At 37.1% G+C, this 72,089-nt stretch overlaps 1 protein-coding gene across 7 annotated transcripts; it reads left to right on the top strand.

Annotated features, from left to right (window-relative positions):
• Positions 1–17,887: 17,887 nt before the first annotated feature.
• On the top strand, positions 17,888–63,534 carry GCFC2 (GC-rich sequence DNA-binding factor 2). 7 transcript variants are annotated; one of them, XM_044261507.1, is made up of 17 exons: positions 17,888–18,178; positions 21,760–21,885; positions 26,138–26,362; positions 27,276–27,373; positions 32,337–32,452; positions 38,400–38,586; positions 40,351–40,474; positions 41,418–41,499; positions 41,972–42,084; positions 43,253–43,452; positions 45,270–45,420; positions 50,216–50,337; positions 54,438–54,514; positions 57,010–57,076; positions 58,667–58,813; positions 61,135–61,259; positions 62,070–63,534. In XM_044261507.1, the coding sequence occupies exons 1-17, from the start codon at positions 17,920–17,922 to the stop codon at positions 62,185–62,187; spliced, it is 2,337 nt and encodes a 778-aa protein (XP_044117442.1). In that variant the 5' UTR covers positions 17,888–17,919; the 3' UTR covers positions 62,188–63,534. The 7 variants fall into 7 exon arrangements, 6 of the variants coding, with proteins under 6 accessions (XP_044117442.1, XP_044117443.1, XP_044117444.1 ...); XR_006385991.1 differs by lacking the exons at positions 50,216–50,337; positions 58,667–58,813; positions 61,135–61,259; positions 62,070–63,534 and having other exon boundaries at positions 57,010–57,028; XM_044261508.1 differs by lacking the exons at positions 54,438–54,514; positions 57,010–57,076; positions 58,667–58,813; positions 61,135–61,259; positions 62,070–63,534 and adding an exon at positions 51,376–51,510.
• Positions 63,535–72,089: the final 8,555 nt, after the last annotated feature.

The following is a 72,089-nucleotide window of genomic DNA, read 5'->3' as shown; positions in this document are numbered from 1 at the left end:
ACCTGCGTGATTCGGTGGGTTAAAGCCTCTGCCTTCAGCTCAGGTCATGATCCCAGGGTCCTGGGATGGAGCCCCACATTGGGCTCTCTGCTCAGCAGGGAGCCTGCTTCCTTCTCTCTCTCTGTCTGCCTGCCTCTCTGCCTACTTGTGCTCTCTCTCTCTCTGTCAAATAAATAAAATCTTAAAAAAAAAATTTTTTTTAAAGATTCTGGTTGACATATATTGACCAACTGCAAAAAAGCAATTCTCTGAAACAAAATGATTATTCATTCCCTTTTGTAATGAATCTCAGAGCCAGGGGTCTGTAATATAAATCCTCATCACTGAAAACATGTCCCAGCATCTACACAGGTCTGTTTTAGCGAGCCAGGTAGCTTTCTCCTTAGATTAGTCATGGGCTGTCTTACTTGCATCCTAGTATATGAATACAACAAGAAGTAATTGCTGTAGCATATATTTTTCCTTCACTAGTTAAGAATAATTCTAAGGCTATGTGACTACCCATAATAACTCAAGCTAGTGAACTTAAATTTAAACTGGTTTATTATGCGTCCGAGACAAAGGTGTATAATTCATGTTTTACTAAATTTTGACATTCTTTTTCACTTGCGCTTTTTTTTTCTTTTGAACTGTGGGAATTGTAACCTATGTAGTATGCATAAAGAGGGAGGTAGTTTTCCTTATAGGAAATTTTTCCAAATAACCTGTGCTTGCTTCTCTTTACAGATTTTTGGGCATTATTTTCAAGGAAGCATGATTTCCTAGTACTTTTAATTTTCTGAAAATCTCTAACAATTATCCTCAATACACAGGTTACGTTAGCATGTGGCAAGCAGGAATATTTCACATAATTAGTACTCTAACAGAGACAGATTATACTGAGAGCATAAGTATAAATTAATACAACAGGACCAGGCAAAATTTTTGTCTCTCAAGTTGGGCAGATTCCTTGAGTGGAGTTAAACAGTTCCTGCAAAGTAGGTGCATCTCTGAAGAGAACAAAGTGACTATTGTAGGAAGAATGGCCCTAATAGGGGCACCTGGGTGGCTCAGTGGGTTAAAAGCCTAGGTCATGATCCCAGGATCCTGGGATTGAGTCTTGCATTGGGCTCTCTGCTCAGCAGTGAGCCTGCTTCCCCCTCTCTCTCTGCCTGCCTCTTTGTCTACTTGTGATCTCTGTCTGTTAAATAAATAAATAAATAAAATTTTTAAAAAGGTCATAATATTAGTTCTTATTTTTGAAAGGCTGGATTTTGCTGATACCATTATAATGATTTTAGCAAAAGCATTTTGCAATAGTGAGGTCAAGGTATAATTTTTACAAGACTAAATAAAGGTTGGGATTAATGATGTGAGGAAAATTTAAGTTATGGAAGATCCTATGAAAAATAATCTACCTGTTGAAGTGTTTGAAAGAATAGTTAATAAATTTGTTGGCAGACAGTTAAATTCACAGCCTAGCTATGATCTGAGAAAAACATATCAGGAAGTTTGGTTTTCTTTTTCTTAAGTGGCAAAAACCATACAAATCTAAAATGACAGAGTAAAGATAAGGGCGATTGTACTGAGTGAGAAGTCTTTTAGTTAGTTCATAGAGGATATCAAACAAAATACAATAGTAAGTAAGATTAATGGTAGAGTAAAGGAAAAGCAGATGGGTGATAAAAGATTAGAAGATAAATCTTTTGGGAGCACCTGGGTGGCTCAGTCACTAAGCATCTGCCTTCAGCTCAGGTCATGATCCCAGGATCCTGGGATGGAGCTCTACATCAGGCTTCCGGCTTGGCAGGAAAACTGCTTCTCCCTCTCTCACTTCCCCACCTTATATTCCCTTTACGCTGTTTCTCTCTCTCTCTCTCTCTTTCTGTCAAAAGGGTGGAAGCTGCTTTTTCTGTAATTAATAATATGGTCTGTCATCTTGGGTAAAAAATTTCTGTAGTCAGAAGAGGCTTCTGGAAAATTCCTAAAAAATATAAATTTAAGGTCTCTGAATGGAAAGGACATCAAGTTGTCAGAGGAAAGTAATACATATCTTGTAAGTTGAGATCAAAACCTTGGAGGTTTACCAGGATGTCAGTAGTTAACATTACCAGGTAAGGTCTATTCCACTGGGGTTTGAGGGTAGTTTTTTCTCTAATGGCTCCTTTACAAGACCAAATATCCAAGATTCAGATCATGTAGAGTCCACCTAGGTAGATGTTTTAGAAATGTAGCTTGTTTATAATTAACCTGGAAGCATCAAACAAGCCTCCAGTAGTGTTCCATCTTATCAGCTTATACTGGGTTAGAATTTGGGATGGGAAACAATGCCCAACGGCTTGATGCAAACTGGTTTTTAACTCACAGGGAGATAACTTACGGTTCCAAAAAGGAGAATCATTGCTGCTATCACCGCTCATGGCAAGAAATCGGCCTTGAAAATGTAAGGTTTCTTCAAACTTTGATAGTTATAGTTTTAGAATTCCTTATGTTCTCGTCATTTTTCCTGAGGTTTGTCAATGATAAGGATAGTGGAGATTCTGAGTAAAAGATAAGGCTAGAATAGAGTGAAACTCAGGAGGATTTCTACCCACTGTGAAAACTAAGAGGCTAAGAAAGTGAGCTGACCAAGAGAGATAAGGAAGCCACGTGCTGACAAAAGATTTGGGAAGAGTCCAATTTTTACTTTCAGGTCTGTCTAAGACCCATCTATATTACTACTCACAAAACAACCTGTATTTTCATAATAATTCTTCCTCCTCCCTTTCCTTCTCCTCTACTTTCTTCTTCTTTGCCTAAGTAGCATTGGTATTCGTTACTTGCTCCTCTTGACTAAAGTTGGGATAATTTGACTGTCAATTAGAATAATAACTGCAATGATCCAAAACACATAGTGTATGTTTAAATTCTGAGCACATATAAAACTTGAAAAATACTAATTGGTCATTAGAGGAGGATGTTATAAAGCAACTAACTTGTTTGAAAATGTTTAAATAAAGACAAAAGAATAAGCATTTAGACTCCTTCTTCCTATTTGAATGATATTACTCAATGCCCAATATTAGATGAGAAATTTCTCTTTTAAAAAGCATTCCACGGGCACCTGGGTGGCTCAGTGGGTTAAGCCGCTGCCTTCAGCTCAGGTCATGATCCCGGGCTCCTGGTATCGAGTCCCACATCGGGCTCTCTGCTCAGCAGGGAGCCTGCTTCCTCCTCTCTCTCTCTGCTTGCCTCTCTGCCTACATGTAATCTCTCTCTGTCAAATAAATAAATAAAATCTTTAAAAAAAAATAAAATAAAATAAAATAAAAATAAAAAATAAAAAGCATTCCACCTGGGGCACCTGGGAGGCTCAGTGGGTAAAGCCTCTGCCTTCGGCTCAGGTCATGATCTCAGGGTCCTGGAATTGAGCCCCACATGGGGCTCTCTGCTCAGTGGGGAGCCTGTTTCCCGCTCTCTCTCTGCCTGCCTCTCTGCCTACTTGTGATCTCTCTCTGTCAAATAAATAAAATCTTTAAAAAATAATAGTAATGATAAAAGTAAAAAGCATTTCATCTAATAAATTTTTAAATGAATGATACAATATCACCATTTTCAAGCCCTAATGAATTATCAGACCTAGATACTAAGCTTTAATGGCACTTAACATCATACACACACACACACACACACACACACAGAGACAACTAGACATTATATGCATCTTAATGGCAGAAAATCACCCTACCAATGAAGTATCCTTGTTATAAAAGTTGAACCTGAATCTGATAAAACCCCTATATACAGAAACCACAGGGGACAAAGAAGCATGTTAAACATGACAACATGTACACTGCAATCAGCAAACACCAACCCAACTCTGAAAAACAAATCTGCAGTTTTTTCAATAAATGAATTACAAGAATGAAAAAGCAACAGTGAGAGAAAGAGAGAGTGATTATCACAGATTAAAAGAAGCTTAAAGGATATCAACTAATCCCCATTTTGACCCTCATTTAGATCTTGACACAAATTGTAAAAAAAAAAAAAAAAAAAAAAAAAGTTATGATTGGACATTTGAATAGTTACTGATACTTTATGATCTTAAAAATTATTATTGGGGTGCCTGAATGGCTCAGTCAGGCATCTGGCCCTTGGTTTTAGCTCAAGTTATAATTTCGGGGTCCTGAAATCAAGCCCCGCATTGGGCTTCCACACGCAGCAGGGACTCGACTTTCCCCCTCCTCCCACCCTCAGACTCCTTCCCCCATTCACTCTCTCTTTTTTTCTCTCTCTCTCAAATAAGTAAAATCTTTAAAAATGTTTAATTATTTTTAAGGGTGATAATTATATTGTGATTTTTTTTAATAATATAGTCCTTATATTTTAAATATGCTTGAACAACTTATGGATGAAACACCATGCCTGTGATTTATTTCAAAAGTAATGTATGAGGAAAGAAGTAAATGGTAGAGATGAAACAAATTGTCCATGGGTTGAAAATGATCAAAGCTGAGAGATGAGAGTTTATTAAACAGTTCTGTGTACTTATCATATGTGTTTGAAAGTTTTCTGTAATTTTTAATTATACTGGATCAATTGGATATTCATGTAAAAACATTCTTTTAAGATTTTATTTATTTATTTGAGAGAGAGAGAGAGTTGTGGGGGAGAAGCGGAGGGCGAGGGAGAGAGAGAATCTCAAGCACATTCCATACTGAGTGTGGAGCCCAGCACAGGGTTCCATCTCAGGACCCCCAAGATCATAACCTGAGTCAAAATCAAGAGTCAGATGCTTAACTAGCTGAGCCACCAAGGCACTCCTCATATAAAAACATCTTTTAAAACACTTAAACTTTTATTTTTTAAAAGATTTTATTTATTTACTTGACAGAGAGCGATCACAAGTAGGCAGAGAGAGTGGGGAAGCAGACTCCCCACTGAGCAGAGAGCCTGATGCGGAGCTCGATTCCAGGATCCTGAGACATGACCTGAGCCAAAGGCAGAGGTTTAAACCACTGAGCCACCCAGGCGCCCCTAAAACATTTAAACTTTTAAAGAGGAATTAACACCACTTCTTCTTGAACTCTTCTAAAAAATGGAAGAGGAGAGAACACTCCCAAATTCATTTGAAGAGTTTTCTTATAGTGCCCTTATCTGATATTAAGGTCAGATAAAGTACACTACAAGAAAAGAAAACCAGTATCTCTGAAGAATATAGATGCAAAAAATTTCAACAAAATGTTTGCAATCCAAATTCAACAACAAATTACGAAGACTACACACCGTAATCAATGGGGTCTATTCCTGTGATGCAAGGAAAATTGAACCTACAAAAATCAATTATTGTGATACACCACAGATTGAAAGAGTAAAATCATATAATCTTCTTAATAGATGCTGAGAAAACACTTAACAAAATATAATATCTTCTCATAATAAAAAGAATTGTGTATAGAAGCCTCAACATAAAGGCTATATATGACAAACTTGCAGCCAACATTGTACTCAACGGTGAAAGGCTGAAAGCTTTTCCTCTAAGATCAGGAACAAGACAAGGATGCCTAATCTCACCATTCTTACTTGACATCTTACTGAAAATATGAGCTAGAGCAATCAGGCAAGACAAAAAAATAAAAAGAAAATAAAGAAATTGAAAGGAAGAAGTAAGTTGTTGTTGTCTGCCCATGGTACGATCTTCTATGTAGGAAATCCTAAAGACTATAAACACACACACAAATTATAAGAACCAATAAAGGAATAAAACAAAATTGCTGAATACAAAATCAAGACACAAAAATTAATTGCAGTTCTGTGTCCTAACCATGAACAATTCAAAAAAGAAATTAAGAGAATAATCCCATTTATAATAGCATCAAAAAGGAAAAAAAAATAGGAATAAATTTAATCAAGGAGTTTAAGGACTAATACACTGAAAATTGCAAAACACTAATGAAATTAAAGAAGACAAAATAGAAAGATATCTGGTATTCACAGACTGGAAGACTTGGTATTATTACAATAATTATATTACTCAGAATGATCTACAAATTCAATACAATCCCTATTAAAACCCCAATGGCATTTTTTACAGAAATAGAAAAAAAGATCCTAAAATTCATATGGAACCACAAATCATGCCAAATGGCCAGGCAACCTTAAGAAGAAGAACAAAGTTGGAGGTCTCATATTTTCTGATTTTAAGACTTATCACAGAGCCACCATAATTAAAGGCAGTATGGCACTGCCATAAGAACAGACATATAGAACAATGATACAGAATAGAGAGCTCAGAAATAAACACACACATGCAGTCAGTCAACAGGTCTTTGACAAAGGTGCTAAGAATACACAATGGGAATAGGGTAGCCTCTGTAATAGACGGTGTTGGGAAAACTGGGTATCCACATGTAAAAGAATGAAACTGGAACTTTATCCTACACCACACACACACAAATCAGGTCAGCATACCGCTCAGAATGTATTAATGCAATGAGTTCTACAACTCATAAAAGAAAATATTAGGGATCTTCATGACATCGGTCTTGGCAATGATATATTTTTTTAATATGATACCAAAAGTACAGACAACAAAATAGAAAATAGACAAGTGAAACTATACCAAACTAAAAAGTTTCTGCACAGCAAAGGAAACTCTCACAAAAAGAAAAGATCACTTACGGAAAAGGAGAAAAATATTTGCAAACTGCATATCTGATAAACGATCAATACGAAAAACACACCACATACTCCTACAACTCAATTGCAAACAAATAATCCAGTTTTTAAATGGGCAAAGGTCTTGGGGCAGCTGGGTGGCTCAGTCAGGTAAGCATCCAAAACTCTTGATTTTGGCTCAGGTCATGAACTCAGGGTTGTGAGATGGAGCCCTGTGTGGGCCCCATGCTCAGCAGGGAGTCTGCTTGAGATTCTCTCTTTCCCTCCACTCCTCTTCTCTGTCTCTTTCTCTCTCTCTTTTTCTCACTCTCAAATAAATAAATCTTTTCTAAAAATAAGTTAATTAATTTAATTTAATGGGCAAAGGTTTTGAATATACTTCTCCAAAGGTGTCAACAGGTGTGTGAAAGATGTTCAATGTCACTAATCATCAGGGAAATCCAAATCAAAACTACATTGAGATATCACTACACACTGGTTAGTACAACTAGTATTTAAAAACAAAAAACAAGGAAGCCTGCGTGGCTCATTTGGTTAAGTATTTGCCTTCAGCTCAGGTCATGATCCCGGGGTCCTGGGATTGGGCCCTATCATATCAGGCTCCCTGCTCAGCTGGGAGACTGTTTCTCCCTCTCCCCCTGGCTTGTGCGCTCTTTCTCTCTCACACTCTCTCTCAAATAAATAAGTAAAGTCTTACAAAAAAAAAAAAAAAAGCGTTGGCGAAATTGTGGAGAAATTGGAACTCTTACATACTGCTGGTAGGAATGTGGAATGGGAGAGTCAGTGTGGAAAATAGTATAACGGTTCCTCAAAAAATTAAAAATAAAATTACCATGTGATCCAGCAATCCCACTTCTGGTTATTCATCCAAAAGAACTGAAATCAGGATCTCAAAGAAATGAACGCTCTCCATGTTCATAATAGCTAAGATTTGGAAACCACCTAAATATCCACCAGTAAACTTACTGGATAATATGGCATAACCAGTTTTAATTTTTTAAGAAACTCCATACCATTGTCCACAGTGGTTACACCAATTTACATTCCCACCAATAGTGCATAAAGGTTCCTTTTTCTCCACAACCTTGCCAACACCTTCTTTCTTGTCATTTTGATACTAGTCGTTCTGACTGGTGTGAGGTAATATCTCATTGTGACTTTGATTTACACTTGCAAGATAATGAGTGATGTTGAGTATCTTTTCATGTGTTTTTTGACCATCTGTATGTCTTCTTTGGGAAAATGTCTATTCAGGTCCTCTGCCTATTTTTTAATTGGATTCTTTCAAGTTTTTTAGTGTTACGTTGTATAAGTTCTTTACATATTTTGGGTATTAACACCTTATCAAACATACCATTGGCAGAAATCTTCTCCCATTCACTAGGTTGCCTTTTTGTTTTGTTGATGGTTTCCTTTACTGTGTAAAAGCTTTTTATTTCAATGTAATCCCAACAGTTTATTTTTGCTTTTGTTTCCCTTGCCTGAGGAAACACATCCATAAATATGTTGCTAAGGCCGCTGTCTAAGAGATTACTGCCTATGTTTTCTTTTAGGAGTTTTATGGTTTTAGGTCTCACATGTAGGTCTTTAATTCATCCTGGGTTTATTTTTATGTATGGTATAAGAAAGTAGTCTTTTTTTTCCAAGTAGTTGTCCAGTTTTCCCAACATGATTTATTGAAAAGTGTGTCCTTTCCCCATTGCATATTCTTGACTCCTTTGCCCTTTTAAAAAAAAAAAAAAAAAAAGGCATTTCCAGTAAGCCAACCTGTAGAGCTAATTTGACTAATAACACCTGACATTTGGGAGCAGGACCCCATGTATGTTGCAACCCTCGGGTCCCAGAACAAGGGTCCCATCATAATAAGTACTAAAAAAAAAAAAAAAAAATAGACACCAAAAAATGAAAGTACAATTAGGTACAAATTTTATGGACGCATTTCCAGAATAACTTTTTTTTTTTTAAGGAAAAGGGAACTCACTCAACAGAAAGAGTGATACTTTACTTAAAAACATGACTTTACAAAATTTTGTCAGCTGAGAAATTTTGACATAGGTTGGCTTAAAAATGTATATATCCATCACTTGTAACAAGAGTGAATGAAAAAATAGCTCTATAACAAGAAGGAGGCAATTTCCAAAAGATATTTGACACAATTCTTCTGTCAGTAACTCATGTCTCACTAGAGGGAGCTCAGAACCCACTGATCAAGGGTAAGAGAAGCTGAATAAAATGTCATTTCACTTCTGGGCAAAGAGTCTGAGTAAACATGACATTGATTTCCAGAAGCTGGTAATTTTGCCAGTTATTAACTTCACTTTTTAATTATGTAATAGGTAAATAATACAAAGTCTCCTAATAATCATTCAATGAATTTAATAAGCTATTGTTGTAAGTAGGGTGTGGAGCAGAAAGAGATATGACATTATTCTTGCCTTCTTAGGGGAAAAAGTCCTAGTATTCATGAAAAAAGAAAATAATATAAGGCAGTAATGACTATAGGTATCCAGGAAGGGTGTTTGGAGAAATAGAATTCTTGCTGTCTCACTTCTCTGTTCCTATCGACATGGGTAAAACTGTAGACCATCTTTCCCTTTAAAGTTGTGCCTTCTTGGGTACCTTTGGGGAAGGGGTCTTTCTCACAGCCACACCAAAGCCATATGCTCAGCGGTCTACCTCTTCCCCTGTCACCCCCTACAACTCCTCTGACACTCTCACCTGAGAAATTAAAGAGCCACCATCCCTTCCTCATCTCAAAGGGGCTGACCCACTGTGACCTCTACTGTCAAGTCCTTCATTCCCAACAGCAGTGTTAGCTCAAGACTTGGTGGAGAGAAGTTTCACTGAAGGCTTGGGGAGAAACAGCATCTTCCAAGTCCCTTGTTTCACAGTCCTCTCATCCCCACCACTGGGGACCTCACACTGAATGTCATTTCTCCTCAGATTTCAAAACCACTGCCACCCACAGGTTGCAAAACCTTACTCCACTTTTTGAAAATTTTCACACCTTTTTTTACCCTAGACTAGAGTTCCAATACGTCCTATTCGAGTGCATCCCAAATATTGGATGTAACATACTGATACTAAAAAAAAAAAAAAAAAAAGTTCCTTGTGTATCTGAAATTCAAATTTTACTAGGCATCCTGTAATTTTTTTAAATCTAGCAACATTACTCTAAGAGCCTGTACTCTGCTTCCCCTGAGGTCAGAGAAGGAAATTCAGGATTCCTCCCTTTTTGTTAAATGAGTCCTATTTTATCTTCTCCCATTCACACAATAGCCAGAAAAAAATAACCTATCTCACTTCTCTCCCTTGGGACATGAATTTGGTTTATGTTTTAAATAGCTGAGTTTTTCTTTCCATCTGATAACTTGTGTCCAACAAGTTAAAGGGATTTGTTTTCAGGTTTCATTATCATGATTGAAGAGAGGTGTTTCCGAATTTCCTCATCCACACATTTAGTTCATGGGATTCACTGTTAATTCAATGTATACCGTGCATTAGACACTAGACTAGCTAGGTACAGAGATATCAGGAGAAAGAGAAGGGTCCTGTCTGGCAAGGGAGTGGAATTTAAAATGAGGAAGTAAACAACTACTTCGTATCAGCTGATGGCTCAGACACCCAGCTGAAAAAGTGAAGTCTGCCTACTGTTTTAACATTTTGACTAGACATGGTCTTTGAGTTGGTGGGTTTTTTTGTTTTTTGTTTTTACGGTTTTTGTTTTGTTTTGTTTTGTTTTGTTTTTGAGTTGATGGTTTTTGAAGGGAAAGGGCAGCCTTCTGGAACACCAGCATTATACTTAGGTCATTCTTAAATAAACTGCTTCCTTGTAAGCAACCCTGGGAGTGAATTCTGTCCTGCTGACCCCCTTTCAAACTAAGACAAATGCTTAGAGCAATTTTGGAGACAGGTGGAGAATCCTTCTTGAAAAAGTGTAGACACCCATCCTTATGGTGACTGAGTACTACCGTTAGATTAACTCATTCAATGTGAATAGATTCTTAGTAGTTTTCCTCTTTGAGGATTATTTAGTTTCCAAATTTTGAGGTACATAATGGCATTTGCCATTTGTACCTGTTACAGGTACAGATGTATGAACAGGTACATCTGTTACAATTTGATATGAAATTCATCAATTATTATTAAAATATTTTTAATATCTTAAGGGTAATTAATTTTTCTTCATATCTGTCCTAGGACCTTGCTACTTAGAGTGTGGTCCTCAGACAATCAGCTTCGGCTTCTCCTAGGAGCTTGCTAAAAATGAGGACTCGGGTTTCACTACAGACCTGATTAATCAACGTCTATATTTCCACACCATTCCTAGATTATTTGAAGAACACTGGATTTGAAGAGCACTGGACTAGGGCCTAGCATGGTGCTTGGACTAGTAATTGCATAATAAATACTAGTTGAACTGTATAATGCATGATCATCTTTCTTTATCTAGTGCATAAAAGAACACTGACTTTCCTTCTAATCACAATCATGATCATCTTACCTCATTCTCTTCACCATTTTAAAGTCATAGTCAAGGGGCACCTGGGTGGCTCAGTCCCTTAAGTATCTGCCTTCAGCTCAGGTCATGATCCCAGGGTCCTGGAATAGAGAGCCCTGAGTGTCAGGCTCCCTCTCCCTCTGATCCTCCCTCACCCCCCGCGCCCCCACCTCTTGTGCTCTCTAACTCTCTCTTGCTCCTTCTGTCTTTTTCAAATAAATAAATAAAATCTTTTAAAATAAATAAATAAAGTTAGAGTCCACTTACTGGTTTTCCATTAACTGCTTTGTAGCGTAGTGTGATCTTCCTCTGCTTAAGGAGAATAGAGCAGCACTCACGCAGGAACTTGGGAATTCCACATGGATAGCTGGTATGCCAAAAAGCACTGGGCCAAAGGAGATAGTCACTGACACCCCATACCCCACTATCAAGCTGTGGAGTTCTTTCTAGCTCTAAGGAATGCTTGGCCCTTGTGCTGGGAAGCTCTTCTTTTAGATGATACAAATATCTCCATTTCCAATTATTTGCCACTACCCTAATAAAAAGTGTTTCAGACAGTGCCCTAATTTTATCTAGATTTTTTAAAAGCTCTTTTTAGAAGTCATTAATAAATTATAAATAACTGATAATACTTCATTATAGCATTTCCTAAGTGTGTTCTGGAAAGTACACGTTCATTGAGATGAGCCATGGAAAGGAACCACATCAGTCAGGGAAATTCTCCCTATTCCTTGTCCCTTGGGTAGAATATAGTCAGCAGTACAGTGGTAAGTGATTGAAAATTGGCTTTCTGGAAGGAAAGTCCTGATCTCTGAGATCTGTATGTTTCTGTGTTATGAATACTCCCACCATGGCTGATTTCAAGCTACCAACATGGCATCCCTGACAGAGCGGTAATGGATATGTAGGAGCACGAGAATACACAGTATTTCCACTCAACAGATACCATGGACATAAATAACCTCAACAGCAGAGATAGCAGAGAAAGGTTGTAGGAATTTGGAGGTGGTAAGTTTTGAGTACTTACTACTCTTATTTTTAATAACTACATTTGATTGCATTTAATTCCATTTTTAATGATGACTATGTCTAACAATTGGCTTGCACACTGCCTGAACATTTTGCAACCACCTGTCCAGCACACACAGGAGCTGACCTCAGCTCACCACTGGAAGAGCTGTCTCACAGCTCAGACATTTCCAGGCTATGGTTCATGCCACACACAGAGAAGGAAATGGGGCTCATTCCCAAAGCTAATATCATAAAGAAAGAGTCTACTTGGTCTACCATGATTGGGTGTCTATTCTGATCCTGCTAGCCTTGTTCCAGGAGGTGGACATAGCTATAGAAACCTGATTTGGGATGGAGGGTAGATTTCTAGAGGAGAGTTGGCTTATTGGTAAGATGCACCCCTTAAAATGCACAGCAATCTCTATTTTAGCTATGGCTCTACCCTTCAATCCATTATTTATTTACTTATTTTAAAGATTTTATTTATTTATTTGACAGAGAGAGATCACAATCAGGCAGAGAGGCAGGCAGAGAGAGAGGAAGCAGGCTCCCCACTGAGCAGAGAGCCCGATGCGGGGCTCGATCCCAGGACCCTGAGATCATGACCTGAGCCGAAGGCAGCAGCTTAATCCACTGAGCCACTCAGGCGCCCCTTATTTATTTATTTTTAAAGATTTTATTTATTTGACAGACAGCTCACAAGTAGGCAGAGAGGCAGGCAGAGAGAGAGGAGGAAGCAGGCTTTCTGCTGAGCAGAGAGCCCAATGTGGGGCTCGATCCCAGGACCCTGGGATCATGACCTGAGCCATAGGCAGAGGCTTTAACCCACTGAGACACCCAGAAGCCCCTCAATCTTTTTTTTTTAAATATAATCCTTATGAGGCTTCCCATGCAAAAGTGGGTTTTTTTTCCTGTTTTGTTTGTGTTTTGTTTTGTTTTTTAGCAACTGGGGTTTCTACAGTCAGTAGAAAGAAGCTAGAGGTGGTATAGTCATCTGTGATGATGAGCTTCACACTTTTTTGCTTGTATATGCCTTCAGAAGTTTTAAAAATCCATTATCTCAGAACACTTTCAGGTATACATTTATGAGTTCTCATGATAAATTTTGGCAGTTGCCAAGGATGTAATTTCTGGTGTATTATACATATTGGCACTTCTAAAATATTTATTTATCTATTTATTTGAGAGAGTGAGAGCCCTGGGGGAGGTTTGGTGCAAGGAGTGAGAGAGAGAGAAATAATCTGAAGCACACTCCCCACTAGGCACAGAGCCCAGTACACACTCCATCTCACAACCCTGAGATCATGACCTAAGCCAAAATCAGGAGTTGGATGCTCAACCAGCTGAACCACCCAGGTGGCCCAGCACTTTTAAAATACATGTGTTCCTGTGGTGCCTGGGTGGCTGAGTGGGATAAGCCTCTGCCTTTGGCTATGGTCATGATCTCAGGGTCCTGGGATCGAGTCCTGCATCGGGCTCTCTGCTCAGCGGAGAACCTGCTTCCCCCTCTCTCTCTGTCTGCCTCTCTGCCTACTTGTGATCTCTGTCTGTCAAGTAAATAAATAAAATCTTTTTTTAAAAAAATGAATAAATAAATAAAATAGATGTGTTCTTGCTGGTGGGAATGCAAGCTGGTACGGCCTCTCTGGAAAACAGTATGGAGGTTCCCCAGAAAGTTGAAAATAGAGCTATCCTATGACCTAGCAATTGTACTACTGGGTATTTACCCCAAGATACAGAGTCAGTGGTCCAAAGGGGTACCTGCACCTCAATGTTCATAGAAGTGTCCATAATAGCCAACTGTGGAAAGAGCCAAAATGATGAATGGATAAAGAAGATGTGGTGTGTGTGTATATATCACACACACCACATCTTCTTTATCCATTCATCATTTTGTATGATGTATGTATAAGTATATGTATATGTATATATGTATATATATACACACACAATGGAATACTATCCACCCATCAGAAAAGATGAATATTTACCATTTGCATAGATGTGGATGGAACTGTAGGGTATTATGCTGAGTGAAATAAGAGAAATAAGAGAAAATAAGAGAAAAACAATTATCATATGGATTCACTCATATGTGGAATACAGGAAACAGCACAGAGGATCCATATAGGGAAAGGGAGGAAAAATTGAATGGGAAGTCATTAAAGAGGGAGGAAAAACTCCCTCTTTAACTTTAACTCTTAAATATAGGGAAAAAAACTGAGGGTTTCTGGAACGGAGGTGGATGGGGGGATGGGATGCCTGGGTGATGGGCTTTAAGGAGGGCGCATGATGTGATGAGTCCTGGGTGTTACATGCAGCTGAGAAATTGTTGAACACTATATCTGAGACTAATGATGTACTATATGTTGTCTAATTAAATTTAAATTTAAAAAAATAGATGTGTTGTGTCATTCATTTAAATGTATCTAATGTAATCTAAATACCAAACTTATGCAATACTTATCATCCATTTGAAAAGTGCACAAACCTTTTACATCATTGCTTTTTCTCTTCCAAGTCATATTTTTATCACCTGAAACATTTCATCTAATGAAATATAGTTTATGTTTGAAAGTCTTTTATTGATCAATGTATACTTCCCTTTAAAAGTATGTATGGTGCGTATATATTATATATGTGTGTATATTCTTTATATTCTATGTAGATCCTTTATATTCTATCCTTTATATTCTATGTAGATATCCTTTATATTCTATGTAGATATATATTCTATATGGATATATATTACATATGGATATATATATATTCTTGTGGTTACAAAGCTCTAATTTTTTTATCTTGGATTGAGTTGTCTTCATAATTTTAATAATGAGAAAGTGAAAACCAACTCAGCTGGAAGTCAAGACCACACTGCAACTGCAAGAATTACTTCTGAGTGACTGCCCCTTTCTTATTAGTGACACTCTGACCCCAGAGTCTCCTTCTGTTCCTTCCACTTCTTGAACAAATTTACAAAAGTACCCAACTGCCAAATGGTCCCAACTTGACATTATGCAATCCAAATCTGACCTTGCTTCCCTTCACTCTCCTTAAAAATCTCCTAGCACAGGGTGCCTGGGTGGCTCAGTGGGTTAAGCCGCTGCCTTCGGCTCAGGTCATGATCTCAGGGTCCTGGGATCGAGTCCCGCATCGGGCTCTCTGCTTGGCAGGGAGCCTGCTTCCCTCTCTCTCTCTCTCTCTCTCTGCCTGCCTCTCTGTCTGCTTGTGATCTCTCTCTGTGAAATAAATAAACAAAATCTTTAAAAAAAAAAAATCTCCTAGCACAAAGCAAAGTAAGTCAGTCAGAGAAAGACAAATAAGATATGATGTCAGTCATAAGTGGAATTTAAGAAACCAAACAAACAAACATAAGGGGTACAAAAGGGGAGAGAAAACAGACTCCTTTTTTTTTTTTTTTTTTTTTTTTATTTATTTGACAGACAGAGAGAGCTCACGTGCATTGGCCGGGGAAGTGGGAAAGGGAGAGGCAGTCTATCCACTGAGCAGGGAGCTCTGTGTGGGGCTGGGGTCCTATGCTGGGCTAGATCCCAGGACCTGGGATCATGACCTGAGCCAAAGGCAGACTCTTAACCAACTGAACCACCCAGGCACCCAAGAAACAGACTCTTAACTATAGAGAACAAACTGATGGTTACCAGAGGGGAAGTGTATAGGCAGATGGGTGAAATAGGTGATGGGGATTAAGGAGGGCACTTGTGGTGAGAGCCACTGTCTTATAAAATTTTTGAATCACTAAATTCTACATCTGAAACTAATGTCATACTGTTTGTTAACCATATGCTAACTATATGTTAACATACTATATGTTAACTATCATGTTATATGTTAATATATAGTTAACTATATGTTAACTATAATAACATACTATATGTTAATTATGATATAGTAATCATACTATATGTAACATACTATATGTTAACTTGAAAAGAAAAAAAAATCTAGCACAAACCCAAATCCTGCAATAATCTCCACTCAACTCTCTCTTACTAAGAAACAGTTTCTTAGGTCTGTGTGTTCCTTTGTTGAGACAAACTAAATGAACTTTGACTTAGTGTCCTCCTAGTAGCATTTGGGGGGTGGGCTTCCACACACTTGATTAACACAATAAAAATACATCAAAATAAATCTCAACCTTTCTGACAAAAAAATATTTTTGTTGGGAATGCATCTCATTATGACAAAGACAGTCTTCCCACACACATTAGTTCATGCACCCACTGACCGCTCTTACTTATTGCTAAAATAGTATACTGTCGTTGTTAATTGCATTATTATACTTTTGTATCATATAGGCACTGAGGAAACTTTCCACATATGAAGGGATATATTTATCCCTATTCTTAGTTCAATTCTTAAAACTCTGAACTCTATGCAAAAATCAGTGATTCATACTCAAAAATTATTTTAAGTGGCCAACTGAAAGCTGGAGTTGGTCCTCCATTTTTGCGGAAAGCAAGACGTTGAAAACTGTCTGATTTCTAGCAGAACTATTTAGTTTAGAGGTATTTATTCTCATCCTGACAATAAAATTTTAGATGGTGCAGGAGTTTTTACACATGAGTGTATGTACTGTAGTACATTCAGGAAGAACAGAGAATTATGTCTCTTCTTCGTAAGAAGGGGAGAGAAAACTACATTGGCAGAGTACTGCATGAATGAAGGGGTTCTCAGGTAGCTACATACAGAGGGAGGTGAGCTTCTGGAAACTGATCTCTTAAAATAATCCTTTCTATGAACCTCTTGGAAAGTCTCCCTGAACTTTGAAGCACGAACTAAAACTGTGGAGCATGGGGCCAAACCCAGCAAGAGAATTTAAATGAACTGAATGGTTATTTGCTTCAGAATGGATATGGTCAGAGGCATCCAAGTAAGAATGCGCTTTACCAAGAAGACCAAGTACTCAGTTCATGGTGAAGGCTTCCTCTCTCTCAACAGTGCTTAACGGATCCCGTCCAAGTTTCCCAAGGTTTTTGCAGTCCTTTACCACTGCTCGACTTTCTAAACAAGACACCCCCTTTTCTCGGATACACATTTTCCCCCTGCTGGGCCAAAGCATTTTTTTATAAATATATTTTTCTTTTTTTTAATTTTATTTATTTGACAGAGAGAGACACAACAGAGAGGGAACACAAGCAGGGAGAGTGGGAGAGGGAGAAGTAGGCTTCCCGCCTACGGGGAGCCCTATGTGGGGCTTGATCCCAGGATACTGGGATTATGACCTGAGCCAAAGGTGGCTGCTTAACGGCTGAGCCACCCAGGTGCCCCTGGGCCAAGGCATTTAACCAGGCTCTGTTGAAAACTTGCCTGAGAGCAATCATTTGATTTTTGCTTACTTGTGCATCTGTCATTTATGTGTAGATTTTACTGTTAAGCTTACCTCCAAACACACACCCTCTTCTGATTTTTTTTGTTTGTTTTAATTCTTGGCTGGAGAGAATTTTGCTCTCTCCGCGGCACTCAGCTCCAGGAGCCTGCCGGACTCTTTCCACATCGAATCGGCCACCAGCACAACCTGGCCTCGGAAAGAGAACGCTTTGCATCTCCAGGCCCCGCCCCTTAAACCCAGCTCCACAGACCAGAGCGAATAGGACAGAGCACGCATGCGCAGGGCGAAGGGGGCGCGGACGGCGCGCGGAAAGCACACCGTCGCGTGACGGTACCAGCGGGAGCGCGCGCCGGCGTGGACGCCGTAGACCGGGACGGCGTGCGCAGGGAGCGAGTGTGCGCGGAGCACCCGGACCTCGGCCATGGCTCATAGGCCGAAGAGGACCTTCCGGCAGCGCCGGGCCCACTCTAGTGACAGCGACGGCGCGGAAGAGCAGTCTTCTGAACCCGGGGCCCCGGAAAAGCAGACGGCCCCGGGCCTTACGGAGGAAGGGCCGCCCTCTCGGGGGGGACGCGTAGAGACGACGGCCCGGCGTGGTCGGGGTCGGGGCCGGGTGTGGGCAAGTTCCCGACGCGCGGCGGGAGCGGCTACGCGCACTGAAGGCGGCTTGAGCGTCCCAGGTGAGGCAGGACGCGGGGGAGCCGGAGGTGACGCGAGGTAGGGGAGGCGGGGAGAGGCCCCCGGGGTTCTCCGGAGGTTCTTGTGTCCCGCTGCTGACCGCGAGCAGTCGCGGCGACCGAGAGCAAGACAGCCCGCCTTCGAGCACTCGCCCGCTGCTCGCAAGCTCCTGTTCGGGGGTGGGGGGGGTGGTTTCGAATGGGAGACAAGAAAGAATCCTGTACGGTGTGTGGCTCGTCTGTGTTTGCATCATCGGGAGAACTCTGACCCGTTGTCGCTTTAGTGCAGTACTTGCTGTTGTGAAGAACCTAAGTTGTTCCAGAGGATTTAAAAAAAATCCCTAATACATTCAGGTAGGGGAAAGTTTTATGTACTTTTGGAAACATCCCCAAACAATCAGAACAGTACGTTAGACGAATCTAGGTGACAGACACTTAGGAAGTTTTCATTTGTTTTGTTTTTCATCAGTTATTTGCAAGAACGGAGATTAGAATAACGCTGTATGTCCCAAAGTAGCATAATGGGTTGACGACCCTGTAGACTGTACCAATAATGGCGTTAAACTAAGTACAATGTAATAGTATTGAAGTACTCCTTCGTTTTTAAATACAGAATTTAAGCAGCATAAAGTTGTTTACATAAAATGTGTTTTAGTTTGAATTGGAAGAAAAATGCAGTTTTCGGTGTAGTATTGAGGTTAAAAACGTTATCTTCCACTATTTTTAGTACAAGTGATTTTGGTGATTTCTTAATTATCACCTTCTGTTTGTCTAAAGCTTTTTGTATTTTCCTACTCCGAAAGTCACCTGTTCAAACTTTAATAGGGAGAACAGCGTCCAGGAGTTGCCCCCCTCCCCCGCACCTTTTTTTTTTTTTTTTTTTTTAAGATTTTGTTAGCACAAGTTGGGGAGGGGGAAGGCAGAGGGAGAAGGAGCCCCCACACCAGGAGGGAGCCCAGTGGGTACTCTCCCAGGACCCAAGATCATGACTTGAGCCTAAAGCAGCTGCTTAACTGACTGAGCCACCCAGGTGCCCCCAGGAGTTCCTTTTTGCTTACATTCTAAAACAGTGGTTCTCAAAACTTTTTGGTCTTAGTATCCCCTTTATAAAGGTATCCCAAACAGCTTTTGTTTCTTTGTATTATATTTATTAATATTAACCATGTTAGAAATTAAGATAAATTTTTATTTTTTTTTCTAAATTAAACCATTACATGTAAGGATAAATAGCATTTTGTAGGAAGAAAACAAAACAAAACAACTTTTCCAGAAAATAGAGTGACATTGTTTTTAATTTTGCAAATCTTTAATGTCTGATTTCATGGAACACAGCTGACTTTTCAAAGCTGCTTCTACATTCAATCTGTTGTGATGCATTTTTTCATTTGAAATATGAAAAAAAAAAACCCAGGTATGTGGTGTAATGGAAATACCTAATAGCCTTTTTAGATCACTGAGGGTGTTCTGCTTTGATATGACAAAAAAGGATCAACAAATAGTAGCTTGCTTCTTAAAGGTAGTTTGCAATGGCAGCTGAAACCATACCTGTCAGTTTTTTTATACTCCATTACATTAAAATCCATTGGTCTGTTTTGCACTTTCAATGGAATCTTTTATTCATGCATGATTGGTAACATCATGCATTGACTATTGGAAAGTATTGGTTCACTGAGTTTGCAAATGTTGGTACATTTTATTACATAATATCCCCCCCAAAATTTGTTAATGTTACAGTGTTACTTCTGATAATGATCAGTGTTTGTTTGTTTTTTTTAACATTTTATTCATTTGTCAGAGAGAGAGAGGGAGAGAGAGCGAGCACAGGCAGAGGCAGAGGGAGAAGCAGGCTCCCCGCCAAGCAAGGAGCCGAATGTAGGACTCTATCCCCAGACACTGGGATCATGACCTGAGCCGAAGGCAGCTGCTCAACCAACTGATCACCCAGGCATCCCTGATCAGTGGTTTAGTGATGGAAAGATACTTAGTTCACAGTACAGGATGTAACTTTTCCAAAACTCTAGTTATCACTTGAAATCTCTAATTCTTAAAGTGATAGGCAGGCCTTTGCTCATTTTTGAGGAAATTTGTTACTTATATATGTAGGAATAACTGGAGTTTGTCAGTCATTCTCTTAAGTAAAATGGTGTTGCTCCTTGAAGGTAGTGGCTAGTTCAACTTGCAGCTGATCATACAAATGCTTTTCAGTGAGGTAACCATTGTGTTTCAGTATGCCCAAAAGTGCTGTATACACACTTCCATTTTGTCCCACAGAATATTTAAAAGATGTGTACTCCAAGGTCAAAATTTAATAAAGTTAATAACTTTGTATTGCTTCATTGAGGATGGTAAATACAACTGTTTTTTGTTTTTGTTTTGTTTTGTTTTGTTTTTCCTGGCAGTGCATGGTAATGAATACAGTGGCTGCCAGTGCAGATTGCTGTCTTGATTCATACTAATAAACCAGTTTTACCCGCCACTGCTTTTGCTGCATTATGTAAATAGCAACAGACTAAAAAGGGCAAATAACATGATAATATGTGATGAAAGTAGTTTTGAACTCACACACCCTCTGAAAGGGTCCTAGGGATTTCCAGGGCTTGGTAGACCATGATTTTGAGAACCACTGCTCTGATGTTAATCCACTTTGAGAACAGGTAGGAGTTGTCATAAATAGTAGCAAAGAAAGATGTAATCTGTAGTTATATTACTTTATATTCTAAGTTTTGATCTTACTCCAGGTTTTTTTTATTCTATATAGGTATGCTAATTAAGGTGCATTTTTAAGATAAAAAGTACTATTTATGTAAACTTAAGTTTTAAAGTTGTTCTTAAAAAATACAAAATAATTATAAACTAACCAGTCCTTTCTTGTCAGTAATACCATGAATTCTTTCACATTTTGTTTGTTCAATTCTCACAATACCCTTATGGGTGTTATAACCTAATGTTATCTTTGCTTAATAGAGTATGGACAGACCATCTTTCCCAAATCAAGTAGTGGAAACAAAGAGATCCGTGATTTAATGGAGACCACAGTGCTCGTTACAGTACTATTTGCCACTAGCCATTAAAATATAACAAATTTCAGAGTTGAATAAAATTAAATTGAAAGCCCTGCTTCTCCAATCCCTAATGTCCTCATCAACAATAGCATTTACTTTATAGAATTGTGAAATTCTGTAATTGTGTGAAATAGACCTTGTAAAACAGATTAAAGCATGACTAGAGTTATTAAGTGTACATCAGTTTTTTTTTTCTTTTTGAACTTACTCACTACCACTATTTTTCTTCTTTATTTTAAATTTTCCTTCACTTCTTGATGCCATTTTCTCTGCTCTTCCCTTTTTTTCATTACATCTTTTAAGAGAATATTAGGTAAGTAGATTGTATAAATAGGATCAATCTGTGCATCTATTAGATCATCCACAGGTTTCAGAAAGAAGGGAAATGGAGAAAGATACTTAAAATACATGGAGAGAAATTAAAACACTATACATGTATAATGCTACGAGTTGTGTAGAATTTCAGTTAGTAATTCCACTGTCTTGACTCTTTCTTGTTTTATTCAAAAAATGTCCTATTAGAATCCAGAAAAGTTGATCTTTCAACAGATGAAGAGGATGAAACAGCTCATTCCTTAGAAAATAAGGATGATCAGAGTTCATCATCCAACAGCTCTAGCTCTCTGGAAGAAGAATTTTCATCAGTAGGTTGGTAAATTTTGTGATTGTGATTACTTTTATTTCTAATATCGGTATTTTCTATGCCAGTGATTCTTAATTATTGGTAACACAGCTATAATGAAGTATGGAGCAAGTAAATCATTACCAATGATTGTCAAAGTGTCAAAATTGACTGCTTTTTTTCCATTACATGACATGTGCAAGGTCAGACACTTTTTAAGACCCAGAGCTAGGATTCAGACTCAGGTAGTCTGCTCCAGAACCTGTTCTTAACCACCGTGCTGTTCTGTACTTGGTGATTCATGCCAGTATCTGAAGAATGGTAAGAATTTGTTACTGAGGATGTTTTGGGTATAGGATATAGCAAATGTTAAACTCTAGGGAAATTAGCATATGCCGAGAACTAAAAATAGTTGTTGGAATGAAATATTTAGTTGGAGTTTAAGAAGGAGGAACAAAAACAGACAAATTGGAGTCCGATAATATAGAGTTTGGGAGAATTACTGAAAATTTTTTTGCAAATAAATGACATGACCATTTTTAGAAAGATCAGTTCAGTTCAGGGGCTGGCAGATTACCACTTGTGAGCCAAATGTGAACCATCACATGCTTTTGCAAGTAAATCCTTATTAAAACACAGCCACTCTCGTTCAATTATGTATTGTCTATGGTTGCTTTTGCAGTACAGTGACAGAGTTTAGAAGTTGTGACAGATACTTTATGGCCCACAAAGCTGAAAGTTTTTCTCTGGGCTATTATTTAAGCTCAAGGTTTTGTAACTTGTTTTGTGCTTTGGACTTTTGTCAGTCTCTTGAAGTCTGAGACGCTTCTTGAGAAAAATATGTAGCGTGAGACGCTTCTTGAGAAAAATATGTAGCGTTCTAAAAGAAACAAATTAACTTGAAATGTAATTGTCTAAATACTTTTTTAAAGACTTGTAATAGGCCACCTGGGTGGCTCAGTAGTCTGCCTGCAACTCAGGTCATGATCCAGGGGTTCTGGGATCAAGTCCCACATCAGGCTCCCTGCTCAGCAGGGAGTCTGCTGCTCCCTCCAACCTTCCCCACTTCCCATAATATCTCTCTCTCTCAAATAAAATCTTAAAAAAAAAAAAATAGACTCATAAAATAGTGAAAGTGCTTTATTAACTTATTAAATAACAAAAACTAATAGCTCTTATAATTTTTTTCTTATACAAGTTCACAAGGTACAGAAGTCCTTAGTGATGAAAACAAAATTAAGAATTGAAACCTGGTTAGATACGTGATGCCTTGTCTAGACTCTAGATACGGTGCTATCCAATAGAACTTTCTGCAGTGATATAAAAATTTTATATTTTCATATAAAGAAGAGCTCTTGAAATGTGGCTAGTGCAGCTAAGGGACTGGATTTTGAATTTGGCTAAATTTAAATGGTCACTTATGGCTAGTGGTCACTGTATTGTACAGTGCTGCTTTAGAAGATGAATTAGACAGTAAAGCCAGTAGTTGTAAAGTGTTGGCAGCTTTACATACCTAAGGAGAGAAGACAGTGTTTGGCAATGTGTGGGATAGTTTTTAATTATTTTATTTTTAATTATTTTAATTATTTTTAATTGTTGTTGTGACTGAGGTGTTGCTGGCATGTAGTGCCCTGGAGATAAGAGATGATAAATTTCTAAGAGTACAGGACAGTTCAGCACAGCAAAGAATTGTCCCTTCCCAGAGCTCATTTCAGAAGTACTGAAAGTTGAAAATTTGTCCTGTTTTTCTTTCTTCTAGAGAAGAAAAGATGAAGGAATGTGAGAGGTTTGGGGATTGGTTTGTGGATCAAGGAGTGCATTTATTTTTTGTTCAAACAGTGCAACTATTAGAATGATCCAGTAGTGGAATATCTGCCTTGAGATATTGTAGATAGTGCATGTTACACGTGGGGCACGATAGTAACCTGTACTGCTTAGATGAGATGATGTATATGAAAATTATTTAACTTACAAATCTGCATGTTTTTATTATAAAGCAGCATGCTAACTTCATTCATTCATTCCATGTTTGGCCAGCATCTGCTACAAGGTAATGTTGGATATAGATAGGAAAGGATAATAACTCTTCTCTTGAACTTTTTTTTCTTTTTTGTAGCTTGAGAGAGAATTAGCTTTTTGTAGCACTGGTGTTTTACTAATGAGTCCATTGTCTGTGATTTATTAAACCCCATCAGGTCATTTGCAGATGAATCCCTTACACTTCCAGAATTTCTGCTTTTGTATTCATACAGTTGAGTATTTGAACCTCTGTGTATCCTCTTCCTCCTGATTTTACATTAAAATTTCCTAAAGGGCTATAAAAACATAGTGCTGCTCAGCTCCACCTCAGAGCAAAAGCCCGAATCTCTGGGATGGGGAGCTTAGGTACCAGTAGATTACCAAGCTTTCCAGGTGACTCTAATGTGCAAGAAGCGTCAAGAAATGCTAGTGGAGGGGCTCCTGGGTGGCTCAGTGGGTTAAGCCGCTGCCTTCGGCTCAGGTCATGATCTCAGAGTCCTGGGATCGAGCCCTGCGTCAGGCTCTCTGCTCAGCAGGGAGCCTGCTTCCTCCTCTCTCTCTGCCTGCCTCTCTGCCTGCTTGTGATCTCTCTCTGTCAAATAAATAAATAAAATCTTTAAAAAAAAAAAGAAAGAAAGAAAGAAAGAAATGCTAGTGGAACCTGTTGTGAAGGTTTTGAGTCTTAATTCTGCTTTTAGGTTATATTTAGCTGTCCCTCCCAGCTTTAAAGACGTGTCTTTTTAACTTTGTTCATGTCACATTAAGATCATTAAACCAGGCAGGACAAACCACAGAGCCCTTAACAGATCCCTACAGTGCTTCATAATCAGCATATCTTTTTGGAGAAATAACTAGTTAAGAATCCAGTGATCTATGTGATTTTCCCCACACATTTTAACGTTATCCACAAGGAAAACATGCAACTGTTAAATTCTTTGGAAGGATGAAGAAACATCTCACCTGCATCATTTCCCTGTACTAATCTATACATTTGTACTAGGTCCATAAAAATTAAGTCACTTGATTTGATATTCCTTGTTCTTTTTTTTGTTTTGTTTTTAAGGTTTTTATTCGAGAGACAACACACACGAGTGGGGACAGGGAGAGGGAAAATGAGAGAATCTTAAGCAGACCCTGCGCTGAGCACAGAGCCCAATGCAGGCTTGATCTCACAATCTTGAGATTACGACCTGAGCCAAAACCAAGAGTTGGACATTTAGCCTATTGAGCCACCTAGACACGCCTGATACTCCTTGTTCTTAATGAACATATGTTGGGTTTTAGTGATCACCTGTTACTGTTTCATAATTCAAGGGCTTGTTTGCCTTAGCACCAATGTCAACATCTCCAGGCATAAGACATCTTTTTATTTCTCAAAGAATTTGGAACAGTTTATGGTAAAGTTTAGAACATTTTACTTGGGCCTTGGTAGCTTAACATCCCTAATTATCATTTTGAAGTGCTTGAAATAGTGAAAATTTCCTTTATCATTTTGTTTACCAAGTATTTTGCTTAAGAAACTATTTTTTTCCAGAAAGTAAAGATAAATGTCAGCTTAGATCATGTATAAGAAAATTGTTTTGAATTAGAAGAGTACACATTAGTATGGTTTATACACTATAAAGAAAAACTAAAACAAGGATGTATTAAAAGATGTCACTTAAATAGTTTTCATCTAGTAAATGAACCTGATTATTTTCTTTACACTTTTTAACTTCTTACATTTATTCATGTGGAAATCACCATAGGACCTTGGAGACTGATTTAGCTGTATGCTGGCTTTAGTCACTTTCTCACTCTCTCTATGCCTGGATGCCCTAAGGGGAGGGGCATCCTTTCCCTCTTCTTGAATCAGACTGGCCTGTCCCCCTTCATACGAATCTCTACATTTCTCACTGACTAAGCCATCCGCAACTCTCTCCACATCCCAACCCTCACAATCTCAGAGCTTCTAGAAATGAGAAATAGTCCTCAACAAAAAGCCAACAACATCTGATACATAAGGGAGCTAAGAGATAAATTGAAGTGATATGAGTACATTTTCTGATAATTCTAGATTAGATTCATTTTCTAATTTTCTATTTTAATCTCTATAAAAGTAATTTTCTTTCATTATTGATGTAGGTTTTGAGCTGTGCAGTTACATTCATATCAGAATATGAAAAAAATTAGACACTGCCTTTTTTTCTATTTCAATATGAGAAATATGTATTTCTGTTACTGTTTGTTTTTCATTGTCTTCCTCTTTGTTCCTTTCAGTAAATATCCCTGATGCAGCTTTTATTCAGGCAGCCCGCAGAAAACGTGAATTGGCCAGGGCCCAAAATGACTATATTTCTTTGGATGTAAAACATACCTCTGCCATCCCTGGAATGAAGAAAAACAGTGGCGAAGATCCTGAGAGTGAGCCTGATGACCATGAGAAGAGAATAGCATTTACTCCAAAGTCTCAAACCCTTAAACAAAGAATGGCTGAAGAAACAAGTATATACTTAATTTATTTACAGTGTGTTAACATTAAGGGATTTTTCACTTGAATATAATGTTATGTTACAATCTCCATAAAAACATAATGTAGTGTTTACTTTAAAAGTGTTAGAAGTTGGATTTTATTTAATACTAGTTTGGTCAGTGACGTAATAGTTTCTGAAAGACATGTCTATTAAAATATTATCAAATAATGTGTAATAACATTTACTGTTATCTGACCTCCACTTGATCTTTTTTGGCAGATTAAGAAAAATTGCACAGTTTCTTATTTTTTATATTGAAAACTTTCATTGTCACCCTTATAAAGATTTTTTTACATGGAAGCATCTGTAAGGATTTTACTGTCATTTATTAAAATCTCCCCTGCTCTAATAAAATATTTCCTCTACCGATAATCCTTAGGTCTCAAAGGACTTTTTTTACATTTCACATTTATAAACAATAAGTTTTACCAAAACTTTTGTTACTTCAAATAGGAATTTTTCAGAATGAGACTTTTGGTTTCCTTATAACTCAGAAATTATTTTTCAAGATTCAGATTCTGAAGTAGAATTTATAATCTCTGATAAGGAATAGTAAATGTTTCTTTTTTCCAAGTTTTTTATTTTTTTTCCCCATATGTGAAACTGTATTGCTTTCAGGAGGATGGTTTGGTGATGAGTACTGATTCCATTATTCAAGACTCAGCTTCAGCACATTCCTCAGACAAGTTATTTAACCTCCTGATAGGATTTCCCTCAGTATTTAAAAAAAAGAGTGATAATAGTGCTTTCTTCCTAGAATTATTGTGAAGAATAAGTTAACACATGTAAAGGTACTTAGCCAGCACGTTATAAGCCTCCCAAAAAGGTTACCTGATGCTATTAGAATGGAAAAATACGGACTTACCCTTGAATTTTTTTCCTAGCACCCAGAAATGAAGAAACAAGTGAAGAAAGTCAGGAAGATGAAAATCAAGATATATGGGAACAGCAGCAAATGAGGAAAGCCGTTAAAATCACAGAGGTAATAATTTTTTATACCAATTGTGTTCATTTTCTGTGGCTGCTGTAACAAATTAATCACAAACCTGATGGCTTAAAACAAGAAACATATATTCTCTCCTAATTGTGGAAGCTAGAAGTCCAAAAGCAAGGTATTAGTAGGGCTATGCTCCCTTTGAAAGCCTAGGAGAGAATCTTTTCTTGCCTTCTAAATCTGGTCACCCCAGATATTCCTTGCTTTGCAACTGCATAACCCCTCCTCTGTCTGCTTCTTTATATGGTCTTCTCTGTGCCTCTACTCTCATTTTGTAAGAAAACTTCTCATTGCACTTAGGGCCCAGCTGGATAATACAAGATTTCTCATCTTGCAATATTAATATTTAATATTAATTAAAACCACAAAGACCCTTTTTCCAAATAAGGCCATATTCACAGGTTCTGGGGGTTGGGACATAGACATATCTTCTGTGAGGCCGCTCTTCAACTTACTATACCTTTTATATTATGTTCTTTTCCTACTAGATCATAAACACCTTCCACATTTTATAGGCCATTTGAGGGGACCATATTTTACCTTTAATTTTATATTAACTGTGACATGGTAGGTATGTAAATGTAAAGTTTAAACAAATAGATTTAAAACAAAACTAATTAAAAAATACTGTTCTTGAGGTCAAAAGTCCTAGAATTGGGTTCTTACTGTACCACTAAAAATATGTGCTCCATGAGGTCAAGAATTATTAACTATTCAGTATTTTATTCCTCTGTACCTAATATGAGTGCTCAATAAATATTTGTAATTTTGAGCAAATTAGTTAATCCTTTTTTTTTTTTTTAAGATTGATTTATTTTAGAGCACACACATGCCTGAGCAGAGACTCAGGTAGCTGGAAATGGAGAGGGAGAGAATCTCAAGGAGACTCCATGCTGATCATGGAGCCTGGCATGGGGCTTGATCTCCCAACCCTGCGATCACTACCCGAGATAAAAACAATAGTCGAGCATTCATATGACTGTACACCTGGGCACCCCAAATTATTTCATTTTCTAAATCTGTTCTCTTATCAGTAAAATGGGAGGATAATGTTACCTGCATGAGTAGGTGGCTGTAGGCTCAAAATCACCATTTTTTTTTAAGATTTTATTTATTTATTTGACAGAAATCACAAGTAGGCGAGAGACAGGCAGAGAGGAAGGGGGAAGCAGGCTTCCTGCTGAGCAGAGCCCGATGCGGGGCTCGATCCCAGGACCCTGGGATCATGACCTGAGCTGAAGGCAGAGGCTTTACCCCACTGAGCCACCCAGGCGCCCCTCAAAATTACAATTTAAATCAAAGCACTTACAGATTATTTAATATTCAAATACAAGGTTTTATTTTTTAATCTGTTTAATGAGAATGTTTTGAAAGATTGTTTGCTCTTTTAGGTAAGGAAGTATTGTTAAAATCTCCATGTTATTAAAACTAAAAAGCTAAATAAAGGTAAACGTTTGGTTGTAACAACATTTAGAAATCTCTGACCAGAGAAATGGTTTAGAGGGCTATTTTTATGATGCAAAAATAAGAGCTGTAGGTCTCCTCTTCTCTTTTTAGTAAAATCATTATAGCTAAACAGCATGAAAAAAATGCTTTGAGAAAAAACTTGTCATAGTCCTTACTCTGACTGCTCATGTTTGCATAATTCCTTTTTAAGTATTTGTTTAATTGCAGTCATAGTATATATTAAAAGGTCCCAGACTTCCCACTCACAGAACCCTCATTGTCAGTAACTTTATCCTGGCTCCCCCAGGCCCAAAGAAGTAGCAAACAATTCCATTTATGAAGTAGTTACAGTCAAAGAATTTAATAACATTTGTGTCCTAATAACTTAGTAGGCTTTCAGAAAAAACATTAAAAAAGTGAAGAAAAAAATCTGTTAATTTCATTTTTAAATAATCATAATTATTACTAATGGGCAGCACCTCTTAGGCACTGCATGACATCTCAAGCCTTGGAATCAGACTTGCATTGTCATTCTCACCTCCTTTCCCAATTGATTTTCAGTCACTATTTCCTTTTTATTATAGCCACCAAGAACCTGCCTTCATTAATAAGACTTTATCAGAGAACTGTAGCACTACCTGTGAACTAGGAAAAACTAGTAGTCTGACAAATGATGAATATGTATTCCCCTAAAATATTTAAAATATTTATATTTAAAATGTTTATTTAAAATATTTCACAGCACCCCTTTGAGTTCACAGGGATGCCTTGGCATGTAGTTTGGGAACTACAGTATGCATACAATTTCAAGTTTTGGGTTTTTTGCTTGACATGTTATAAATATTTCCCCCTATTTCTATACATAGTTATCATAGTAATTAATTTTTTAAATTGCGTAATATTTACCAGAGTCAGTGTATCATAATTTTTTGGCCATTCTTCCTTTTGGCAAACATTTTAGATTACTGTCTGAATCTTTTTTTCTATTATTAATAAGAAATAGAAGGGTCACCTGGTGGCTCAGTGAGTGGAGCATCCAACTCTTGATCTCAGGGTTGTGAGTTTGAGCCACATGTTTGGTGTAGAGATTACTTAAATAAAACTTTAAAAGAAATAATAAGAATTGTTAAATATTTGCTTTCCCCTTTTTTCTTCCTTTTCTTTCTTTTGTTCAGATGTATGTTATCTTAGGATAAGAGGATAATAATATTATCTTAGGACAATGGCCAAGAGTAGTATTACGAATAAAGGACATGAACATTTTTATGGCATTTACTACATTTTTCCCTATTGCTTTCTAAAGAAAATTTAGATGAGTCTGTAACGCCACTGATATTATGAGAATGTTTCATAACAGTCTTGCCAACTTAGGTGCAAGATTAGTTGCACCTAAAAAATGGAATCTCAAGCTATTTGATTTGCATTTTTTATTATTAACTGTGGGTATATTCACTGGTTCCTTTATTGAATATCTACCACATGCTACTGTGTTAGTTTCCTGTGATTGCTGTAACAGATCACAAGTGTTGTGGCTTAAAACAACAGAAATTTATTTTCTCATATTTCAGGAGATCAGAAGTCCAAAATCCAGGTATTAGTAGGGCTATACTCCTTTGAAAATCTCTAGAGGATAATCTGTTCCTTGACTGTTCTAGCTTGTGGCAGCTGTTGACATGTAGCTACCTCTCTCTGTCTGCTCCATCTTCACATCACCTCCTTCTTTGCGCCCCAGAACTCCCTCTCCCTCTCTTTTCGGATATGTGTACTACATTTGGGACTCATCTGGATAATCTCGGATAAGCTCCTTCTCTCCAAATCCTTAATCACATCTTTTGCCATGTAAGGTAAAATTCACAAGTTTGGGAGATTAGGACCTGGACTTCTCTTTGGGGTTGCCGTTCAGCTGCTGCACCACTTAATAATGATAGACACTAGAGTGTACAATCTTTGTAGGGGAGAAACAGCTAGTCAAAATAATTGTAGTGAAATCTTACAGGTTGTCTGACAGAACCTGTACAGGGTCCTGAGATGGCACATAGGAGCAAGTGAGTGGTCAGTTTCACGAGTGAATAGGGAGACTTGGAAGAGCTGCTGCAGAAGTCGATCGTATTTAGATGGGTCTTTGAAAGATGCTTAGAAGGTAAGGGATTTGAGACAATATATCAGGATGTGAAGACATAAGATGTGAAATAGTCTGACTAGTTTGAGGATTTGCAGGAGTGATAGGAGCTGGATGGGAGGTTTGGTTAAAAATTAACATGAAAAATGATGATGAGTTGTGGAAAACATAAGGATAGTTAAGTCAGTGTTTGGCTAATTATCTGGTCTACTTGTTTGCATATCTTCAGAACTCTTTTCAACATTCTGTGTATGGTGGTGATAAGTATTGATTAGCCAGAGGACAGTAATATGAAATGTTACGAGATGTACTAACTAGAACATGGTCCTCAACTAGTAATAGAAAACCCAAATAACAGTAATAGCTTAAAGAGAACTAAAAGCTTTACCTGGAAATCCTCTAGAAGACTTCCGTTTACTTTTCTTTGACTAGAGCAGGTGAGTGGATACTTCTATCATGGAAAACGTAATTTTCTGGGAGTACATTAGATCATAAACAAAACTACCTTTAAAAACACTGAGAAGCAGGGCATCTGGGTGGCTCAGTGGGTTAAAGCCTCTGCCTTCAGCTCAGGCATGATCCCAGGGTCCTGGGATCAACCCTCATCAGGCTCTCTGCTTAGCAGGGAGCCTGCTTCTCCCCTTCCCCCTCAACCCCCACCTGCTTCTCTGTTTGCTTGTGATCTCTGTCAAATAAATACAGGTTTTATTTTTTTTTTTAAGATTATTTATTTATTTATTTGACAGAGAGAAATCACAAGTAGATGGAGAGGCAGGCAGAGAGAGAGAGAGAGAGGGAAGCAGGCTCCCTGCCGAGCAGAGAGCCCGATGCGGGACTCGATCCCAGGACCCCGAGATCATGACCTGAGACGAAGGCAGCGGCTCAACCCACTGAGCCACCCAGGCGCCCTGTCAAATAAATAAATAAAATCTTTTTTTAAAAAAAATGAGAAGCAAGCTTTTGTGAAAAATAAGATTTTGTAATTTGCCTCTTACATGCAAAAGTAACATTTTATTTAATTTTTTTTTTTTTACTTTTTTTTATTTTTGAAAAAGTGTGAGCGGGAAGTGGGGGACTGGGGCAGGGAGTGGTGGGAGATAGGGTGGCGCAGAAGGAGAGAATCTTAAGCAAACACTGCCCTGAGCCCAACAGAGGGCTCAATCTTGTGACCTGTGCTGAAGCGTTGAATGCTTAACCGACTAAGCCACCCAAGTGCCCCTAAAATTCTGTATCTTAAAACTGAGAACTATAAAAACATTTCATTATAATTATAAAAACCGTCAAAGGCGTGGGATTTTGATCTAGAATACCCAGTCTGTTTTCATGCTATTAATGTTTATAAGATTAATGAGTCTTTTAAAACAATACAAATTTTCATATTTTTAGGGACGAGACCTAGATCTTTCCTACAGCAGTGAACCTCAAACAGTAAAGAAGTTTGATACTTCGATTTCATTACCACCAGTAAATTTAGGAATTATAAAAAAGCAATTAAATAGTAGGTAAGTAATTGATTTTAAAATACATTTGTCCTAGACATTTAATAGTGGGAAAAAAACACTATGTTCTTCCTAATTAAGTACAAATATTAATATTAAACAGATTTATAGGAAAAAAATAGAATCACCTGTGTTATCACACTATCACAACTGATTTTCTGTATGTGTCTTTTTAGTCTTTATAATAGAAACATGCTACATAGTTAAAATCAATAAATATCAAATTCTGCTTTTTTTCTTACTATTTTATAACCCTTTATCAGCATTGTTAAATGGCCTTTAATTCTTAAAAGTAGTAAGTTGGGAGTGATATCAGGAAGATGCCAGACCTCATTTCCCCTTAGAGATACCAACTTACTATACAGTCTAAAAAGCCTTTTTGAGAATTCAGAAACCATTTAGCTCAAAGCCAAGAATAGCCACATTGAAATGGGGGAGAATCCATTTCTTTCTTTTTTTTTTTATTTAAATTCAATTAATTAACATATAATGTACTACTGGCTTCAGAGGTACAAGTCAGTTATTCATCAGTTTTATATAATACCCAGTGCTCATTACATTACCTTCCCTCCTTAATGTCCATCACCAAAGCCATTTCATTTTAGCCGCATCAACCACTCTTACAAGCCTGTACTGCTTATGAGAGAGTAAAAGCCCAATTCACAGCTTCTCCATTGAGAGGAAAAAAGAGGTGTGGAACAAACCTCTAACATTTTGGCTTTTGGAAGCCCTGCCTGAGGGACTGTTTCGGTCTCCTCTGTCTCAGCTGTAATGGGAAACTGTCACACCATGGATGACTGGGGGCCACAAAGAGCAAAAGACAGCTCTGTTGTTGCAGAGCCAGAAAGCCTGCCATACTACAGATGAACACCAGAGGGACCAAGTCACGATGAATGCCTTAAAAAAGGAACCCACAACCCTTCTAATAGGGAAATTTCATATAGAAGCCCAAAGAAGAAACTTTCCGCACAAAAGATTTGAGGATACCTCACCCTGCCCCCCAGGTCTCTAGCCAGGCTGATTGGTGATGTCCCTTCCCCATGTGAAACTTTCCCTTAAGTGCATTTCCAAATGCATAAGACAACAACAAAAAATAACAGGAGGCAGAAACAAGGAAAACTTGGCCAAACCAAAGGAGCAAAATAATTCCCCAGAACCAACCTTAAAGAAACACATCTATCAATTACTTGACAAAGAGTTCAGAAAAATCTGATAGAAGCTGAAAGTACTATAAGAGAGCACACACAACTGAAGAAAATTACAGAAACAGTATATAAACAAAGTGAAAATATCAACAAAGAGAAACTATAAAAAAGAATGAGAGATTCTGGAGCTAAGCAGTATAATAAGTGAGCTGAAAACTTCACTAGAGGGGATCAGCAACCTATTTGATCAAGCAGTGACCTCAGAGTGACCTCAAAGACTGGTCATTTGAAATTATCAAGTCAGAGGAACCAAAAAAAAAAAGATGAAAAGTGAAGAAAGCTTAAGGGACTTAGAATATCTGTCAAACAGAACAACGTATACATTATGGAAGCCCAAGTAGGAGAAGAGAGAGTGGGGCAGGGAGCTTATCTGAAGATATCATAGCTAAAAACTTAACAATCTGAGGAAGGAAGTGGACATCCAGTTTCAAGCTTAAAAGATTACAAGAAGGTTGGACCCAGAGAAGCTCACACTGAGACACATAATCAAACTTTTAAAAGGCAGAAAGAGAAAATTTGAAAGCCACAAGACAGAAGCACCTCATCAGATACTAGGGAGCCCCATAAGATTATCAGTAGATTTCTCAACAGAAACATAGGCCAGAAGGAGTAGAATGAGATATACAAAGTGCTAAAAGAAACTCCCACCCAAGACTGTTGTAACCAATAAAAATTGTCCTTCAAAAATGAAGGAGAAATAAAAACTTCAGATAAAAGCTGAGGGTGTTCATTACCATTAACCTGCCTTACAAAAATTACTATCAAAAGTTCAGATTGAGAGGAAGCCAGCTGGTAATAGGAACCCTGTCAGAACAAAATATAAAGCTGTCTGGTAGGGACACCTGGGTGGCTCAGTGGGTTAAAGCCTCTGCCTTCGGCTTAGGTCGTGATCCCAGGGTCCTGGGATCGAGTCCCACATCCAGCTCTCTGCTCAACAGGGAGTCTGCTTCTCCCTCTCTCTCTGCCTGCCTCTGAGCCTGCTTGTGATCTGTCTCTCAAATAAATAAAATCTTAAAAAAAAAAAAGCTGTCTGGTAAACATAATATATAGACAAATAGATATTCAGATTCTACTGTAAGGGTGAAGTGAAAATCAGTTTTAGTTCAGGTATAGAATCTAAAAGATAAATACTGTTTTTCTGAAAATAAATAAATTGGGAGAAAAAAAAAGAAAAGAAAAGAAAAAAGTAATGTGATCAAATGCTTAGACAAATTTAATTTAAATGTCTTATTTTGTAAATGTTATTAAAAGTACATTTGCAACTTAAAAAAAAAAAGATAAATACATACCAAAAAACTGTAATGCTGTTAATACAAAATTTTAAAATGTAATTTGTGACATCCATAAAAAGAAATGGAGGAAATAAGAAGGAATAAGTACAGTTTTTTATACGTGATTGAAGTTATTATCAGCTTAAAATAGGTTAGAACTGTAAGATACTTTTTGTAATCCCCGTAGTGTGTACACACACACGTACACACACGGAGAGAACCTATAGAAGATGCACAAAAGAAAATGAGAAAAGACTGAGGACATGTCCCTATAAAGAATCAACAAAACACTAAGGTAGCAAGAGAAGAAAAGGCAGAAAATAACTACAAGACAGAAAACAATTTACAAAATGGCAATAAGTAAGTCCTTCTGTATTAGTATTACTTTAAATATAAAAAGATTAAACTGTATAATCAAAAGACATGAAGCAGCTAAATGGATAAAAAAAAAATTAAGATCCAGCCATATACTGTCTGCAAGAGACTCATTTAGATTTAAGGATATCTACAGACTAAAAGTGAAAGGACTGAAAAATATATTCCATACTAAAGAGCAGTAGTGGCATAGTTTAGAACGATTACAAGAGACAGAGAATGACATGGTGGTATATAAAGAAATCAGTTTATCAGGAATTATAATAGTAAACAATTATAAATAAATATGTATCTTAACATTACAGCACCTATATAAAGCAAGTATCAACGGCTGAAGAGAGAAATATAGCAATACAGTAATAGAACGAGACTTCAGTATCCCACTTTTCTATAATGGATAGAACATCCAAACAGAAAATCAAAGAGGAAAGAGTGATCCTGAACAAAATGGACCTAACCATACAGATGGAACATTCCACCCATTTGCAGCAGAATGTACATTGTTTTCAAGTACACATGGAATACTCTTCAAGAAAGATCAAATGTGAGGTAACAGAAAAGTCTTAACAAATGTTAGATTGAAGTCACACCAACTATCTTTTCCAAACACAATGGAAGGATGATGTCCATAAAGAACATTTTCATTGCTTTTTTTTTTTTTTAATACTTGGGAATTTTTTTTCTAATACACAGTAGTACATTCCAAATTTTCTTCCCCTCTATCTTTTGTGTAAATCAGCTTTAAAGTAGTTTCATTCCATAATCATATTGCACTTAAGAAATATTGGTTATAGTTGCTCATTTAAATGGTTTGATGTAGAAAAAGACGTTTTATAGCATTGTATTGTGAAATAAATATAAACATATATAGATGTACCAGTTTTAGATACTAGGCTATATTATAGGGAGTTAGCAAACTACCAGCCCACTGCCTATTTTTGTAAATAGAGTTTTATTGGCACACAGCCATACTTACACCTTTATGCATTGTCTTTGGCTGCTGTTGAGTAGTAGCAATAGCAACCATCTAACTCCAAACCCTAAAATATTGACTGTCTTGACCTTTAGAGGAAAAGTTTGCCAAGCTGTGTTCTAGGTCACTGTTTTTCAATGGTGATACTGAATGAAGATTGCCTTGATTCAAGACTTTTTGTAATAACCTTACTGTTATTTACTGTCCTTCTGATAGTCCCTCCTTAATTGGAAGAACAAAACTAGAATTATACTCATTGCATCAAAAATTACATATAACTCAGGACTTGGAGGTTTTTGTTTTTTGGCTTTTTTGAAATTGTGTTGGAGACCGTTGTCTTGCATGAATTATATAATAGTAAAAAGGTAGCAGACCACTGATAGAGATGAGCATTTTACTTTATCTGGATAGGTTTTTTTTTTATTATTTTTTTTTAAGATTTTATTTATTTATTTGACAGACAAAGATCACAAGTAGGCAGAGAGGCAGGCAGAGAGAGAGGAAAGGAAGCAGGCTCCCCACTGGGCAGAGAGCCCAACACGGGGCTCGATCCCAGGACCCTGGGTTCATGACCCGATAGAAGTTAGAGGCCCTAACCCACTGAGCCACCCAGGTGCCCCTGGATAGGTTTTATTTTTAACTTTAGTGTATTTTTTTTAAGATTTTATTAATTAGAATGTACAAGAGCAAGGGGAGGGTCAGAGGGAGAGGAAGAAAGAATCCCAAGCAGAGTCTGCTGAACCTGATGCAGGGTTTGATTCCATGACCCTGAGATCATGATGTGAGCCAAAATTAAGAGTCAGATGCCAATCCAACTGAGCTGTCCTATTTTATTTTGTTATTAACTGGGTTTTTTATTTTAAAAAGAAAATATGTTTTTGTGGTCCAGAGACTAAAGACAAAGCCAAACAGTACAAAAAGATATACAGAGAAAAGGAAGTCACCTTTCCCAGAGGAAACCATCCTCCCAGTTTCCTTGGTTTCATTCCAGAAGTGGTCTGTATATCTATACAAGCACATATATACCTAGATATTGCCCATTTTTTAATACAAAAATGAAGCACACTGTAAGCCCTGTATACCTTGCTTTTCTCATATAATATGTATTTATGAGCTTGTTGCTATAGCCAGTAATATTCCACTCAAAGCACATTCCAGGTATTTTTAACCAACTGACCCACCCAGGTGCTCACATTCCAGATACTTTTAAAGAAAGTGTTTCTTACTCCTCAACTGTCAGGTGTATGGGGAGATAACTGAATTTTAAAAAATAAGCAAACATTGAATTGTATTTGACAGGTTTTTTTCGTGTTACATCAGTTGATACATGTGATATTCACAAGGCTGAAAAAAGGCTGTCTTATCAATAAAAAAAAGTGTATGGGGGGGCTACATCAAAAACAGGAAATGAAATATGCCTCAGAGGGGCGTCTGGGTGGCTCAATGGGTTAAGCCTCTGCCTTAGGCTCACGACATGATCTCAGGGTCCTGGGATCAAGCCCTGCATCAGGCTCTCTGCTCAGCAGGGAACCTGCTTCCCCCTCTCTCTGCCTGTCTCTCTGCCTACTTGTGATCTCTCTGTCAAATAAATAAATAAGATCTTAAAAAAAAAAAAAAGAAAAATGCCTCAAAGAACATGAAATTCTAATGGCAGATAAAACCATTGAATCACAAAACACGTTATACCAAATCATAACATGCTCAAATGGTTTTAATACCAGCTTATTCAAATGTTTTAAGAAAGACCACAAATTGTTCTTAGAGTTACTCATGATGGACTCCTGAGTTTCACATAAAAGACTTTGGATTGTTCTAGAAACTCACCAGTTCTGATCAGTCAACACTTAACAGCTTTCACCCTAAAATTACCCTCTGATTAGCTTGAGCACCTAAAAACCTGTAAGTGTCCTTCCTTTCATACCTTTTCCTCTGAGACCTCTTTTATTGTGTCCTTCTCTTTTGCACAGAAAATCTCATAGACCCAGGTTTATAAGATTGTCAGTTTCCTTGGTGGTCTCTGTAAGGTAGCTTTGAAAAAATTTCATTAGACTGCTGTTTACTGTACTAGAAATAAAAGTTGGAAAAACAATTTTTAGTATTCATTTCTCTTTATTTTGTTTACTTAGATTAACATTGCTACAGGATACTCACCGCTCACACCTGAGGGAATATGAAAAATATATACAAGATGTCGAAAGCTCAAAGAGTACCATCCAGAACCTAGAGAATTCATCAAATCAAGCTCTAAATTTTAAATTCTATAAAAGCATGAAAACTTACGTAGAAAATTTAATTGACTGTCTTAATGAAAAGGTAATGTGGTTATAAATACAGTATTTCCTTTTTTATATAGAAATCCCCTTGCTGCAATATTTTTTAAAAGTAAATCCTACAATTAAATTCTTTCCTCTAGGGTTTTCCTGTACATTTTTTACATACTGCAATATTAAGTATCCCCTTAATGTTGGACAGTTGGGTTTTTTGCAGTTATTTTGGTATTATGAAGTTTTGTATATAAATTTTTGTGTTAAAATTCCATCTGTTTAAGAAAAATTTCTAGAAGAGGAGTTATTAAGTCAGTGTCTAAATATCCTTAAGGCGTATAAAACATTGTTTAGTTATTCACCGAAAGGATTGTATCAGTTTTATTTCTAGCTTATTTCATTTAAAAAATGGTTGTTTTACGTATTTTTTTCTCATTTTTTCCCTTTTTTAAAAATTTAAATATAATTGATTAACATATCGTGTGTTATTAGTTTCAGAGGAAGAGTTCAGTGATTCATCAGTCTTATACCCCGTGCTCATTACATCACGTGTCTTCATTAATGTCCATCACCCAGTTACACCATCCCCAACCTCAATCCCTGCAGCAGCCCTCAGTTTGTTTCCTATGGTCAAGAGTCTCTCGTGGTTTGTCTTCCTCTCTAAATTCATCTTACCTGTTTATTTTGATCTGAAACAACCCTTTGTTTTATTAACACTTGTAGTCTTTTTTTTCTTGCGAATTATTTGTTGTCTGTGCCCTGTTGTATTTTTAGTTCGTAGTGGGGATTTTTCTTTTTCTTTTTCTTTTTCTTTTTTCCTTGTATGGTGAAAATTTCTTACTGCTTAGAATTTTTAAATGTTTTATCCTACTTGATGTAGAAAACAGTTTGTCTTTTGATTTCATTTGCAGTGGTTTTTTTTGACATCCTGATGTTTTGAAATTTTTGCATTAATCAGATCTGCGAATCATTCTTTCCCTTTATAATTTCTGGTTTTGTTCTGTAATACTAAGTTCTTACATTAGGGTCTTAGGTTGACTTTTTTTCTTTATAAGTTGATGAATCACTTTAAAAAATACTTTCTACTTTCTTCATTGCTTTTTTATTTACATTTAAAATGTTACCGAACAATTGGATTTCTTTTTCTCCTGTTGTTTCAAGTTTACTTTTTACTGTCCCTTGGTAGTTACTTTTTGACGTGTTTATTGCAATACCACTTTCTTCATTGGTCCTTGAAGAATGACACTGTTAAAATCTCTTGGCCTACACATTGATGTACCCATGGCTGTGAGCTAACATGGAACATCATTGGATTGGGGGGGAGTTGTTGCCCAAGAAATATAAGAAACACTGATTTTAAATAATCACTTATTTCTGCTTAATAGCTTCTTTACCTGTCTTATTGGGTCTCCTCCATTCTCCATTTTTTCAAATTAACCAGTTTCATCAGTGTGCCTCCTCAGCTGATGAAAAATAGCTGTATTCCTCATTTTCTCCTGCTCCTCATATCTCAAATAAAGAACCCTATTTCTTATCTATCCATTCTTAACCATGTTCCTGACTCTAGCCCATTTGCTTTCATTATTTGTGATATTTATAGCTGTTTTAGTACTGTAAGTTGATTTTCTGGTTTTACCAATATTAAAAGCATTGGCAGCCACATCTGTATCTCACAATAAATATTGTGATATAAATGTGGTAGTATTGAAAATGTTCCTTTATATAAGAATCGAACATAAACACATGCTTATGTATTACGTTTTATAATTCATTATTGATGACCTACAAAATGTTACTTATATGTGTATTTCAGATTGTCAGCATCCAAGAAATAGAATCATCCATGCATGCACTCCTTTTAAAACAAGCCATGACCTTTATGAAACGCAGGCAAGATGAATTAAAACATGAATCAACGTATTTACAGCAGTTATCACGTTAGTGTTTTTCATGTTCAATATAATTTATTATTCATTAAGCTGAATTATCAGCTAAAGAATAAAATATTTTTATTCCTATACAAAAATATGCTTTTTGTGTATCTTCCCACTAACCTTTCACCTACCCTTTCCTAAAAACCTCAAAATATTTAGAGCCAGGGCTTCAAAGTGTCCTAAATTAAGTCTAAGCCAAAAATTATAACTTCTAATCACTTAGTATTCGAGACAAGATATATGGTCCAATAATGACTGTTTTGAGAGGAGTTGACATAAACCTATAAGCCTGTAGGCTTACAGAAATCTAACTTATTAAAGATTTCATGGTCCTTCCACAGATTAGTTGTGGAGGTTAAAGATGTTTTGGTGGGTTTCGGTGATTATCTGTGAGATCTCAAATAAGATTTGGATGCTACCTTTTAGTTCTCATGCTGGTTTCAGAGATGGCTTCTTTGGATTAAAGTGCTGTCCAGGGAGTAGTAAAAGAGATGAGATCATAACCAAATAGCTGATGAAAGCAAAGTGACTCTCAAACACGTGATCTGTACTTGGTTATAAATTATGGTACGTTCTAAAGTAGAAAATAATAACCTATTGATAATACAAGTAATTGTAGCAATTTAGGGGTAGAAAAAAACTGGTGAAAACTATTGAAAAAGAATGCAAGAGAGAGAAACTTGGTAGAATTTCGTCAGTATTCTCAAGTGCTGAACTATATTCACCAGCCAAGGTATCAGGCTAGCAAGCTCAATGCCTATTAATATTGTGATAGGGAGTTAACATTGAAATTTCACTGCATGATGAAATATGCAATTTAAGCATATTAAGTGTATTTATATATATCTATATGTATAGATACCCAAGATACAACTTTCGTTTAATAGTTTCTCACTATATTTCTTTTAAGAATTTACAGTATGAAATCAATTTTATTCATTAACAGGCAGAACTGAAACATCAACAAATGAAAGCTTGGCTGTAGATGAAAAAACTCAATGGATTTTAGAAGAGATTGAATCTCGAAGGTAACTATATAACTAAAGACTTAAAGCATCATTGAGCAATTATTTTTCACTACTTAAATATAGTTAACCCAAATGGTATAATTAACCATAACTGAACGTTAGCTTGTGAGAATGATATAAAACCAAAATTGAGTTAAACAGTCCTCACCCTCCAAGGTTTAAAGACACACTGGTGTTTTGGGTCGGTCAAAAGGAAAAGGTAAGATGGCATGTATTGGTCCAGGAATTTCTCATAACTACAGCCAGTCATTATTATATTGTTACTCCCTCTTTAAAGTCTGGGTAGCCCATGGGAATGTCCTGTAAGAAAAAGAGGGAGAACCACCAATTCAGATTAATCAAGCTGAAATGCCAAAAATATTACCATAAAATTGTGTGATGTATATTCTGGGCATTTCTTTTTGTTCTAAAGCATTTCTTTTTAGCAGGAACTGTTCATTTTTCATTTGTTTTTGGTTTATTGAAAACATAGATCACGAAGAAGACAAGCAAGGACACTTTCTGGGAATTGTGATCATCAGGAAGGGACATCTAGTGATGATGAACTGTCTTCAGCAGACATGAATGACTTCCAAAAAACCCAAGGTCAGTTACCAAGTTTTTAATATATTTTAATTTGAAATATTAAAATGGTAGAAAGTGCTTTACTGTGCTTCCCCTTAAATACATAAGGGCAATATATATATAAAATAGTTGGGAAATTTCAGGAAAAAAGAATACATTTTTTCCTGCTTTTTAGACTTTTCTTGGGGTACCTGGCTGGCTCAGTAGCACAGGTGACTTTTTTTTTTTTTTTAAAGATTTTATTTATTTATTTGACAGAGAGAGATCACAGGTAAGCAGAGAGGCTGGCAGAAAGTGAGAGAGAGAGAGGGAAGCAGGCTCCCTGCTGAGCAGAGAGCCCGATGTGGGACTCAATCCCAGGACCCTGAGATCATGACCTGAGCCAAAGGCAGCGGCTTAACCCACTGAGCCACCCAGGCGCCCCAGCACATATGACTCTTGATCTTGGGGTTGTGAGTTTGAGCCCCCACTTTGGGATTTATTTTTAAAAAAAAAAAAAGACTTTTTCTACCTCTGAAAAAATGGGATAAAATGGAGGAACATTTTGAGTGTCCTGCATCTTTATAGTTTTTTCCCTCAGTCTTCCTCATCTTTAGTAAAGGAACCATGGACATTTTGGTTTCTTTTTTTTAATGACATACTTTCTATATCGTCATTTTTAATTGAAAAGTTAAATTTAGGGGCTCCTGGCTGGCTCATTCACTAAAGCATGCAACTCTTGTTCTCAGGATTGTGAGTTCGAGCCCCACGTTTTGGGTAGAGGTTACTTAAAAATTGTAGTGATATGAGAAGGTAAAATATTGTGTATTTGTAAGAATTGGGGCCTTAGTGTTAGATAGGTTTGAAGAAGGGCTGTATTCTGTGTGATCTTAGGCAGATCCATTGACCTCCCTGAATCTCATGTTGCTTATTTGCTTATTTTTTGTCTGTAAATAGGGTAGTAATACCTGCTTTGTACTATTTGTAGATAGTTACGATGCTAATGTAACAGGGACTCTATAAGCGGTGGAGTTTCTTAGTGTCGATATGGCTATTAAAGCGTTTTTCTTAATAAAAACTAATTTATGTTAATATCAAAGGAAAGTTTTCAGCTCAGTTGATCATATACATCGTTGTACATGATTGTTTATAGGAAACAAAGGTCACAAATTTAAAATGTATTATATATAGAGACTCATTTTGTTTACAGATGACATTTCACAGGATCATAAGAAGATTTTTGAAGATGTACATGATGATTTTTGTAACATCCAGCATATTTTGTTGAAATTTCAACAATGGCGAGAAAAGTATCCTGATTCTTATTATGAAGCATTCATTAGTTTGTGTATACCGAAGCTTTTAAATCCCTTAATCCGAGTTCAGCTGATTGATTGGAATCCTCTTAAGGTATTTAAGCTTAACATATAAAGGAAATAATTCTGTTGTGTTCATTATTTAAATGCCCTTGTTATCAGGTTAGCTTTAAAACACATAGAGTTGGAATTGATAATTAATGCTTTGGGGTAATAGTTTGCATTCATCTTTTTTATTTTTGGTTCCCTCTTTATTTTTAAGACCGAATAGCACTAAACATCTGCAAAGGAAACTTTTTTGTTTTTGTTTTTTAGCTTCTTCTATGATAAATTTAATATCTTCTTAAATGATTTAAAAATGTAAAGGTAGTGTTAGCTTTTGGCCTGAGGAATTTGACATACGTACCAAGAATTCTGAAGTTGGAGATGATATATTGGTAATAATTTGGTTTGGAAAGCTGCATGGAAGGGGGGAGTGGAAATGAGGATTAGAAGAGTAAAGAAGATTTAAACGAGACAAAATTTTTTGTAAAAGTGAATAAGGAGAAACTACATAGGAATAAGGAGAGACTACATAGAGATTCAGATCCTAAATTAAGAGATAGGAACTTATCTTGGTAGATAATGGGAGGAGTAGCATTTTGAGAGTAATGTTTTAGGAAGCCCTAGCAGCAGGCTAACTTGGAGGGAAGGGAAATAAGAGGTGGATATAATACTGAAAGGTACTGCTCTACACCAAGTCCAAGGTAGTGAATTCCTCACACAGAATGGTAGTGACAAAGGAGAGAGAAGGGTTTATTATACAGAGAGAGAAAGAGACACTGAGAGTCATAACCATGGAGAAGAAACTGATGGTTACCAGAGGGGAGGGGGACAAGGGAGTGGGTGAAATAGGCATGAGGATTAAGCAGTGTACTTGTCCTGATGAACACTGGGTGATGTATGGAGGTGTTGAATCACTATATTGTATACCTAAAACTAATACAACTCTATGTTAACTATATTAGAATTAAAATGAAAGAATTAGTAAAATACTGAGAATAACTCTGACACATCATCACATCAAAAGGTTGCCCCAGTGTTTTGATTCTGGGTTATTAGAGCAGTAGTAGTTCCATTAATAGGAATGGGGACTTTCCAGAGGGAAAAAAATTTTGAAGGAAGTTTTACTGATAGTTTTACTAATAGTGGAACATCCATGTGAATATATCTAGTAAGGAAACAAATGAGAAAATGAAGGAATAGAGAACCAAAGATAAAGACTGAACAAATTAAAGGAGACAGAGCCATGTCCTTTTATCTTTCTCTGTCCTAGTTATGCATGCCTGTTGCTGTGTTAGGTTCCAGTCCACGCAGTCTTCATAGTACAGGAGCTAAGCTTATCCCTAAGAAAATAAGTAGTTGGTTAGACAGCAGCATAGTTGTTAACCACTAAGCTGATCTGTTCATTCATTCAACAAATAATAATTTGCCATCTGCCACTTGCCTATTAAGCTAAACCACCTGTAAAAAACACATTTGTGCCTATGAGAATTGAGGGAGCCAGAAATGAATTTTGCATGAGGTAAATGAATTTTTATAAACAAATTCCAGGTTATTTTAAGTACTATTCTTACAAATGTATATTTTGTTCCCAAAAGTAAAGTGTGGCAGGTTCTGAACACAGTGGGCATTTTCGGAGAATTTGTCATACAATGGATAGAATATAGTTTCTTGTCATACTGTTTAGACATCAATCTTAGTCATGTCATCCTACCTAGTCTTAGTGCTCTAGTGCTAAATACAGGGGCTTAAAATGTGGAATTATTCTTTTTTGATTCTCAGAAAGGTTCCAGTAATTACTCAAAAATATAACTATTTTAAAGTAATGTTTAAGAATGTATTGATAATTTTGATAATTTTATTTATAAGTGTGATGCCATAGGTTTAAAACAGATGCCGTGGTTCACGTCTATAGAAGAATTTATGGCTAGCAGTATGGAAGATTCAAAGAAGGAGGATAGTTCTGATAAGAAGATCTTGTCTGCTGTCATCAACAAAACAATTATTCCTCGACTTACAGGTACTACTGCTTTGTAATCTTGGTAAAATTAAATTATTCTCTGGCAGAGTCTAAGATCATTAATTTCTGTTATATTCACAGATTATTTTTTAGCAGTTTTTGAACACAGGGAAACGTAAAATGCAGTAAAAATCAATAGATGTCATAATTGAAGGTAATTAAGGAGTGCTTCTTTACACAAGTGATTGGCTACCAGACTGCTAGTATTCTTCAGCCTTTAGCATTTATGACATTAGTGTTACTTTTATAACATCTGAGTCATATATTAGTGATATACTTTCATTCCTACTGCAGTAGGATTTCTTCCTTTCCCTTGACTTCATCCCATTTCTTTTTATTTCTTATTTTAAAAAACCTTACTACATCTTCCTTACATCTGCACTTAGCATTGATGCTTATTTGCTTCAGTCTGAAGACTTTTTTCATCTGAAACTGTACTTGATAAGGAACTGTTTCACCACGTCCCTGAGAACAGAATCGGATAGCAAAGGCTGCAGAATTCTTAAAAAGTGAAACAACCACTTTTGTATTGCTTCTTAGCCAATTTGGCTAACTTTGAAGATTTTCCTCCGTGTATCTTGCAGTACAGTCATGGTTTAATTAGAAAGTTACTACTTTTACCTAGCTCTGTTAATGGTAGCACAGATTATGTATGCCTCATATAAGTTCTCTTTTAAAAACTCCAAATACAGGGGCACCTGGGTGGCTCAGTGGGTTAAAACCTCTGGCTTTGGCTCGGGTCATGATCTCAGGGTCCTGGGATCCAGCCCCACATCGGGCTCTCTGCTCAGCAGGGAGCCTACCTCCTCCTCTTTCTCTGCCTGCCTCTCTGCCTGCTTGTGATCTCTGTCTGTCAAATAAATAAATAAAATCTTTTAAAAAAAAAAAAAAAAACTCCAAATACATCACTTAAAATAAGTAGAATTATGAGAAATTAATATTACATATTTATTCTTGAGCTCTGTCCTGGATCCTCTTGTACTCTTCATGAGCCCCATGGGTAATCTTATGCACTCCTTTAGTGACATCTGTATCTGTGCTGTTCCGTGTAGTAACCAGTACCTAAATGTGATTATTAAAATTTTCAACTAGGTAAAATTAAAATTTACTTGTTCGGTGACACTAATGACATTTTAAATACTTAATAATTACATATATGTAGCTCATAGCTATCATAGTACAAATATAACATGTTTTTTCCATCATTCAGAAAGTTACTTTAGATAGCGCTGCTCTATGCAATTTTAAATCCAAAAGAACTGGAGGAAGTCCAGATCTCTCTTATCAAAGTACCTTCGAAGTACCTCTACTTGGATGTCTAGCAGTCACTCGCAGTGCCCATGTGAAGTCATACTTACCGTCTTTGCTACAGATATACTCCTCGTGTTCCTTGTCAAGAAAACGGCATCTCCATCTACCCATGTATTTAAACCAGAATTTTCAAGTCATTCACTCTCTTCCTTTTTCTTGCTTCCTTATATAAGCAATAGCCACATCTGGTTTGGGTCCCCCCAGCCATTTTCTAATCTATTTTCTGTACTACAGCCAATGTAATTTGTGAGTCTAAAATGTGAGTCTGGTTCTGTCATAACTCACTTAAAACACTTTCATCATTCTTAACTCCCCCTTGGGATGAAGCCTCAACTCTTTAACATGGCTTTCATGGCCTTTCAGAATCACATCTTTGCTTAGTAATTCTCTAGCCCCATCTCTTGCTAAGCTCTATTCCTTCTTTTCCTCATCCTTTCCTCTACTACATTTTAGCTATATTCTTCCTAGGCCTTTGTATCTTCTATGTTCTATCCATTTGGCAAACCTCCCAGCCCCACCCCTTCCTCCTGGCTAATTCCTCTTCATTTTCAGTATAGACATCACTTTTAGGAACTGGTTTACACATACCTCTCTGGGTTCCTGTAGCATTCTGAACTCATACTTATGGTAACACCAACACATTGAATTAGAATTGTTTATATAAATGTATTTGCCTTAGACAAAGTTGTTCAAAGGCAGCTACCTACCTAATCTTATTCATTGCTGTGCCTCTTGTATTGAACACTAGGCACATAGTAGGCTCTCAGTATTAGTTGACCAAATATTTCTAAGGTTATTAGAAACCTAAACTTTTAGGGGCTCCTGGGTGGCTCAGTCAGTTAAGCGTCTGCCTTCAGCTTACGTCATGATCCTGGGTTCCTGGGATCAAGCTATACATCGAGCTCCCTGCTGAGCAGGGAGCCTGCTTCTCCCTCCTTCTGTAGCTCCCTCTGCTTGTGTTCTCATGCACTCTCTGTCAAATAATTGAATAAAATATTTAAAAAAGAAAAAAAAGAAGTCTAGATGCTTGAGAAGTCACTGTTTTATTTTTTTTTCTTTTTACCTATTTCATTTTTTCTATTAATTACCTTATATTTTATAGGGTCTGCCTGGTATCAGGCACTGTTATTGATTCAACACATACATTAGTGAACAAAATAATAATCCCTTTCCTCCTGGAGCTTACATTCTGCAAAAAAGACGGATAACAAATAAAATCTAGAAAACGTTAGTTATGAGGGCTGAGATGAAAAAGTAAGAGAAAAGGATACAAATTATCAAGGAGGAGTGCAATTTAAAAAAGATTGACCAAAGAAGGCCTTCCTAAGAAGTTCACAATTGAGTAGATTCTGAAAGGAAGAAGTGGGCCCTAAGAATATCTGGGGAAACAGAATCCACGACAGTGGGAACAGCAAATGCAAAGGACCTGAGGTAGGAGCCAGCCTGATTTCCTTGAGAAATAGCACATAGGTCTTTGTGGCTATAGTGGTGTGAAGATGGGCAGAGAACAGAAAGAGGTTAACAAGATGACAAGAGCTGGGGCACTTGGGTGGCTTAGTTAAGCCTATGATTCTTGGTTTCAGCTCAGGACATAATCTCAGGGTCGTGGGATCGAGGCCTACATCGCGGTCTATACTCGGTATGGAGTCTGCTTGAGATTTTATCTCTTTCTCTCCAAAATAAAGATCTTTTTTTTAAAAATGACATGGGCTACATTATATGGATTCTTCTCATTTGTAAGCACTTCACTTTTTATTGTAAGTGAAAGAGTGAGAAGGAATTGGTCTGCCTAACATTTTAACAGAATCACTGTGGTTATTGTGTTGAGAATGAACTGTAGGCAGACTATTTAGGAAGCCTTTGCAGTAATCCAAGTGACAGATGATACTGGCTTAGGCTAGGGTGTTAAAAGTGGAGTTCTGAAAAGTGGTTGAATTCTGCATACATTTCGAAGATAGCACTAACAGAATTTTCTAATGGATTGGATGGATTGGTTATGTGGAGCAAGAGAGAGAGGAATTCAAGAGTGACTGCATGAGTTTGGGCCCAAGCATTTGGAAGGACAGAGTTGTAATTTCCTGAAGTGGAGGAGACTGAGAAGAGCATGTTTAGAGTGAGGAGGTCTTATCAGGAGCTTAGTTTGACAAATGCTGAGTTTGCAGTGCTTGTTATCCAAGCAGAGATGTCAACTAGGTTGTTGAATACATGAGTCTAAAGGAGAGGGCCAAGTAGCAGACATAAATTTGTAATTTATCAGCACATCAATGACAGAGCCACAAAACTGACTTTAAATACTAAGGGTATAATTGTCGATAGGAAAGAGAAGGTGAGTGACCTGAGTCCTGAGGTACTCCAGCATTTTTTAATCAAAGAGATGACAGGCAGCCAGCAAAGGAGACCACAAAGATAGGTGGAAAATCAGGAATGCTATCCTGGATGCCAAGAAATGTTTGTAAGGGTAGTGGTGAACTGTTCCAGTTGTTGCTGATAAATCGTTTGGGGACGAGAATCAACCATTAGGTTTTGCAAGGTGAAGGTCACCTCCAGTGGTAGCAATAGTTTAGGTAGAATGGTTGGAGATAAGGTCTAATTGAAGTGAATTCAGGGGTTAATAGGAGGAAAGAAATTAGACAGTTTTGACAGTTTTTTTAAGTTTGTTGTAAAGGAAAAGAAAGAAATAAGGCAATATTAGAGGGGAAAGAAGGGGCAAGGGAGGGATTATTTTTAGTATAAGAGAATAATTGTTTGTAGGCTGATGGGAAAGATCTGGTAGAAGTGATGGCAATACCGAAGTTAAGAGGGCAGAATTCTGGGAACAGTATCTTCCAGCAAGCCAAAGGCATTGAGAAGAAAAGTTGGCCTTCATGAGGAGCTTGGGGGCTTCAACCATAAGAATGGAAGACAAATTAAGAGTATGTGAGCATGGATGTACGTAGGTGTATAGATTCTGCAGTAGTTTATGGAACTTTTCTTGTTTTTTCATCAGTTGAGGAAGTCTCAACATAAGGGTGAGAGCAAGGGAAGAGAAAAGAAAAGGTAAACAGCTGTCTGGAAGAGTCAAGTCCATTAACTGAGAGAGCAAGGAGGGAAAAAAGGACAGGAAATGATCATCTGGATAAGAGGGAGGAGGAATGGGCCAGGGAAACATGATTGCTAGGCAGCATGAAGGGCTCACTGGAGTTTCACAGTGATAAGTTTAAAGTATATATTTTTTTCCAGCCATGATTTAGCCACATGGTTGGAGCCACAGACTCGGTGACAAGTAGATTTAATTTAACTAGGGCTGTGGTTGAGTTAAACAAGTTTAACAGAGCCCAAAAAGGACAAGGAAATTGAGGATGTATGCAAATACATAATGGTAATGATTGGCATGGATTTTAAATTGCATAGGATGGGAGTCTTTGCTAAAGGCCTCAGCTGTTTATATGTGAAAAGCAAAGCAATCTAGTAAATAAATTGTACACTACTGAAACTTTTGTTTCAGACTTTGTAGAATTCATTTGGGATCCCTTGTCGACCTCACAGACAACAAGTTTAATAACACACTGCAGAGTGATTCTTGAAGAACTTTCCACTTGTGCAAATGAAGTTAGTAAAGGCAAACAGGTAATAATTTCTAGAGTTAATAAATGTCTTGATTTATTTATAGATTAATGTAATTTTGTTCTAAATCTTTGTTTACAGAAGATGCATATTAAGTAATTACCAAATAACAATTTGGGGAGAAATAGATTTACTTCTGATTTATAGAAACTAGGATTGACCATTTCTTCTTTTTGATAATAAGATGAAAGAATATACCTTCATATTTATGAACACTCATATAGGGATGACAGTCATTATTAATTATAGGATACACATACATGTAATAAGATCCAGATTATTATATTATTAGTTTATTCCTCTCTGTTCAGTGGCCTGATTTTTGTTCCCATGGTCCAGCCAGCCATTTTTCAGGTTTGTGAATATACTTTGGACCTGCAGAGATGAACAGGCATAAATGCATTAGTGCAAATTTGTTCCTTCTAAGAGGGAAAAACAATTATTTACTTTTTTTTTTCAGCAATAATCTGGTATTATGGCTTCACTTTAATAATAATTTTAAAATTAGGTTAACATTCATTATATTAACTAGTTACTTGTAATCGGCCAAAGTTAAGAGCAGTAATCTCTTCAAGGATTCCAAAAGTTCAGTGAATATGGAGCACCTGGCTGGCTCAGTCAGTAGAGCTTGTGAGTCTTGATCTTGGAGCCTGAGTTCAAGCCCTACATTTGGGTGTAGATTATACTTAAAATTAAAAAAAAAAAATCCTTAAAAAAAAAGTTTAGTAGGATAGATTTTCATCTTACCATTATTTAGAATTGAGTTTTGTTCAACGTAAGACCTGAGGAGAGACCTTTTAGAGGCTTTGATGAGAATGTGTTAAATCTTACTTTTATTGTGGTACTCCTTTTTATCATTCTGCTTTTTTATGAGAATGTCACATATTCATACAGTTAAATCAGTAAATCAAATATATGTTGAGCTTTAAGGAAATTGAGAGAGAATTGACAGTCTGGAGAGTGTCCAGAGTAGAATAAGCAAAGTGGTTGAGAAGCAAGGAGGCATGTCACATTCATATTCTGAACACCATTAAATTTTAGCACTGGGAATTATTATGAAGGAGGGAAGCTGTAAGAAGTAAGAGGGAGAAGGGGAAACCAGCATGATTCTGTCTTCAAGCAACATGTGATCTTAAAGGAAATAAGGTGTGCTTAAGTTGTTATTTAAGGGGTGCCTGGGTGACTCAGTTCGTTAAGCTCAGGTCTCGGTCATGAGTTCAAGCCCCACGTTGGGCGTGAAGTCTACGTTAAAAAGGAAAAAATAATGTTATTTAAAATAGGAAGTGAGAAGTGGGGGAAGACAAGGAACAATTGTTTAATTCCTGCTATGTACTTCGCACTATCTTGGATCTTGTTCCTGTGTCATCTTAGTTCTAGCTGCTCTATTAAAAAATGGGTGATAGCTTCATTTTACAGATGAAGATACAGTCTCAGAAATTGGTTCATAGTAATACCTTGAATTAGAACTAGGATTTGAACCTTAATCTTATTTTAAAGCCCAAGCTTGTGTCACTGATCACATTGCCTCCCCTCCCCCAACCTGTGCAGCCCAGATAAAATACTGTGAAATGTTTAAGGTGGCATTTGAGCCCAATGGAAAGTAAAGGATTTGAACATATAGCAACTGATGGGGGTGAGAGCGTCTTCACCTCGTTCCAATAGGATAAAGACATACAACTTGAAAATCATTTCAGAAATTAGAGCTATTTAACTTAGAAAAAGATACACATGAAGATTCTTTATTTGAAGAAGGAGTCGGTTTATTCTGTGTTGTTACAGAGCATTGAATCAGGATCAGTAGATAAGAACCACAAGGAAGTAGATATGGAATCTTATATCTGCTCTCTGTATGGGACTATGTAAGTGTAACCTAAATATAATCAGTGCTTTTCTATATATTAAACACTTTCACATTGTCTCATTTGATCTTCACAACCTTGTAGAATGTGTTAACTTTAACTCGATTTTGCAGATGAAGAAGCTGGGGCCCAGAGGGCCATGTCCCTGGTAAAAGGTCACTTGGGTCTTAAGTGGTAGACCTGGTACTTTGTAATTTATAATAACTAAAATCTTTCAAAAGTGTTAGAGATCCACTCATGAAGTTCTTATACAAGCAATTTTTATTCTGGAAGCCCTCCCACAATGAATGTGGAAAATGGGTTCTTTGTGTAATTAGTTGGACTGTATCAGGATTTTTCATCTTCAACAGTCTGGGCATTTGGAGCAAGATAATTCTGTGGAAAGTTGTCCTGTGCTCTGTAGTGTGCTTAGCAGCTTCCCTGGCCTCTAACCACTAGATGCCAGTAGTGCTTTCTAGTCTCGACAACCAGAAATCTCTCCAGACACTGTAAAACACTCCCTGAGTGTGGCATAGTCACTCGTACATAAGAATCTCTGAACTACATAGTGTTCCTGGCTACTGAGACAGTTTGCCTTGCCAGTGACATCACTCTGTTTTTTCAGTGATGTGTAAGAAATTGAAGAGAATGAAAAAGATTCTAGAATAACGGACTCAAACAGCGTAGTTCTTATTTTCAAAGTAAGAAGCAAATGATTCTATAAGCTAATGCCTGGTTGAGAATAGTTTTGATTCTTGATAAGATTCTAAAATAGATTATTACAGAGGTAGATTGTGAACACCTAAAAAAAAAAGTAGTAATTACTATAATCTGTCACTGATAGGGTTCCTAAATGCAGGTGATTGCTTACTGAAGCAAAGTGTCCCATATTATCTGTTACTTTCACTGAATAGTAAGGTACTGTGCAGGTAGAGTAGGTAGTGTATTTGTAATTGCTCCTGAGGATTAAATGGGGAAAGATAAGCTTAGCAGTGTACAGTTAGGTACAAGAAACTGGTACGAGTATGGCTGTAGAATACTGGACCAAGAGGAATGTGGCTACCTTTGGGGGGAGTCTTTTAGTATTAGGTATCTTCTCAAGATTTGCCCTGTTCAATATTGAACTGGATGAAGATGTAAAATGCCTGCTAATAAAATTTGTCAATGGCACAAAGCTAGGAATTCTGCATAGACTTATAGATAGTAGAATAGTATTCAAAGGGATTTCAAATATTGAGAAAATGGACTCTCAAAGTATACGGTGTGAAAGGAATATATATTATGTCCTACCTCTGTATTCAGACATTCAACTGCATAAATAAAAGATAGGAAAGAAATGGCCTTGAAGCAGTGTAAAAACTACTAAAGCTTTTAGAGTTTTTTCAAAGCTAGTTTAAAGAATGTATACAAAGTGTGTTTGTATGTGTGTCTGTGGTCGTTAAAACTTGACTGTTTGAAGAACTTTTCCCCCCTACGAAATAATGTATTTGAATAATCGGAAAAGTTAATGAGCTCAGAGTTTAAAAATATATGAGTTTGTTTTAAACAAATTTTTGGAAATAATGTCAAATTACAGAAAATTCTCATGAATAAAAATAGCAGGCTCATAGGCCCTTTACCCAGATTCACCTGTCATTAATATTTTGCTTTATTATCTGCTGTTCCATTGTATATATACAGTTTGTTTCTCCTGAACACTTTGTGAGTATATTGCTTATTTGTTAAGAATAAAAAGTCTGGGGGGGTGGGAAAAGAAAAAAGTTTGTTACATAATCATGGGACACTTACCATTTTCAGTAAACTTCATATACTTAATCTGCCATCCATATCCCACTTCCAACATTTAACTCAATAATGTCCTTTGTAGCATTTCTTTTTAGAGAACTGTTTTTAAGAAACACAAATTTAAACAATATGGAAATATTTGTCAAGGCTGGCATTCGAAATGATGTATTTTAAATGGAAAAGAACTTTTATACAATATTGTGTGTAATATAGCTCCCAAACTGGAAACACCTGAATATCCCATCATTAGTATTCATGTGACAGAATATGCCCTACAACAATGAAAATGCACTAGCTACAGCTGTATGCACCAACATGGGTGAATAAAGTTCTCTTGTTACCTCATTGATAGTGATTTTAACACCTGATTCTGTGTTACAGTATAGTACAAATTTGTACTATACTTTTAAAATTACTACTTTTGGTAAATAGACTTCTACCTATGGCTATCACTGATGCTTTTAAATTTTTCTATAATAGGACTTACTTAAATCCATTGTTGTGAGAATGAAGAAAGCAATAGAAGATGATGTTTTTATTCCTCTGTATCCAAAGAGGTAAGAGCTTTTGATTTTTAGATTATATGTAATAGCTAATCATGTAACGCAAACTTAAGAATGTAGTGCAAAAGAAACTAAATTAAGTGTTCTCTAGGGGCACCTGGATGGCTCAATGGGTTAAAGCCTCTGCCTTCCGCTCAGGTCATGATCCCAGGGTCCTGGGATCGAGCCCCACATCGAGCTCTCTGCTCAGCAGGGAGCCTGCCTCCCTTCCTTTCTCTCTGCCTGCCTCTCTGCCTACCTGTGATCTCTGTCAAATAAATAAATAAAATCTTTTTAAAAAATAATTAAGTGGTCTCTCAAATATACATACACCTAATAAGGTACAAATTGGGATTTCAGCAAAATAATTCACTTTTTCATTCCATGTATGATATCTGACACACTTGGACTTAGGTGTTTGTTTTTATGTTAAGAACGTAGCAGATGGCATCACAGTGTGGTTAAATCCAGATTCTGGAGCCCAGATTTACTAGATATTTGACTTTGGGCTTGTGTGCATCAGTGTCTTTGTATGTAAAGTGAGGTATTAATGCCTACTTCACAAGACACTGTGAAGATGAAACACATGCTCAGAGCGGTGCCAGCACAGAAAGCTAGAAACTCTGTGAATTATGGATTTACTTTAGGAAACAAGTAGGGGGTTTTTTGTTTTTGTTTTCCTTGCCTGAGGAGATATTTTTCCTAGATGAAAAATGTTGCTATGGCTGTTGCCAAAAAAATTATTGCCTGTGCTCTCTTCTAGGATTCTTAAGTTTTCAGGTCTCACATTTAGGTCTTTAATCCATTCTGAGTTTGTTTTTTTGTATGGCAGAAGGTGGTCCAGTTTTCTGGCGGCATTTGTTGAGATTATCTTTTCCCCTTTGAATATTCTTGCCTTTTTTTATTGTAGAATCAATTGACCATATAAATATGGGTTTATTTCTGGGTCTTTATTCCGTTCCATTAATCTATGGGTCTATTTTTGTGCGAGTACCGTACTGTTCTGACTACAGCTTTGTAGTGTATCTTGAGATCTGGAATTGTGACACCTCCAGTTTTGTCCTTTCTCATGCTTGGTTTGACGGTTTCGAATTTTCTGTTGTTCCATACAAATTTTAGTATTATTCTAGTTTTGTGAAAAATGCAGTTGGTATTTTGATAGGGATTGCCTTAAATCTTTAGATTGCTTTGGGTAGGGTGGACATTTTAACGGCATTTGATCTGCCAATCCATGAGAATGATATTAACTTTCCAGTGTTTTATGTTGTCTTTAGTTTCTTTCATCCATGTTTTATAGTTTGCAGAGTACAGGTCTTTCACCTCATTGGTTAAGTTTATTTCTAGGTATTATATTCTCAGTACAGTTATAAATGCAATTGTTTTCTTTTTTTTTTTTTTCCCAATTTATCTATTTTCAGAAAAACAGTATTCATTATTTTTTCACCACACCCAGTGCTCCATGCAAGCCGTGCCCTCTATAATACCCACCACCTGCAATTGTTTTCTTAATTTCTTTTTGCTACTTCATTATTAGTGTATAGAAATGCAACAAATTTCTGTATATTGTATCTTGTGACTACTGAATTCACTTATCAGTTCTAGTAGTTTTGGTGGAATCTTCAGGGTTCTATATACAGTATCATGAAGTAGTATCTGAAGCTTTTTATACATTTGCTAAAAAGACATTAGTTTATAGTACTGGATCATGAACTAAAGCAATCCAGTGAGGGTTCACAGGATGGAAACCTTCTATGGAGAGAAAAGAAAGGAACTTCTGAGCTTTCTGGCTAATTTAATTGTGAAGAGATACCTGCATATAAAAATTATGCCCTGTTAAAGTTTGTGGTATAGTGTTTAAAAAGAAATCTCTTCATCTGGTTCAGAAGTATGAGTAGTAGGAGTATGTATATTTTAATTTATATTTAAAATGGAGTCTTACTCCCTCCCCTCCTGCCCTCCATCCAGTTTTTGCCCCTCCTCTTCCATATACATAATAATCACTGTTAGTAAATTTTTTACCTTTCCATAATTTCGTCATGTAATTAGAATTAAATACTTACATATGCCGTAATCTTATTCCCACCCCATCATTCTATAGCAGAGAAGGTACATTTGTAACCATGGTCTTGTACCTTATTTTGACTTAGTATATCTTTGAGATCACATCATCACAAGAGTACTTTCCTCATGTTTTAAGCTGCATAATTTGCCTTCATATAATGTAACTGGTGGGCATGGGAGTGAAAAACCATTACCAACAGTGCTGTGAATAATTTTATAGACCCGCCAACCAGTACATGTGCAAGTATACCTCCAGAAGGCATTCTCAGAAATAGGGTTGTTGGATCAAAGTGTACATGTAATTGTAATTTTGATATCAGAGCACTCTACTTACATTCTGTTAATGTGTTAAATTTTAATTTAGTTGGTTTAAAAAAAAGGAGTTTTTTTAAACCCTGGTTCTGTAAGATTAACAGTTTGCATTTTGTTCTTTCTTGGTTTCAAATTAGCACTGTAGAAAACAAAACATCACCACATTCAAAGTTCCAAGAAAGGCAGTTCTGGTCAGGTATAAAGGTAAGCAGAAAAACTACAAAAATAAAATTTTTCTCGTTTACTAGTATGTGGTAGAGTAGAGATTATCAAACTTCTGTAAAGGACCAGGTAGTAAATATTTTCTGCTTTGAATGTCCATTGAACTATTCAGCTCTCTGCCTTGTAGTATAAAAGCAGTTATAAACAATATGTAAACAAATAAGCATGGTTGTTTCAGTAAAACATTACTTACAGACACTAAAATTTCAGTGTCTTAAGTTTCACATGTTACAAAATGTGTTTTTTGGGTTTTTTTTTCCCCCCAATCATTTCAAAATAATAGGTCATTCTTAGTTTACCGGCTCTGCAAAACCAGGCAGCAAGCTAGATTTAATCCACAATCCATAATTGGCCAACTCCTAGTCTAAAATGTGAAGTCATTACTAAGTCAGTGGTAAGAGGGAGAGATGGTAAAAAGTTGGGTTCAGAAGATACTTAGGATGGAACACTGAAAAGACTTGATGACTAAATTATAATTACATGTGAAGACCAGGGTGCTAGCCAAGTTTCTGACTTTGGCAGCTTGGTAACTTGGAGGGGATACAGGAAGAACAGGCTTGAAAGAAAGATAAAGGTCTGTTTCAGATGGTGAATTGAAATCTATGGGGGAAAATATGGGAATAGATAGACGTCTGGACTGCAGGAGGCAGATCTTAGTTGGAGATTGAGAAGTCAGCCACATGGAGGCAGTATTAGGAGGAATGGCATGAAGCATGAGAAGAAGGCTAACAACACAACCTTGGGAAAGAGGGACATGAGGCAGGCAGAGAAAGTGAAGTCTTCAAATAAGCGTTAGAATTTATCGTGAAACTTAGCGTAGTCACAAGAGGGTGGCATCATGAAAATTAAGCAAAGAATTTTTAAGAGTGAAGACAAAGTATTAAATACCACCCAAGAGACTTAGGAGAAAGACTGAAAATGTTTACTGGATTGGACAATTAAGAGGGTCTTGGGTGACCTCAGCAAACTTGGTTTTTAATAGGGTGAATCCATATTTGTTAGGTGGTTGAATCAGGGAAAACCCTTTCCAGAAAGAGGGAACAACATCAGTAATGACACAAAGTATAGAAAGATTGCATGTTAGAGTAATATAGTACTGGGAAGAAAATGGAAATCATAAAATTCACAAAGATATGGATTTAGAGGAAGGAAAGGCAACTAATGTTAGTTTTACTGGAATATCATGTTTTTTTAATCTTATGTATCAGAGCAATGACAGTTTCTCAGAATAACACATTAGTAACAGTGACACTGACTTTAACAGCAGTCCTTTATGAATCTTTGGGTCCTATGGTCTTGCGCCTGATGACCCCAGACTCTGGGAGTGTGAATCGAAGAGGAAGATCACTGATCTGGAAAGGGTCCAGTGAAGATTGAGATGATGTTGGGTGATAGTCCTAAGAAATATGATGAGCAAATATATGGAGGTTGTAAAGAATTAGGTATTTGTTCAGAAATGTTTTCTAGTGATTGTAAAATTGATAGACCAATGTTTTATGTTTGTTGGAAACTACTACCTTTTTCCTTTAGGGGAAACAGCTGCACAGTCACTTAATCTTTATTTTATTTTAGCTGTTCTGCAATATTCTTCTTTGGAATGGACTCCTCCCAGATGACACCTTGCAAGAACTAGGACTAGGGAAGCTGCTAAATCGTTACCTTATTATAGCTCTTCTTAATGCCATACCTGGGCCAGATGTTGTTAAAAAGTGCAACCAGGTCAGTGTAATATTACTTTTTAAAATTCAATTAATACAGTCTGTATTGTGGGGCACCTGACTGTCTTAGGGGTTAGAGCGTGTGACTCGATCTCAAGGTCAGACATTGGGGTCTAGAGATTACTTAAAAAGTTTAAAACCTATTTTGTAACAGAATAATTAAAATTGTTGTGGTACTCATAATAATTTAATAGACTAGAAACCCAAAAGCAACCAACCTCTCAGTATTTAAGGATCTGTATACTAGTTTGAATTATCTCCAGCAGGGAAAAGAAAAATTATTTAATAAGTGGTGCTGGGCCAGTTGGTTAACTCTTTACAAAAAGAATGATAAATCCTCAACTTTCACTAAATACCAGTATAAATTTCAGATAAAGTATAAAAAAGAAACTGTAAAATACTATACCAAGAGGATAAATGTATCTTTTTGAACTTAAAAGCAAAAGAAATGGTGAAAAAAAGACTTAATGAAAGTATAAAACTTCAGTGAATTTAAAAACATTTAAAAGGTATCAAGATTATCTGATCATTGTTAAAACTGAAGGATAGTTTTATTGGGGTGACCAGTTATTCCTTCTCCTTTTCTATAATTAAAAGTTAAAAGGAGGGGCGCCTGGGTGGCTCAGTGGGTTAAGCCGCTGCCTTCAGCTCAGGTCATGATCTCAGGGTCCTGGGATCGAGTCCCATATTGGGCTCTCTGCTCAGCGGGGAGCCTGCTTCCCTCTCTCTCTCTGCCTGCCTCTCCATCTACTTGTGATTTCTCTCTGTCAAATAAATAAATAAAATCTTAAAAAAAAAAATGTTAAAAGGAAAACTGAGAAATAAAAGTTATAATCCATAGAAGGATTAACATTCACCTGTTTAAAAAAGCTCTTTTAAGTTAGTAAACAATTTAGATATTCCAGTTAAAAATAGACAAAAGACATGCAACAGGAAATTCACCAAAAACAGAATATGTAAGAGTTTCTAAACTCATGGAAAAGATCAACAGTAATAAGAGAAATGCAAAATAACATAGTAAGGATATTTTTACCAGTTATGCTGGCCAGGGTTTTGTTTGTTTGTTTTTTGCTGCTATTTCCTAGTTCTTATCATAAGCATGAGGAAACAATTGCACATTATTTCTGGGGCACCTAGAATGGGTGACGCCAGGGTTCTGAGAAACAGTCTTCACTGATGGAATGAGGGCTTGAACTCAATAGAGTTGGCACGATGGGTACAAACCTTTAAAGTTCATACCCCTTGACTTAGGATAAAATTCCTTGAAGTAAAATTGTTGAGTTAGAGATCAGAGATGCACATGTAGATTTGTGAGAAAATGCAATGGAAGTGGCTTTATTAAGGTTCTGTGACTTGGGCAGCATTCCATCTAGCAAGTAGATCCTCTGAGGAGTTGTAAAAAATGAAAGGGTTTCATAAGAAAGAAGGTGAGACAAGAGAACTGTTAGCAAAAGAAAAGGATTATTTCAGGCTGGGACAGGGTCTTACTGGGGAAAGGAAAATGGCATGGTTTTTATTTTACAGACCTCAAATCTGGGGATTGACTGTTTAAAAGTGACATTCCTGGGATGAGTTGAAACTGCAGATCTTGGGTTTGCTATTGTAAGGAGCAAATGTCCCTATTTGGGGCTTATTTCTTTATCAGAGTTTAAGTACAAAGAATATTGTAGCGTTATTTATACTAGAGAGTTGCCAACTCTATCCAAAAACATGGTCTATTCATCAGATAAGTCAGTTTTAAGGATATAGAAAAATGTTTATAAATTTAAAAACAACATAAGAAATTAGATAGCAGTTCCTAACCCATCATGATTTTTTGGGCTGTTGGTTTTTTTTTTTTTAAAGATTTTATTTATTTATTTGACAGAGAGAAATCACAAGTAGGTGGAGAGGCAGGCAGAGAGAGAGAGAGGGAAGCAGGCTCCCTGCCGAGCAGAGAGCCCGATGTGGGACTCGATCCCAGGACCCTGAGATCATGACCTGAGCCAAAGGCAGCGGCTTAACCCACTGAACCACCCAGGCGCCCCTGGGCTATTGTTTTTATATCACACAGTGTTAAACTGCATTATCTCCCAAAAATTGAATTCATCGTCCATGCTATAAATTTCAGGTTCAGTTTAGTCCTCTTTGACATGAGTCTACTACCAGAAATAGAAAAGTGGCAGGACATTCTCATCCTTTTAAGATGTATAAACTTTGACAATGAAAAATTCTTGAAATTTATTCTACCATAACCATAAAGGGCTAAATGAGATGGACTGATGTTAGCAAAAAGCCTTAGATAACTGTTACTAAAAACTGACCATGTGTTTTAATTAACAGATAGCAGCGTATTTACCAGAAAAATGGTTCCAAAGTTCTGCCATGAGAACATCTATTCCCCAGCTAGAAAACTTCATCCAGTTTTTGTTGCAGTCTGCACATAAATTATCTAGAAGTGAATTCAGGTAATTTGCATATTTGTATCTCCATAAGCATAGTTCAAGGATTCTATTTTACACTCAGCAATTTTTAGAAAAATTTGTACTTATTACTCTGTTTTTAAAAGTCTATGGAGACTACCACTATAGAATTAGTATTTTCATGCACAACCTTTGGAATCACTATTTTATACTCCCACCTCATGCCTAATAGTTCATATTTATAAATGTAAATCTCTTCTAAAATAAGCAGTTCCAGAAAACTATCACACAGGAGAATCTAGGAAACTATAAATCAGAAGCCTCTTACTAATCACGTTTTTCATTTTCCTGACCATTTTAAAATCTCAACTATTGTTTAAGTACAGGTCTGCAGCCTGCCTTTTACCCAGCAATAGCTAGAATCTCTTTCGGATGTTTCATTAACAGCACTAAGTGTTTAGGGGCTTCATTACCACCACTAGATGTACAGTGGTGTTCTGGTAAACCACTACTCCAAAAGTTTAAAAAATTTTTAAATAAAAAGCACAGATTTGTACCATCCATAGGTAAATATTCCCACCGAGGCTCCCCCACTCATAGTCCTTACAAGCTGAAAGCCCCACACCCACCGTAACTTTAAATCTACCATCAACTTTCTGATGGTAGATTTAACTGCTTTTTAATCATTCACATTAAAATTTGCCAGCATACATCCCCTAATAACTATAGCTGAATGCTCTATGGAGAAGGTAACATCTGAATATTTTATGCTATTTTAGATACTGGGTTAAAATTTTTGTTTCAGATTAACAACTAATGATTTACTATGCTTTCAAACCTTTTTTTGTTTTTCAGGGATGAAGTCAAAGAAATAATTCCTATTCTAGTGAAAATAAAAGCTTTGAATCAAGCAGAATCCTTCATAGAAGAGTATCACCTAGACGATCTGAAATCCGTAATTAAAGAAGTTTGAACAAACTATGGGAAAGTACTAACATGAGATTTTAATATAATCATACTTGCCTCCTTTGCTTGGGGGCCAGGTGGAGCAGGACTCCATCCTTCCAATCCTCCCCTTACCTTTTGGTATCATGAAAGGCTGGCCCCCCTGTGGTGGCTGCAGGAATTAAGCACACAGGAGCATTAAGAGTTTAACATAGTCCCTTTGATTGTTCTCACTTTTCTAGTTGAAGAGAGAAATTGAAGAAACCTTGCTGTCTGGGCTTTGGTGAGTCTTCTGAACTGCACCATAAAAACATGTTAGTTTTCTTCACTTTAACGATCTCTGTTTACAAATAAGTTAAAATGTAAAACCTAATTGGAATGAATTATTTGCTAAGTATTAACTGAGTAAAGGCATTTTAAGGTTTATTGATAACTACTGTAACAGAGGCCAGTGAAACCACCCTTCCCCCCCAGCCACAGGATAGGTATTACGTTTTTTTTCTTACTCCATGCAGATTTAGTAGCGATTAAAAATCATTTTAATTATTCATTTTGGCTATTAGAGAATAAGTATTTTTTTCTTTTTGGCTATTTGTAATTTTTTTTTAAATAACCCATTCATCTTAGGGATTTGTCAGAACCTTTTATATTTTAAAGATACTGTTTTCCCTGTCCTATGTTATAGTTTCCTCATTGCCATTTTTAATTTTGTGTGTTTTTAGTGTGCTAAGGTCATCATAGTTGTTACGTACTTGACTACTCTTTTGTTACTGTTTTTTCATTGGTGATAGGCTTAGGTAGGAAACAGTTACTTTAAATACTCAGAACAGGTTATAAACTTCCTAATAAAATATTGGTGTAATTGAAAAGAAATTGAAAAAATTGCTAGTAAATTCTCATTTTGAGAAATCTTTTCTTAAATCTATTTGTTAAATAACTCAAGAGAAACCCTGAATATGTATTTCATAAATTATTGCCCCAAAGATAATCAGGAAATCTTTGATTGTATAGGATTTGAGCATGTGGCTTCTGCCATTATCACCTCTAGTTTTGAAGTTGGTGTATATTTTAACAGATTGATGTGTTATTTCTACTGCAGTGAAGACTTATGATTCACTAGTAGGAATAGTTTAAATTTTCTTTTAGTTACACAAATTATATAAGAATGGAATTTCTAGAAATTCAAACCATTACTCAGAGGCATTTAGCATTCCTGCAGTTACTGTCCCAGAGGTGAATGTTGTTTTCATTTTAAAGTTATCCTTTCAGACCTTTTCTCTACTTACAAACATATGTGTGTGTTAACGTAAGTGTCATTGTTATTGCATATGAAATTTCTAATTTTTATTAATAAAATGTGTATTTGAAAACTTTCCTAAGACTTCTGCATTTTTAATTAAAGATGTCTTAGATATGTTCCCTATGTTTTTAATTTGAGCAGAGAGATTTCTCTTTTTGTAGAATGGAAAATGTTAGAACTGCTTTCAGAAATACAAATTGATTTAAACTCCCAATAGCTTAACTACCTTTCATTATACTGGATTTCATTATACTTAGTGTTTGAACCTCAAGATTTTTATCCATCATATACTCTAATTGAGGATATTCAAAAACATGTGAAACTTGATTTTAATTCAATCCCCAGGCCAGGTTTTTTTCTTTGTCCCCTCTGAGTGTGGAATGGATGGAATGAAAGGGAGGAACACAACTAGCAAGAACAAAATCTCGAGTTAGAAATTCAGATCTCAATTCTCTCCCTGGGTTTTTTACCTTCTTCACATAAAAACTTCATAGTCTTTACAGAATCAGAAAGATGACTTTAAAGCTCTTTGTTGTTAGGAACCCAAAAATGCCTTGAAAAAACACCTCAAAACAACTGATTTTTGCATTTCCTAGGCCTGTGACAAAATGTTTATGTAGCTATATCAAATATACCATATGTGATAAAAAAAACTGAAAATAATTATTACAGACCAATATTCTTTATGAACATATGAATAAAAGTCCTTCAGACATTAGCAAACTGAACCTAGCAGCATGTAAAAAGGATGATAATACATCTTGACTTTTAGGAGGGCAAGGTTTAACATTAGAAAGTCCAATCAGTATGATTCATCTATGAAGAGAGTAACAGAGGAAACCATATGATCATCTCAGTTGCAGGAAATGCATTGGACAAAATTCAGCATGCCCTCACAATACAAACCCTGGGAGTATAAGTTCCTCAGTCTGATAAAGAACATCTGCAAAAGAACATCTACGCTTAACATCATATATGTCATGATGAAATATGATATGAAGCAAACCAAGGATGTCTGCTCTCACCATTTCTGTTCAGCATTATTCAGTAGCCATACAATCAGTCAAGAAAAAAGCATAAAGATTGAGACATAAGAGTTGAATAGTCATTCACAAATGATATGACTGTTTACATAAAAAAATCTTCTGTTCTCCACAAAAAAAAACCAACAAGAAAAAATGAATTTGGCAAGATCTTAGAAAATCAAAGCCCAGGTCATGCTGGTCATCTGACTGGAAACAGATTTTAAAAACTAGCATTCCAATAGCAGCAAAATCATAAATTTCTTAGAAACAAATTTATAGAAAGATATGCAAGAACTCTGCACTAAAGAGCAAATCATTGCTGAGATGATGTTCTTAAAACAAAGGGAGAGACCCAGCATGTTCGTGAAGTGGAAAACTATCTTTGGTTAAGGCGTCAATTCTCCATAAATGTATTTATACTTAGCTATTCATATCAAAATCTTTAAAAGAATTGTCTAATGAAATTTCATTTATTTGACAGATCACAAGTAGAGAGGCAGGCAGGGCAGGGAGGGAGGCAGGCTCCCCGCTGAGCAGAGAGCCCAATGTGGGGCTCAATCCCAGGACCCTAGGATCATGACCTGAGCCGAAGGCAGAGGCTTTAACCCACTGAGCCACACAGGTGCCCCATAATCTCATTAGACTTTAAAAAAAAAATGGTTAATATTTTTACAAGTTATATAGAAGATGGCAGAGGAGTAGGAGACTTAAATCTCATCGGGTCCCAGGAACTCAGCTAGGTAGTTATCAAATCATTCTGAACACTTACAAACTCAACAGGAGATCGAAGAAAAGAATAGCAGCAATTCCAGGAACAGAAAAGTGACCACTTCTGGAAGGTAGGGCATGTAGAACAGTGAATCCAAGGAGACATACAGGAAGAGAGACTGCAGCAGGGAGGGGCCAGCTTCCAGCAAGCGGTACAGCAGTGGAGCACAAAATCAGAACTTTCAGAAGTCTGCTCTGTAGAGGGATGTTGCTCCAGTGGCTAAGCAAGGGGTGGAGCCCTTGCTGAGACAGTGTGGTCTCAGGACCTGTGGAGTCACAGAAACCAGGGGTGCCTGAGTGCGGCAGAGCTCCCAGGTATTGGAGTAGGAAGCCAGCTGCAAAGACAGAGCCGAGGAGTAGGCTCTCAGCTCAGGGATGCCATAAACTGTGATCCAAGACACGGTTGAGCCACTATTCTTCAAGCAGAAGTGGCAGATACAGGGAGGCCCCTCCCCCCACTTCCTTCACTGGGAGGAGTGGCGTAGGAGCCCATTGCAGGAATCTGCTGGGTTTGGAGACTAATTGGGGCTGTGCACCAGAGATAGAAATGCTCAGTCACAGGTCGGGTGAGTTCGGAGCACAACTGGAGACCAGGGAGATGGATGGGATTGATTGGTTTTTTCTGAAGGCACACTGAGAAGTGGGGCCCCAAGCTCTTGGCTCCTCCTGGTGGAGATTGGAAGGCCACCATCCTCTTTCCAGTCCTCTGAAGCTCTACAGAAAGGATTCAGGAAAAAAAAGTAAGAGCAAAACCAAGATTATTTGGCCTGGCCCCTGACAAGGGCAGTTCAATTACACCTCGGGCAGAGACATTTGAGAATCACTGCAACAGGCTCCTCCCCCAGAAGATTAGCAAGAACAGCCAGTCAAGACCAAGTTCATTGATCAACGTGAACTGTGGAACTCCAGAGCCAGGGGAATGCAACACACAGAATTCATGGCTTTTTCCCCATAATTCTTAGTCTTTCAAAAATAAATTTTTTAGGGACGCCTGGGTGGCTCAGTTGGTTAAGCAGCTGCCTTCGGCTCAGGTCATGATCCCAGCGTCCTGGGATCAGATCCCACATCAGGCTCCTTGCTTGGCAGGGAGCCTGCTTCTCCCTCTGCCTTTGCCTGCCATTCTGTCTGCCTGTGCTCACTCTCTCTCCCTCTCTCTCTCTCTGATAAATAAATAAAATCTTTTAAATAAATAAGTAAATTTTTTAAATTCTTATTCTATTTTTTCATTTTTTCTTGTTTCCTATTTTAGTCTTTTTAAAACTATTTTATCTTATCAATACCTTTTTAAAAATCTTTAAATTTTTATTGTTACAGTCATCTTCTATCCCTTCATTGTATTCAATCTAATTTTTTGTATACATATAAGTTTTTTGTTCTTTAAAATTTGGGGATACAGTTTCTTCTAATAGATCAAAATATACCCTAAATCTAGCATATGGCTTTGTTCTAGTCTACAGACTAACCACATTCTTTTTTCCTTTTTTCCTTTTTCAAACAACTCTTATCAATTCTTTTTAGAATCTTTTTTGATTGTCATCTTTAAAATCATATTCCATCCCTTCATTGTGTTCACCCTTATTTTCATAGGTTTTTCTTTCTTTAAAATTTTGGGAGTAGTCTCTTCTAACATACCAAAATACACCCAAAAATCAAGTGTGGCTCTCTTCTAATCATATATATTTTTTTCTCTCTTTTTTATTCCTCTCTTCTCCCCCCAGGTTCAGGTCTCTTCTGATTGGGCTAGTGTATATTTTTCTGGGGTCATTACCACCCTTTTAGCATTTTGTTCTCTCATCTATCTGTTCTCATCTATTCTTCTCTCATCTCATCTATTCTTATCTGGATAAAATGGCAAGGTGGAAAAACTCACCAAGAAAAAGAACAAGAGAAAGTACCAATGGCTAGGGACCTAATCAATACACATGTAAGATGTCAGAACCAGAGTTCAGAATGACAATTATCAAGATGCTAGCTGGGCTTGAAAAAAGCATAGAAGAGGGTGCCTGGGTGGCTCAGTGGGTTAAGCCTCTGTCTTCAGCTCAGGTCATGATCTCAGGGTCCTGGAATCAAGCCCTGCATCAGGCTCTCTGCCCAGCAGGGGGCCTGCTTCCCTTCCCCTCTGCCTGCTTCTCTGTCTACTTGTGATCTATCTCTGTGTCAAATAAATAAATCTTTAAAAAAAAATAAGTAAAAGCATAGAAGATACTAGAGAATCCCTTTCTGGAGAAATAAAATCTAACCAAGTTGAAATCCAATGAAGTTGACATCAAAATAAGCTATTAATGAGGTGCAATAAAAAATGGAAGCTCTTTACTGCTAGGATAAATGAAGAAGAATTAGTCCTATAGAAGACCAAATGATGGAGAATAAAGAAGCTGAAAAAAGAAGAGAAACAACTACTGGACCACAAGGCTCCCCTTGTGAGAGATAAGTGATAAACAGTATTAGAGTAATTGGGATTCCAGAAGAAGGAGTGTGGGGCAGAAGGTATATTGGAGCAAATTACAGCAGAGAATTTCCCTAGTTTGTGGAAGGGAACAAGCATCAAAATCCAGGAGACACAAGGAACCTCCCTTAAAATAGGTCCACAACCTGTCATCTAATAGTAAAACAAGTCTCAGTGACAAAGAGGAAATCCTGAAAGCAGCTCAGGACAAGAGGTCTATATATTCAGAGTACAAAATTAGAAAAATAAGCAGCCAAGAATACTATATCCAGCTAGGCTGTCATTGACAATAGAAGGACAAAAAAAAAAAAAAAAAAAGAATTTGCAAACATCAAACCAGCCCTACACGAAATATTGAAAGGGGTTCTCCAAGCAAAGAGAAAGCCTAAAATGTTGTAACAAACCAGAAAGGAACAGAGACAATATACAATAACAGTCAACTTACAGACAATACAATGGCACTAAATTCTTATCTTTCAATAGTTACCCTGAATGTAAATGGACTAAATATCCCAATCAAAAGACACAGGGTATCAGAATGGATAAACAACAACAACAAGATCCATCAATATGCTGTCTGTAATAAACTCATTTTAGACCCAAAGACACCACCAGATTTAAAGTGAGGGGGTAAAAAACAATTTGCCATGCTAATGGACACCAAAGGAAAGTAGGGGTGGCAATCCTATATCAGATAAATTAGATTTTAAGCCAAAGACTATAATAAGAGATAATAACAGACATTATATCATACTTAAAGGGTTTATCCAATAGGAAGATCTAACAATTTTAAATATCTATGTCCCTAACATGGGAGTAGCCAATCATATAAACCAATAAATAACAAAATCAAAGAAACACATCGACAATAGTACAAGAGTAGGGGACATTAACACCACCCTACTGAAAGGGACAGATCATCTAAACAAAAGATTAACAAGGAAATAAAAGGCTTTAAATAAAACACGGACCAGATGGACAACAGATATATTCAGAATTTTCCATCCCAAAGCAACAGAATACACATTCTTCTCTAGTGCACATGGAACATTCTCCAGAATAGATCACATCCTGGGTCACAAATCAGGTCTCAACCGGTACCAAAAGATTAGGATCATTCCCTGCATATTTTTAGACCACAATTCTCTGAAGCTAGAACTCAAAAGAGGAAAGTTAGAAAGAACTCAAAAATATGGAGGCTAAAGAGCATCCTACTAAAGAATGAATGGGTCAAACCAGAAAATTAAAGAATTTTTTTAAAAATTTCTTAGAAACAAATGAAAAGGAAACACAACTGTTCAAAATCTTTGGGACACAGAAAAGGTGGTCCTGAGAAGAAAATATAAAAATACAAGCCTTTCTCAAGAAACAAGAAAGGTCTCAAGTACACAACCTAACTCTACACCTAAAGGAGCTGGAGAAAGAACAGCAAAGAAAGCCTAAACCCAGCAAGAGAAGAGAAATAATAAAGATCAGAGTAGGGGCAGGAGTTAAGATGGCAGAGAAGTAGCAGGCTGATATGACATCAGGTAGCAGGAGATCAACTAGATAGTTTATCAAACCATTCCAAACACCTACAAATCCAACAGGAGATCAAAGAGAAGAAGAGCAGCAATTCTAGAAACAGAAAACCAACCACTTTGGTAGAACCGGCGGAGAAGTGAATCCAGAGTGAAAGGATGATAGACCATGGGGGAAGTGGCCGGCTCCCAGCAAGCGAAGGAGCAACGGAGCACAAAATCTGAACTTTTAAAAGTCTGCTCCACTGAAGGACATTGCTCCAGAGGCTAAGCCAGGGGTGAAGCCCACACAGGAACAGCGTAGCCTCGGGTCCCACGGGGTCACAGAAGGATCAGGGGTATCTGAGTGTCAGAGCTCACGGGTATTAGAGCAGGGAAGCCAGCTACAGAGACAGAGCTGAGGAGTGAGCTCTCAACTCGGGGTTACCGTGAACTGTGGTCTGTGGCACAGGCCACTGCTCTGTGAGCGGAGACCCTACAAGATCCAGGATGACCGCCCAAAAGAGCTCAGAGATCTACAGGGTTCAGAGACTCCAGGTGGGACTGTGTGCCAGAGACAGAGATGCCTTGTCACAGGCTGGGTGAGCCCAGAGCGTAACTGGAGGCCAGGGAGACAGGAGTGTTTCAGTGCTTTTCTCTGAGGGCGCACTGAGAAGTGGGGCCCGAGCTCTCGGCTCCTCTGGGCTGAAGACTGGGAGGCCGCCATTTTCATTCCCATCCCATCCTCTGGAACTCTACAAAAAGCATTCAGAGAACAAAAGTTCCTGAAAGCTAACCCAAGCAGATTACTTAGCCTCGCCCCTAGTAAGGGTGGTGCATTTCCACCTCAGGCAAAGACACTTGAGAATCACTACAACAGTTCCCTCCCCCAGAAGATCGACAAGAAATCCAACCAAGACCAAGTTCACTTACCAAGGAGAAGAGAGAAATTCCAGAGGAGGAGAAAGCAAAGCATGGAATTCATGGCTTTCTCCCCGTGATTCTGTAGTCTTGCAAAGTTAATTATTTTTTTTAATTTTATTTTTTTTCTTCTGCTTTTTCTAAACTTTGACCTTTTCCTCTTTTAACATTTTTTAACTAGTTTACATCAACAATACCTTTCATTAAAAAAAATCTTTTTGGAGGGCACCTGGGTGGCTCAATGGGTTAAAGCCTCTGCCTTCGGCTCAGGTCATGATCCCAGGGTCCTGGGATTGAACCCTGCATCAGTCTTTCTGCTCAGAGGGGAGCCTGCTTCCACCTATCTACCTGCCTTTCTGTCTGCTTGTGATCTCTGCCTGGCAAATAAATAAATAAAATCTTTAAAAAACATTCTTTTTGAAACTTCATTATTATAGTCATATTTTATCCTTCATTGTATCTAACTTTATTTTTTGTATACATATAGGGTTTTTTCTTCTAAAAAATTTGGGGTATAATTTTTTCTAATAGATCAAAATATGCCCTAAATCTAGCACAGGGCTTTGTTCTAGTCCCCAGCCTGAGCAAATTCTCTCCACTTTCTTTTTCTTTATTCTCTCAACCAACTTATCTTATCAACTCCTTTTTTAGAAATTTAAAAACAATACAAAAACTTTTCATCTTTATAGTCAAATTCCATCCCTACATTGTGTTTACCCCTATATATGTTTTACATTTTTTACAATTTGGGGAGGTAGTTTCTTCTAAGAGACCAAAATACTCCCAGAATTAAGTGGGTGACCTTGTTCTATTCACCAGTCTAATATATATATTTTCTTTTTCATATTTTTTCTTTATTAGTTTACTTTTTTTTAATTTTTTTCTGAACTTCCATTTACCCCCTTTCTTCCCCCCATGATTTGGGGTCTCTTCTGATTTGGTTAAAGCACATTTTCTTGGGGTCTTTGCCACCCTTTTAGTATTTTATATGCTCCTTCATATATTCTTATCTAGATAAAATGCAAGGTGGAAAAACTCACCACAAAAAAAAAAAAAAAACCCACTAAGAGACAGTACTAAAGGCCAGGGACCTAATCAATACAGACATTGGTAATACGTCAGATCTAGAGTTCAGAATGATGATTCTCAAGGTGCTAGCAGGGCTTGAAAAATGCATGGAAGATATTAGAGAAACTCGGTCTGGAGAAATAAAAGCCCTATCTGGAGAAATAAAAAAACTAAAATCTAACCAAGTTGAAATGAAAAAAGATATTAATGAGGTCCAATCAAAAATGGAGGCTCTTGGGGCACCTGGGTGGCTCAGTGGGTTAAAGCCTCTGCCTTCAGCTCAGGTCATGATTCTAGGGTCCTGGGAGAGCCCCACATTGGGCTCTCTGCTCAGCGGGGAGCCTGATTTCCCCCACCCCCTCTGCCTGCCTCTCTGCCTACTTGTGATCTCTGTCAAATGAATAAATAAAATCTTTTAAAAAACGGAGGCTCTTACTGCTAGGATAAATGAGGCAGAAGGGAGAATTAGTGATGTAGAAGACCAAATGATAGAGAATAAAGAAGCTAAGCAAAAGAGAGACAAAAAACTACTGGACCATGAGGGGAGAATTCGAGAGATAAATGATACCATAAGACAAAACAACATTAGGATCATTGGGATTCCAGAAGAAGAAAGAGAGAGGGGAGCAAAGATATATTGGAGAAAATTATTGTAGAGAATTTCCCTAATACGGCAAAGGAAACAATCATCAAAATCCAGAAGGTGCAGAGAACCTCCCTCAAAATTAATAAGAATAGGTCCACACCCCATCATCTAATAGTAAAATTTACAAGTCTCAGCAACAAAGAAAATCCTGAAAGCATCCCAGGAAAAGAAGTCTGTAACATACAATGGTAAAAATATTAGATTGACAGCAGACTTATCCACAGAGACCTGGCAGACCAGAAAGAATTGGCATGATA

Source organism: Neovison vison, chromosome 8 (assembly GCF_020171115.1).
Source record: "Neovison vison isolate M4711 chromosome 8, ASM_NN_V1, whole genome shotgun sequence".
Lineage (NCBI taxonomy): Eukaryota > Metazoa > Chordata > Mammalia > Carnivora > Mustelidae > Neogale > Neogale vison.
This window is presented reverse-complemented; position numbering and strand designations above follow the sequence as displayed.

Coding starts and splice junctions, on each gene's coding strand:
- GCFC2 (XM_044261507.1), top strand. CDS start 17,920: ATGGCTCATAGGCCGAAGAGGACCTTCCGGCAGCGCCGGGCCCACTCT. Junction 26,363..27,275: donor AAGAATGGCTGAAGAAACAA/GTATATACTTAA, acceptor TTTTTTTCCTAG/CACCCAGAAATGAAGAAACA. Junction 38,587..40,350: donor TTGACTGTCTTAATGAAAAG/GTAATGTGGTTA, acceptor TGTGTATTTCAG/ATTGTCAGCATCCAAGAAAT.